Source organism: Sander vitreus, chromosome 10 (genome assembly GCF_031162955.1).
Source record: "Sander vitreus isolate 19-12246 chromosome 10, sanVit1, whole genome shotgun sequence".
Taxonomy (NCBI): Eukaryota; Metazoa; Chordata; class Actinopteri; order Perciformes; family Percidae; genus Sander; species Sander vitreus.
The window spans coordinates 3660232-3732320 of NC_135864.1; the positions used below are offsets into that span (position 1 = coordinate 3660232).

The following is a 72089-nucleotide window of genomic DNA, read 5'->3' on the forward strand; positions in this document are numbered from 1 at the left end:
GGCCGCATGCCTCTGGAGCAACTAGGGGTTAAGTGTCTTACTCAGGGACACATTGGTTGATGTACTGCAGTGAGAATTGAACCCAGACCTCCCACACACCAAAGGGAGGTCTGGGAGGTCACCACAGGAATGTGTCATATCCACTGCGCCATCACCACCCCAAGTAAAGGTTACATTTAGCCGTTAGTTCAACGGCAATTGCCCTTACAGGGATAAACAAAGTTGTAGTGAATTGACAAATTTAAATGTGCATTTAAAGGTGTGAAGGGCATGTGTCACATGTTCAAACATAGTTACTGATATGGCGTTAAAATGATGGTTATATAGAACCTAAAAAACTGATTCGAACCTAAATGTCTAGAGGGCTTTTGATATTAAATTCACAAAAAAATTGATGCTAACAGTCTATTGTGTAATAATAACACAATATAAGTGTGTATTTCTTTGTCTCAGGGCCACAAAGAAGAACAATGGCCTGTACCGTGAAAAAGCTGCAGGGCAGACTGATCCCAAACAGCATATCGATTCCCCCAAACTACCTCAAGAGGAACACACGGAGCTCTTTGGTAAATTTAGCATCAGACGTACTCATCCGTTCCATAATGAGAATATTGACACCAAAATCACCCATGTGTCCCCTCTTAGTTTTGTTATGCTAATAGTTTACCATGTCTAGTTGCACAAACAAGCAGTAAAGGTATTTTTAAACTGTACCAAATACCAGTTTTTGAGCTTCGAAGCTTCGGTGCTTTTAACAGCGATTATTCAAAGCTGCGGTGGTGGGGGCGGCAGCGGCTGGGGAAAGCATAATTTCCGACTGCACTTGAAGGCAGCTTTATATCACGGAAAAAAAGAGAAAGACGCTTTGTGGTTGCAGGACACAGACTACTGTTGTTACACAAACTCCTGGGCACTTCAGTGCTTGTGTTTCATTTTTTTACCTTTGTGGCGTTTAAAACTTTATTTTTTAAAGATTTTTTTTTTTGGCTTTTCCGCCCTAAATTTGACGGGACAGCTAGGTGAGAAAGGGGGAAAACATGCAGGAAATTATCAGAGGTCAGATTCGAACCCTGGATCTCTGCGTCAGGCATAACCCTCTCAGTATATGTGCGCCTGCTCTACCCGGCCACGTTTAAGAAAAGTTTTGTGGCAGTGATAGAGGCAGCAACGTTTCCCGTTTATTTTAATGTGAGGGGACTCGCACGCCGCCATTCGGACTGACGAGTCTGATAGCTGGTTAATGTTAGCGTTACATGATTGTCCACCGCAGGTTGATGTCGCGTTGCTTTTCTCCAAAAGTTGAACCTGACTTAACTTTTTGCCACAGGCAATGCGTTTTTGCCGGACTGTCCGACACAGTGTTTATGAATGAATGCTCAGCCAGCCAGCGCCTCACTATATTGGCATTATGCACAGCCGTACTATCTTTATCAAATCGCCTGAAAATAACACCAGGCTGCTACAGTACAACCATACAGACCTCTACAAACAGACTGCTTGCTTGTAACTCAACGTTTCTCCGTTCTTGGCTGAGATGGACGACATAGAGCTGCATATATTAGCCAGCAGCTAGCAGACATTTAGCAGCTAAATCCCGAAAAAACACCACAGTAAATTTTAGCCTGCAGGCACGTTTAAAAAAAACAATGAATATTTGAATCCCAAAATTGAAAGTCGAATAGCTACCCATCGAACGAATATTTGAATAGTCGGATCCAGCCCTATTGTAAAGTAAAGTTTTATTTATATATATATATATATATATATATTATAGAGCTTAACACACACACATGTTCAGTACTGCAGCGGAGGTTCTGCTCAGGAAGACATGGATGACTTTGGTGTCCTAATTCTTGGTAATTAAAACGTAGAGTACTAGTTTAAAACTTCATTGATCCAATAATCAAAGACCAATCTTCGTATGGCAAGACTGTCAGCAGTGGCTACACCAGAGAGCGAAAATATTCACTCCACAGCGATGTGTTCAAAAGTTCTGATGTGTGTGCAGAGCGTCACAGCTACTAAAAACTCTCTCTTGTCTCAAAGAAACTGGGGCTCATGATTCATTTTCCCACCAAAGCGTTTCCTTTGTGCTAGAAACTCCTGATGAACTGCAGCGAGAGTTCGTAGGTCAGGAACATGGTGGCGCTCATCGGGAAGCCACGGATGGCGTTGACCGACACCCCGCGGAAGAAAACCTGCACACAAGAACGGACAGTTTTAATTGTGTTATTAGTCATCGACTGACCCAGAATTAGCCCAACAGATCCATTACATCAGCAGTCCCTGGGAAAGCCAATCCACAAAGGAGTTATGGCAATGAATAGACATTATAGGCTACACCGCACAAAATTAAATTTAAAACATTGCATCATACAAGACATGATTGGTTAATGGACACATGATGGGTTACTGTATGTTTCAGCCATGATTTGAGTTGTGATTTAAAGCTAGAGAGAGTAAACAACTGATAGTGCTGGCCATTGTGTTCCAAAATTTGAGTTTTTCAGAATAAGTAAAAAAGAATGAGCCACGGCCCTATGGTTGGGGTACGGGGTATCTTAACCAATATGAATACAGTATCAAATCCCTTCCCAAATTAATTTAGGTTAATCTCAAATTAAAAATAACTAAATCTTAAAGATTGATCAACTTCATACTTGCATAACATGCCCTTGGTTCTGCAGTATTTGGAGCAACTAGCTAGTGAAAAAATAATGTGTTAAGAGTGTGTCAGATACATTTCATCTTCATATTTTATGTTTTAAAACTCATTTTCAAGTTTGAGCTAGAGGTTTTGAACATTAGTTAGGCTACCACTAAACACTATACAGGGTTCAAATTGATGGTGCAGTGTAAACCTTTGATGTAAATCTACAGCTAAAATCTCACAGTATCTTACTGTTTTAATGTTATACAGGATCATACATGCAATGCATTCTGGGAGAAAATAATAATATTACAGCACTATCTCCAAATGCTACAGATTACAGGTATTTACTGTTAATGCCAATGCATCTTGGGAAAATAAAGGAAAAGGCGGGAATTACACTGCAGCCAGGATATTACTGTAAATTCAAATAACACAGAAAGAAACAGTTTGTTTATTTACAGTAAAATACCTTAACATGTAAAAACCGTATGCTTACTGTAAATAAACAGTAATTTACTGGCGAAGATGCTGCCAGTATATTACTGTGAATTTATGGTGAAAATTTGACAGTGTGCTTACATTTATTCATTGTCATGTCATGTTCATCATCTTGATTTTTTTGTTTTGTTTCCTTACTTAACGCATCTTTTTATTCACTATTAGGATTGTACACTAAATAGCCTCACTGTTTCACAAAAAAACACAGTGTTACATGTTTTTTGTCCTGTAATAACCTGAGTCATTGATCTGTGAACATCAAGTCCAGTCCACTGTATTCAAACACCAATGACCTTCTGTTATTGATCCCATAACTGTTTGCCAGAATTACTGAAGCGTTTCCATGTTGGAAGTCTGGGTGGTTTGTCTACTTTTTGCAACCTTTGGCATTATGAACATCACGAACCCTGACACCTGAACGCTGTGTGTTGCAGAATATGTTGGTCTTAGACAAAAAAAGCTTTTCAAAACAGCACATTCAAAACTGTGTTTATTCTGTCTTTATTTCATTATAATGTCACCTATATTTTTTTCAGTTTTTTGAAGAATGACTCCATCCATGTTTTCTATTATATATATATATATATATACTATGGATGTAACGATGCATCGTGAATCGGTTAAAAATCGGTATAAATGATTAAAGATTACAACCGGTTGAAATAAAAAATGAATCGCGATGCAATTTTTTAACGGCCTAGGGCTCAAACTTCTTTAGATTTCACTAGTTTGTTTAGGATTTAGTTGTTTTTTATTATTTATTAAAGGGGAACTATTATATAGCATTTTCAGGTTCATACTTGTATTTTGTGTTTGTACTAGAAATTTTTCTCATACTATCCATGGCTGCTGCACCTGTATCCACTCTCTGTATGAGACGCTCTGTGGGAGCGCCTGTCTCTTTAAGGCCCCCCTCCTGAAAAAGCCCAGTCTGCTCTGATTGGCCAGAGTGTTTCCTGGAATCTCCGGTGCGCTCCAGTTTTGTTTCATTAGCTAGTATCAGATGGAGCTACTGCAACGGAGTATATAGCAGGACTTTGTACCGTAAAAAATCTCAAATAAAGGCTTCTAAACCAAATACATGTCCCAACAGTAAAGTGATCCGAAATTGGGGAGAAATGAACAGCATTTGCCGCCAAGATTACAAATATCTGGCGTTAGCATGCAGCTACTTAATAATTAGCAGTATGCTAACGTTAGATTGTAATGGAACGAAACAGCACTTTCTACTGTCAAAAAGATAAGATAAAGGCTTCAGAACCAAATACTACATGAACAGAAAATGGTTCAGGAGTAATGTGACCCGGAATTGGGGAGAAATTAACAACATTGGTAGCCAAGATTACATCTTTTATTGGCGTTAGCATGTAGCTACATGCGACAATGTTAACACAGCGTAAAAACAAAACAAAGTTTAAAAAAAATTAACCGGAGCGTTCAGAACAGTTGGAAATCTGAACATTTTAGTTCACAGGGATTTCTCTAAAATATGTTTACCTCATCATTTGAAGTTTTGGCCACGTTTAACATGAAAATCCAACATTATAACATTGTGGATATGACAGAAAATACCAAAAAGCATAATATGTCCACTTTAAGTCATTTTGATGTGGGATTTGTTTTAAAAACCTTTTAATAACCTTTTTGATATTTAAGATAAAATTTCAGAGTCACTTTTGTTAAGAGGACAAGGACAATAAAGGAATATTTCTCAATCATTTGTCTGCAGCTCATTCTGTTTTAAAAAAAAAGAAATCCTTCAACTTGTGAATCTCATAGAATCCTGACTTGAGCGTATCGTTTTATCCCTAATAAAAAATGAAATAAACAAATCTGATTATCAATTATTTTCTTCAGTCTCTCTCAGTCACAAGTGAGTTGTTTATAATGCACGTGTAGATGTGATGCTGTAACATGATCTTTGCACTGAGAGAGGCTCGTCTGGATGCCAAGCTTTCATTCACTGATAGAATCACGCGGTCCGGTGCACTTTCAGGGGATTCAAGTTCTGAGAGAACACAGCTAGACTCTCATTCTCGGGTTACACTGTTTCCTAAAGCTTCACCTTACAAACCATAAAACCATGAAACCATCTGTTGGATTTACAGCAGTTAATACAGTCAGCTTGGCTGGGGTAATTGAGGGGTTGGAACAAGAACAAACAGTACTTCTTTTTTTTTTTTAAATACAATTCACTTTTGTTGTATTTCTATGAGACGTTTTATTTTTACAAAAACTTGCTTCGTTATTGAGGCTTTTTACACCTGAACTGTAACTTTTCCGCACTTGAGAATAAAACCTCAATCTTTAATGAAATAAAATGCTCTGTTAGCAGTAGCTTGGATTGACCCCTGCAGCTGTCAAATACGAGGGGAAAGTCTTATAACTAACTTTTAAAATGCAAGCCATCTCTCTTGACAGCATTGCTGTGTTTGTAATGAACATTTACAGGATTGTATTATGTTTCTGCTGTAAAACAAACTGGTCTCTCACCTGTGCGCCCTCCGTCTTGTAGCTGTGGACGATGCAGTGTAAGATCCCCTTGTACTTCCTCTGGAGCTGAGCGTCGGCCTGCATTCGACTCTTCACCACATCGGCAGGAGTCGCCGTGACCCAGGAAATAGACCCTGAAGTAGAGAAGAAAAACAAGCTTTAGCTCCTGCTGTCAGCATGTGAAAGGGAGGCACAAACCCTGGCATAGGCCAGGATATTGTTAAAAAAAATTCCGATACTGGAACAGCTACCCAATCACAGTATCATCTAAACAATGGGTCTAAAACGTTTTTTAAGCCAAGGACCCTTTAAAGTGCTCATATTATGCTTTTTGGCTTTTTCCCTTTCCTTTGTTGTGTTATATATCTCTTTTGAGCATGTAATAGGTTTACTAAGTGAAAAAGGCCAAAGTCCCCCCCAAAGGGACTTACCATCTCCAACAGAAAACACTGTTCACAAACTGCTCCAAACAGCTCTGTTGTAGTCCAGCCTTTACTTCAGAGACAAACGTGGTCACTTTGTAACACACGTTACAATGCTCACCTAGCTGCTACCGTGGCACGCCCTCATACTCTGCTTCTGACTGGCTAGTAGTCCTTACCTAGGTACTGTCAGGGCACGCCCTCATACTCTGCTTCTGACTGGCTAGTAGTCCTTACCTAGCTACTGTCAGGGCACGCCCTCATACTCTGCTTCTGACTGGCTAGTAGTCCTTACCTAGGTACTGTCAGGGCACGCCCTCATACTCTGCTTCTGACTGGCTAGTAGTCCTTACCTAGCTACTGTCAGGGCACGCCCTCATACTCTGCTTCTGACTGGCTAGTAGTCCTTACCTAGCTACTGCGCATGTGCGACTCCCAACAAAGATGGAATAGAAGTGAGATGTCTCACTCTGTAGCTAAAACAGAGAGCTCAACACACAGGGTGAAAAGAGGAGCTTCAGCAGTGTGCAGTACAACAAAAATATGGTGTTTTTTGAAAATGTAACTATGTAAACCTATTCTGATAAAACCGCTAAATACAATTATGAACCTGAAAATGAGCAGAATATGAGCACTTTAACTAAAAGAGAGACAGAGCAGGGACCCCCTACTGCGTATTATGTATAAAATGAAGTTGCATATTAAACTGGGCCTACAAGAACATGTAGTGAATCCTTAGGATATACTGTATCTGTGGATGTCTACCTTAGTGACTACTAGGCCTGTAACTATTGTTACATAATTGTCGAATCGCAATTTTTTTTACATAATCATTGTTTCGTTGTTTAACCGCAATTAATTGCTAACATTAGCTTAGGTCCTATGGGTATGACTGATGGTAATTGTTCATTTTATGTTCATTTAAGAAAGAAATACAATGTTTTATGATGATAAAGAGGCGTTATTTTACTTCATAGGCGGTGTACCTGTGTTGTTACATTATCTGGGTCACATGACAGTGAAGTAACCAAAAGATGAACCCAGGGTTTAATTTGTTTGTAAAAGTAATAAATAAATATTTAAAACATTTGACTGAAAGAGACAATTCTATTGTCAATCGCAATTATTTCGGAGACAGTAAATTGCACAGCAAAATGTGGAATTGTTACAGGCCTAGTGACTACTTTACCTATAGGCCAGATGGCCTATCAGCAATGTTTTTCATAAATTGATGATGATTTATATTTGCTAATAATATATTGGATTTATGTTAAGATCATTTTTATTTTTGAAAAAAATAATTTGGTAGCTTCCCCCCGTTCCTTGCGATAAAATATATTCAAGTGTACTCAGTTCTTCTTTCAGTATTCTGCTAAAATACAACAAATTCTTTGCTGAATTTAAAACAAATGAAAGGAAATCATCTCCAACATTCTTTTATTGAGTTGAATATAAACCACAAAAAAAGAAAATGACAGTTACATTATAAAGTGCAGTTTTCTACTGGTATTTTCTTTCAACTATTTGAACACGGCGACATGTCGCAGCCTTTCGCAATGTGTTTATTGCGCCAGTTAATATTGCGATGACAATTAGAAAACAATATATTGTGCAGCCCTAGTACAGAATTTAATAAGGGTCATCAGTTAATCTGACGAGGCAAACTTTCCCATTTTGTTTCTCTACTCAGATGGCCTCTCCATCTTCATATAATAAGGTCAATAATCGTCAATAATCTGAACAAACAGAAAACACTCACACTGCTCACTGAGCAAATCACGGTCAATCTGGGTGAGTACTTACAGGTTTCTCTAGATTGGCTCACTTGAAGCTGATGTACTTGAACTCGATTCTTCATGGTTGGATGCACTTACTGGAAGTCGCTTTGGATAAAAGTGTCAGCTAAATGACATGTAATCTAATATTTTTGAAGTACAAAAATAATTATTGGAGTACTTAATTTGTTACTGAACCAGTTTAATTCCTGGATCTTACTTAACCCTTGACCCGTTTTCTTTTAGTTTTTTATAATCAGAAATGTTTCTTTCAACCAAGTTGCCCAAATAAAATATGGATGCATTGGTGAACATTGTGTGGAACCCATACAACATTCTTCACAGATAAAATTAAAGATTACTTTTATTGAATTTTGGGTCATTGAAATGTTTAAATGGGTTTCAAAACACTATCCTGACTAAACTCTGACATCAACCGGTCTGTGATTCACTTAACATCCTCTGATCTTAACTTTTAGTCAACAATTAGGTATCCTGTCGTATAAATTAGGTATATTGACCATGAATAAAAAAAGCGTTGAAATAAGTGACAAAAACATTTTTAAAAAAGCATCAAAAGCATCGGAAAAATTTAGAGCAACAATTACTTTTACTTCTCCACCTTTCTGAACCAAATATACTGTATACTTTTAACTCCAACACTCCTTCCATTATTAATAAACAGTTTAGTCTTTTTTTTTTGCGGCAAAAATGCCAAACAACTGCTGCTTTCAGCTTCTTAAATGTGAGGATGTTATGATTTTCTTTGTCATACATGATGGTAACTGAATATCTTTGGGTTTTGGACTGTTTGTCGAATGAAAACAGACATTTAAAGACATCACCTCGGGTTAAAAAGGCATTTTTCTAAATGTTCAGACTTAAAATTAGCCTGACGTTGTCAGACTCATATTCTTGTCAGAATATCAGTCTGATACTGCTCCATTGGGCTGTGATTATGGGGCGTGTTTCAACCGAACCAGAAAAGAAAATGCCTCTCAGTTGGATAGCCCTACAACCAATCGGAGCAACGCAGTATGTGACGTATGTTGAACTTTTGCCGAATCCCGTAGGAAGGATGGCAAAAACATCTTTCCGATCGACAAATGCCTTGATCGTGGTTCTCTGTTCCTCTTTTAAAATGAATGCGCTGTCGATATCTTCTAGAACAGATGGGATGGCGCAATCTACACATCTCAATTCTCCAGGGGCAGCCATCTTTGTTGTAAACAAATTCAACCCAAGCGCTCTTTGGTGACGTTGTTGATTACCTTACTGTTGATCATCTGTCCATCATTGTATAAAGCCCGCCCTTACAATTTGATTGGTCCGAACAGCTCTGGTTCAAGCATAGTTGCTCCACAACGGATCAAGTCCAGACCGAACTTCCCGACCTCAAATGTTGTGGGTTGAGCTAAGTTCGGCTGGCATACAGGCTAACTTAAAGTACTTGTTTGTTGCAACCCTGCTCCCAAAGCTGCCATTAAATAGACTGACCCAGAGAATACTCTGGTGTCACAGTTTGGGATTAACGCCAAATGCTATTTAGTTTACAGCACACTGCTCAGTTTCATTTGCTAAATGCTCTGATGGAATCAGCAGCTGCGCTGCTCTCACATGTCGATACAGTACCTCTGAACAGCCGTGCATTAAATGTTTACTTCACTGTTCTAGAGCAGAGATCTTCAACAGGGGGTCCGGGACCCCTAGGGGGTCCTGAGAGTTACTGCAGAGGGGCCACGAAATTATTGTTAATTTATTGAAAGTTTTCCAAGATAATTAAAATGTGTTAACATGAATCCAACATTCCAACAGCATTATTAGCAAATATGAATCAGCCTATTTGTGAAAAAACCCATTGATGAAAAGCATACAGGTAGGCCAGGTAGGTCAGATCTCCACACACAAAATTCAAATGTTGAGCATATCAAACGCCTTTTCTGCAAAACGTTATGGTGCACATGTCTGTATTTATGTAAATGAAATCATAATAGGTTTTTGGGGTGGTTGCACTGGCCAGTTTTGATTATTGGGGGTAAATTACACCTATGCAATCTGCATATAATAAAACCTGGCAAGTGGATGTATGCTTAGTCCAATCAGCTATTATGTGGCTGAATTAGCTACAAACTTACTCTGTATTTACCTCTTTCATAATTGACAGGTCGGTGTGTAGCCACACCCCTAAAGCATCCCCTGCTTTATCGTCTACTTTAAAACAAATGGGACCATAATTTACAAAATCAACATCATGCTGTTTTGAAGAACACTTAAAACTTGAGGTCATAAACTCATTATGAAAATGTTTACTGAGGTAAAAAACAAAACAAGTGAGAGGTCATTCTTCTATAGACTTATTTTCGCAAATCAAGATTTAAGCTTGAGTCATCAATGCCTGCTAAACTTATTCTTAGTATTTTCTTCATGCGTTTGACTCCCAAGTCTGTGGCTACTAGCCAAACACATCCATCAGGCAAACTGAACCATGCTAATTATTTAATAAGCTCGTTCGAGATGAGCTGCACCTCGCCTGTAAAATAGACGGGAGCAGGTGGCAGCAGCAGCGGGCGGAGACAAAAAGCTTCCGTCAAGTCAGACAGTTTACAGCCGTTTTCCTGATTTATTAAAATGTTATCAGACCCATATATATCTCCCATTGGTGTGATTATGACAGAAATGCTCTACATCCGTTGCGGCTGTTAATAAACAATAGACCGTAGATGATCCGTATTCTGAGCGGATTTGGTCTCTCTGACTTCTAAATGTCACTATCAGCCACACAACACACATAAGCCTTTAAATCAGACAAATATCAATCAAAATCTCTCTAATTAAAAAACTATGAAAAGTTTATATAACACGTCATCATGGCGAGTCGATTCTGAACCAATCAGCTGTTAGATCAGCTGAGAGGCAGGCATTTTCTCATCATGCCCTGGGTCTTCTAGTCGGTGAAAAGCAACTGCGCTGCCTGTCTCTCAAACCTGCGGCCGCCTTGATCTCGTGAGGTTATCATTGCCCACGTGTGCATGACATCAGATCAAGTCGGACACAAATCTAACCAGCATGCATTGGGCGGGGATCGCTGGTGATCGATTCTGCGTAGGCCTGGCTCACCTCCAACGAGCCTATTAATACACATTGCTCTGGAAACAATGGATCGACCGATACTGGCTTTTAAACGCCAATACTGATTATTAGTACTTAATGGAACCGATAACCGATATTTGGAACTGTGATTCGGTTTTTGTCATGACAAGTCATGGTTAGGGTTAGGGTTACGGTTCATGTGTCATGACAGTGTCATGTGTTCATGACAGTGTCATGTCACTCTTATGTAGATACCTTCAAGTATAGTGTTACCCAATTATTTAATAAATTAGAAACTGTCAACATACTACCCAGTAAGAAATAGTCAGATAGTGTTGTAGGTGGGACATTAAGTCAGACTCAGTGGTGAGTGAAACTGAAGCAGAGGGACAGACACAGAGCTGTAGCAGAGCCAACGTAATTAATTTACATTATCGGTTATCAGGCAAATAAAACGCTGATACAGATAATCTGCAAACTGCCAAAAAACTGCCTGATAATAGGCCAGGGCCTATCCCTGCTGGAAGCATTAAAAAGCTGCACGTGTCTGCGCTGTGTGTGACATTTACCTGCTAGTCCTCCAGCCAGCCAGATGGAACCAGGGTGAAGGCTTGACGAGGCGTCTGGCTTCAGCAGGTCACACATGATGGTGTAAGGGATGAAGTACAGCATGTATCCAGGGACGTCCCTCAGGATCATGGCCCCGGCCCCCCTGTACAGGCCCTGCAGGCCCTCGGTCTGCAGGATGCTGCTGATGCAGTGTATCGGGCCTCGGTAGAGTCTTTGGCTGGGGATGCTGATGGAGCGCATAGGGATGTTGGTGCCATTCGATACGTTGCCGGCAAGTTGCAAATTCTCTGCAGAACAGGAATTAAATATGGTTAGCAGGCCATACTGTTGTCGAGCGGGACACGTCGTAGAAAATGGTCTGTTTCTTGATAGATTTCTGCCTGTGTGATTGTTGAAATCAGTGGGAAATGGTGAATCTTTAAAGAACTGTTTTGATCTGGAGTACATACATACATTTTTGCTATTTTGTTTTAACATTTTCTCTCATCAATCTTTTTAAAACATATCATTTTTAACAGCTCTTAATGAGTCTGTGTTCAATTTAGCAGACAGATTTTGTACTTGGGTTGTTACACACTGCGAAAGAAACATTTAATGAAACCAATTGATGAGTTTGAAAAGAGACCGTCTAAAACACGCGTGTCAAACTCAAGGCCCGCGGGCTGAACCCGGCCCCTCGCAGGTTTTTATCCGGCCCACATACCAACTTAGATTCACAATAAATTTAAGCTAGTTGTGCGCCAAACCCGAAACGAGAGGAAACTGTTTTTCAAACTGTAATAACGTGACACTCAAAGCAGAATTTAGCAGATTTGCCGACTTTGACACTCAGAATTTCCCCCAGAAACAGAGAGTTTTTATATTTAGGCTATAAAACAGGTTGCTGTGAGTCGGCTGTGTGGTAGCCTGCTTTTAAAAACGTAATCTTTGTTTTGCTTGATTTGCTAAGGAACTTTTTTGCTGACTTCTGTAGGGCTTTAATGTCAACAAAAATGCGAAAAGAGCGTCGGAGAAAGCAAGAAAAATGACAAAAAATGTGACAAACGGCAAAAAAAGCGACATTCAGTAATACAGTCAAAGATATTTGAATAAAAGCACGTTAATAAACTCTACATGTCTGGCCCTTGATGTGATTTTCATTTTCCAGGGTGGCCCTTAGTGAAAGTGAGTTTGACACCCCTGGTCTAAAACATTACGTCCACGTCCTAAGTACCTTCTCCTCTACCCATTGACATACTGTACAATGGGAGTGGAGCCATCAACTCTGGCAGTGTTATAAAAATTAATTCAGCAGAAAATTTGATAATCGAATAAACAGTTTAGCCTTTTTTTAGGCAAAAATGCCAAACATTTGCTGCTTTCAGCTTCTAAAATGTGAGGATGTTATGGTTTTCTTTGTCATACATGACATTAACTGAATTTCTTCGGGTTTTGGACTAGCCTGGGAAAACCCTGACGACCTTCCGGCAAATTTGAGATTTGCTCTGCAAGTCTTTCTGGCCAAGAGCCCATTCAAGCACATTTCCAATTTTTCCATATCGAGGCACCAATCACAACCGTTGAGGCGGGCTTTACACCAATCACAACCGTTGAGGCGGGCTTTACACCAATCACAACCGTTGAGGCGGGCTTTACACGATGACGATAGCACAGCGACAGCAAGCAGCTTGTTGTTTACATTCAACATGACGGCCACCGAAGCGCAGCGACCCGTTGATGCCGCTGTCGCTGCTACGTCACCCGGATCTTTGGTCTGATTGGTTGAAGGACTATGCAATTGCGCCCAGAGGCATTTGAGCGGCGTCCGTTGGTGACGAACCTTTGGAAATGAGCTGTGAATGAACCTTCCCCAGACCCACTCTCAGTTACAACTGAGAAGGGTCTGGTGTCAACCAGGCTAGTTATGGACTGTTTGTCGAATGAAAACAGACTTTTAAAGACATCACCTCAGGTTGTCTTAAAAAACAAGACATTTTTCTAAATGTTCAGACTTGTTTGTTGCAACCCTGCTCCCAAAGCTGCTATTAAATAGACTGACCCAGAGAATACTCTGGTGTCACAGTTTGGGATAACGCCAAATGCTATTTAGTTTACAGCACACTGCTCAGTTTCATTTGCTAAATGCTCTGATGGAATCAGCAGCTGCACTGCTCTCACATGTCGATACAGTACCTCTGAACAGCCGTGCATTAAATGTTTACTTCACTGTTCTAGAGCAGAGATCTTCAACAGGGGGTCCGGGACCCCTAGGGGGTCCTGAGAGTTACTGCAGAGGGGCCACGACATTATCGTTAATTTATTGAAAGTTTTCCAAAATAATTAAAATGTGTTAACATGAATCCAACATATTATTAGCAAATATAAATCAGCCTATTTGTGAAAAAACCCATTGATGAAAAGCATACTGGCTAAGGTAGTCACTAAGGTAGCCATCCACAGATACAGTTCATCCTAAGGATCCACTGTTGTACACATGCAAAGCTTTGTCTTGGACATAATTAAACATGTCCTGTGGTCTGCAGTTCAAATTACTAATTTTCTTTCATTGTAGCAATAAAAAAAACGTATCTTATTGCGCTGAACAAGATCATGCACCAAGTATCATATCAGGTTTATCACATCAGAAACAATTCAGACACAATCACAGCAGTGTGTGCTAAAATGACAGATTTTGTGTGGGTGTTTCTCTTTACACACTGAGAAAGAAAAACTTGATGAAACTACTAAACGGGTTTACAAAGAGAATGTCAAAAACATTACGTTGGCGTCAACCTCTGAAAGGGTGACTTCGTTTTTTTCCTTTCTATTTCAATTTTCCTATGTTTGTGTGTCTAAGTGACTGAACCACAGTCTTTGAAGTTGGTCCAGTATTAAGCAAGACCGCTCCTGTCGGCAGTCCAAGAAACAAGATACAATGTAAGTTTATACGGCAATTGTCCACCTTTAAGTTCACCAAAGTGCTTGGTTTGCCAATGACAGCGTCTGACATCATTATGGAAAGGATTTATAAGTAGGTCGACCATTTTTTTTTTTTAAAGAGTATGATCCTTTTTCAAACATAAAAACATTTTACCAGTAGTAGGGCTGCACGATATGAGGAAAAAGCCAACTTGAGATTATTCTGACTGATGTTGCGACTGCGATATGATTCACGGTATTGGAGGGAATGATAATCATCATTCTCATTTTCACTACAACACAAATAAAAATGTACTATAGTCATGTAGTGTGATTTTTGCAAAAATCTGTACCAAACAAAGATGTTTTCCTTTAGTCTGTAGGATAGGATTTGTAGGCCCAGGACGTCTCTGCAGCCCGACAATACTTCATTCAGAATGGTAAGAGCCTTTAACAAATATTGTGCCTCCCCTGCGATTTGGATTTTTCATTAGTCCATATTGCAATTTCGATAAAATTGCGATTAATTGTGCAGCCCTAACCCGTAGTACCTTGCTGTACTCATTGACCTACTGTACATTGGGAATGGAGCCATCGACTCTGGCAGCGTTCATGCAAGACTTTATCTTGGACATAATTGGCATGTCCTGACATCAGAAAACATTTTCTCTGGTCTGCAGTTAAAATGACAACTTTTTTTTATTGTAGCGATAACAAAATCTTATTGTGCTGTGGAAGGTCATGCACCAAATGTCACATCAGGATAATCAAATCAACAATTCAGGCACAATCACAGAAGAGTGTGCTAAAATTTCTTTCAAACTGTCGCCTGATGCTTCCTGGCAGTTTGCACAATCATAAAACGAGTCTGTGTCACTAAATGACTAGACCAAAGAGTGTTAGAGGGAGTGAATGAAACCAATGTGAGTCATCACAAGAGGACATGTGTGAAAGGTGTGAGATTGTCAGTAACCATGAACTTATAAAAAGCTATAAATGTTTTACGTGCCAATCTTATCTTGTAATTAACCTGCTCTGACCTCCGTTTTACCGTTTCACTGCTGATCATAAAGTTGCAGCCCAGACAACACAACTCAAACTATAATCCTCTATTATTAAATACTGTAGAACCTATGAAACAATTCCTGCAGCATAATTATTGTTCCAATTTGAAGTAAAATTATTCCGGTTTCCTTTATGTCATCCACTGCTGCACCTGTATTGACTGTGCGTGTTTAAAGTGGAAGAAAGAGACACTTCTTTGTCAATTACACTTCAACAAACCTTTCAATTCCTTTCAGTGCTTGCACTTCAATTACTTCTCAACTTGGCTCCTCAACTCCATTCAGCATTTACAGTTTCAGCACCTTTCAGCACTTCAAATTTAACAACCACTTCAATATCTTTTAGTACTTCCATTTCAACTGCCACTAACGTGACAGAAACAGTGTTCGGACACTGTTCGTGACTATTAGCCTGACCAGACACATCCAGTTTGACACCATTTTTGGTCTTTTCGCTGTGCTTTTCCTGGGCAATTGCCCCCAAAGTGCAAATATAAGTAATTTATACACATTTAAGAATCAAAGTGTGAATTTCCATAAACTGTATGTACATGGACATTTACATCACATGTCCTATTAGTATATGGACGTGACTTCGATGAGATAAAGCAGTAAGAACGCTTGGGAAGTTTAACTTTACATTCAAAGTGAAAATTAAGGAGCTTTTACTGCATAATTAACTGCTTTTTTTTTTGCCGGCTCTTGTAAAGACAGAGTAAATAGTTAAAATGTTATTCTGTTAGAAAGGTAAGAATTCTGATAGAACATGAGCAAATGTTAAGGCCATTACAGACCAACCACATGGCCGACCAAGGCAGTTGGACTGATAAGTCTCCCTGAGTTGGTCAAAAAAGTGCCTTGGAACACACCAAAGCAACGAGACGTAATACGTCTCCATAACAGCAGGTGGCACTAATCTGTATTGTCGCCCAAAAATGAAAACCGGCAGCTGATTGGACGAACGCATCACGTGGGTCTGGCTGCTGCTTCCGGATTTTGTATTTTTCAACCGGCCATTAATGGCGACCATTCAGAATACGATCTCATGTTGTACTAAAATAGTTCACCAAAACGTGTTTCTGAAAACATTTTAAGCGAGAAATAGGCCGTGCAATTACTGAATCTGTCTTCATTTCAGATCAACAACATCGTCAGATTTTGAGATCCTTAGTCACGCTCATCCCGCTTGCCATTTCCAGGTGAGTCCCGACTGCCCTGTCTCCGACTGAGCATGTCAGGTCGGCATTTCAGCACCAAGTTATTGTTCACATTGTTAATTAAATAACCAATCAATTCATGTATCAATACATTCCATTCAGATTCATTTATTGGTTAAATGTAACTTGACAAAATGTTTGTAGCATGAGCTACCATCACTGCTACCTGCTGGCCAGGGGTCCAAACTGCCAAACAGGAAGAGAGCGCTTCCAATGGGCTTTATAGTAGAGGGGACTTGGACTGTACCATTTTTAGGGGTTTCATTGTTTCAGGGACTTTTTTATGTCCAATCCCATTTTGCAGCAATAAAATTGAAGTGAGATGAACAAACAGAGAAAGATTTAAAGTTGGAAAAAAGGTAATAAATTGCAATATATCGCAGAATATTGCAATATGTTTAAAATTGCAATAATATCGTATCTTGACATAAGTATCGTGATGATATCGTATTGTGAGGCCCCTGCTGATTCCCACCCCTATAACGTATTAGTAATTATAAATGTGTCAATTGCAATTTTTCAGCAAAAGTAACTGTACAATTACTTCTGTAATTGAAGCCATATCTAGTTTGTCATAAATAAATAACACCCAAAAAGCTTAAAGACAAAACTTGCTAAAGAAGTCCACTGGGGACCAACTACAATCATTAGATCGGAGAAAACTCATTTAGTTAGTTTTGATGCTGCAAACAGCTTGACGGCTTACTGTACATACACACAACGAAGCCCTGGCTGCCCTGGCCGCCCTGTCAAGGTCGCCTGTCAAAACGTACGGGGAAGCTGATGTGACACATCTGTATATAGTCCAAGCAAAGTAACTCATTTTGGAGCCAAAAATTGAACTAATTGAAAAAGATTTTTTTTTAGCATAGATCATTTCTATAAGGTGTCCAGAACAACATACTAAAAGTCCTAAGAAATCCTAGTTGAGCTGAGTAATTCTCATCAATCCAAGATGTGTGCCAGTAAGGCCAGACAACAATACATCCCAATGGGGCTATTTTTTTTTCCTTTACTCCTATCAAAATAAAACTTTATACAATGAAAGTATCCATGAAAAGTAAAAAAAAATTGTATTACAAGTTTCTTTGAAAATGAATTTGAATATGCAAATGAGCTATACACTAATCAAATATAGGCTGCCCAAAATATACCCGCATAGGCTTAATTTTTTCCTTTACTCCTACCACAATAACACTTTACACAATGAAAGTCTACATGAAAAGTAAAACATTTTGTATTAGAAGTTTCTTTGAAAATTAATTTTAATATGCAAATGAGCAATATACTAATCAAATATGCCCAAAATACACCCTAATGAGCTTATTTTTTCCTTTACTCCTATCACAATCAAACCTCACACATTGAAAGTATACATGAAAAGTAACTTTTGTTACAACATGTTTTGTTCCAAGTTTCTTGGAAAAATCTATTTTAAATATGCAAATGAGCTCAACACCAGGCCTAATTGACTTATGGCCAAGAAGCCATAAAGTCACAAGTAGAAAAAACAGGGGCCAAATAACTAACACATTCATGTCCATTCAGTAAATTAACCTATGCATAAACATGATACATTTGTGTGAAATGTATGTCAGATATGTCACACAGAAATATGGTACGGCTACTGGCATAGTCGTTGATGGCTACAAAGAAGAACCAACAATAAAAGACGCCACTCAACTGCGTCGAACAGGTGTTACTCCCGGTGTGACTGTACACTTCTCTGGTGACATGATCATCCAATCCAAAAAGGACCAGTTCCTTAACAATAAGGAAAACAAACAACGGGTCTTGGTTTATCTCAGTGATAAACTTGAGAGGACTGGGTGTATCACAGACCATGCAAAGCACGATGCAGATATGCTCATTGTCCAAACTGCCATTGCCTCTGCTAGAACAAAAGACACAGTTTTAGTAGGTGATGACACAGACTTGTTAGTACTCTTTTTGCATCATGCTGATCTGAATGCACAGGAGCTGTTTCTGGCACCAGAACCAAAGAAAGCAACAAAAACAAGCATAAAGCAGACGAAGGAGTTACTTGGTCCCAAGGTGCCAGAACCAAGAGCCACAGAGAAGGGGTCGAGGATCCAGGCGGGATTAAAAAAAAAATAAAAATAAAAAAAAACTTTAAAAATAACAAATAAAAATAAATAAAAAACACCAAAAAAAACCTCCCCTGTTGTTGCTACCTTGTCATGGTGGGGAGGCTTGTGTGCCTCCGTGACCCTGAAGACTATACCAGCGGGGGTTATACCCCTGGCAGGTACTACCAAGCCAGGCAGTTTTCAGGTTAGAGGCCAGTCTAAAAGCAGCACTGCCATCACCCATTGGCAGTAGGATGATTGGATTGGAAGATTGGGCCGATGTGTTGTATGAATGGTGTTTCTGCCTATGCAAATTAGGACATATTCAATAAGTGTGGAGCTCATGTGCATATTCAAATTCATTTCAAAAGAAACTTGTAATACAAAAAAAGTTACTTTTCATGTATACTTTTACTATGTAAAGTTTTATTGTGGTAGGAGTAAAGGAAAAAGTTAAGCCTATTTGGGTGTATTTTGGGCATATTTGATTAGTGTATAGCTCATTTGCATATTAAAATTAATTTTCAAAGAAACTTGTAATACAAAAAATGTTACGTTTCATGGGTACTTTCATTGTGTAAAGTTTCATTTTGATAGGAGTAAAGGAAAAAAATAGCCCCATTTGGGTGTACTGTTGCCTGGCCTTATTGGCACACATCTCGGATTGATGAGAATTTAACATATTTCCTCAACTAGGATTTCTTAGGACTTTTAGTATGTTGTTCTGGACACCTCATAGAAATGATCTAAGCTTCAAAAAATTCTTTTACAATTAATCTGTCGTAAAACACTAGCCTGGCTCCGCCCTCCTACGTACTTCCACTCAATTTTCATTTTCCTTCACTACACCGTCTGGGTTTGCGGTATATTCTTGGGTTTTCTCCGGTCAAATATTTGGCGGTCCAATCAGTGAACAGAGGGAGTGGCTGAGAACGATGATGTTAGGACGTGCGCTAGAAAGATGCGAGCGAAGCCATTCGGTCCGTTGTGGCAACGCTGCTGAATATCCAGGAGTTAAAGCCTGAGCAAGAACAATATTTGCTTGAGTTGTGTTGGTGGCCATGATGTTGTGGCCCTCCTCCCCACGGGGTTCGGGAAAAGTTTGATTTTCCAGCTCGCTCCGTTAGTGGTGAAGGAGTTGGCTAAGGCTAACGCTAGCGATGCTAATGCTAAATATAAGCCGATAGTTTTTGTCGGTCTCCCCTCTTGTTGCACATGTGCATGACATACGTCACGACCAAACGTTAGCGATTGGTTATGGCAGATCCAGAGTGGCTCTGGGCAGATCCAATAGTTTTAAACTTCAACAGAGTACCCGCCTTCAAGGAAGTTAACACTTGTCAATGGAGAGCCGCCAGACTCTCTGGACAAATGAAATGGACCAGAGTCTGGTAGGACCAGGCTAGTAAAACGCTACTTTGCCTGGACTAATAGGCCTATATGTAAATATATGTATATGTAAATATTAGTTATACTCAACCTATTTTCATTCATATATTTGATTACAATATCACACAGCTCTGTTACACTTATGCTAGTAGATCGCTGATCAGCTGTTTCTCCGTGAAGAGAGAGAGTGAGAGAAAATGGTGCGCAACAGATCAGCTGTTTTTCCGAAGGGAGTCAACAAGCTGGCTCTTTAGATCAAATTGTGGTCACCACTACGGATTTTCTTGTCTTTGTTTTTGGTAGTTGTTGTGTTTGGTGTAGAACTGATTTCAAACTTTGGACACTGCTCATTGTAGTGCAATTATTCCGTCCTAGTTAAAAATAATAAAAATCATCATCACGCACTTCACCGGAGACACCAACTATCCCAGCTATTTCATCCCATGCCTCGTTTTTTTTTTAACTGGTCCCTATACGCAAACAAAGTCATATCATAAATGATAGGGAACCCAGCAACAGCGATGATGAGCTTTCCTCCATTTTCTCAGAACTAATGTTTTGGTAGGAACAAAAGTTTACATTGCATGTTTCTCTGGAATCAGCCAGCGTGAAGGACGTCTATATTCCGATTGGTTGCTGGTTGTTTGCCGCTGAACCGTGCCATAGCTCATTACCATAAAGTTGACCAAACTTCAACTTTCTGCTTGACGCTCTGGTCGCTCAACACGGCAAAAACGCGACGCCGACGGATTTGCCGCTTCATGCAGCTGAGAGAAGCCAGCTTCCATTGAAAATGAATGACTTCCTGTTACTTTGAAGCTCAAGTCGTCAGCGGTGTGTACGTACAGTTAGCCTTTTAATGGTAGAGAAAACCCTGCCAGGGAATTACTAGCTTGGACCAACGATGAGGTGGAACTGTTACTGAAAGGAATGTAAGCTACCTAACTGATAACAGTGACTGGCGTGCAGCGTAGTTCCCACAGGTCTCCGTTTGTGTCCATCCAGACTACAAAGCAACCCCAGAGTTTTGAAACCAAAACGGGGGCAGCAGTGTTTCCAAATCTGTCCGTTTTAGGGGCTCGCAAACGCCGGAGTAGTGTGAACGTAGCAAAAGATATTTGTTTTTAAACCAAAACGTAGAAGGGTAGATGTAGCCTGTGTCTTCTCTCTATGTTTTATTTTTGCCTTTGGTGGGAACGACTTGATCTGCACAGGCATTTCCATGTTGAAAAGACTATTGTTTAGATTCAAGTATGTGCCAGAAAACCAGAGGAAAAGTAAACCCTCCCCCCCTAAAAAAAACAAACAGTCTTCTATTACTTTCAGCTTTGAAAGGAAGGGAGGAATACATTCTTCCTTCTGGTTCCTGAAGGAGGAAAACAAAAATCCCAAGCCAAAAAAAACAAAAACAGCCCTGATTTACCTGCTAGAACCATCTGCGTCTGCATTTGCAGTCTGATCTTGACCAGATCCACCGGGGCTCCCAGGCCCACTGACACCAGACCAGTAAGCATGCTGGCCACAGTCAGGTCCGCCATGCTGCAGGGATGCCGCCCGTCACCATAGCGATACTTGCTTATGAGTCTCTGTGTGTTACTGAAGGTGCCAAACACCACTGAGTTGTAGACGGTGATGCTGGCCAGTGGGAAAGACATGCCCTTAAAGAAACCCATGACCTGAGAAACACAAAGGAAGTGATTACTGACAGACCAAAAAAAAGACCTTCAACCTACAGTACCGATTTTAAATTCAAACATACACTCAGATTATATTGGCCTGTGCATAGAATGAAAAATAGGGTGAGGTTACAGCCAAATATTTCTTTTATGGAAAGTATTCCCACTGAGAAAAGCAGGCCTGTAATTTCTGGCAGGGAGTAAAGGCTGACACATGTTGGGAGCGGTCAAAAGGTGCTTAAAATAAACAATGCAAACAGAAGGATGCATACCACACTGTCAACATTCTATCACACCCATGTTGTTCTCACTGACTCAGGCATTTTGCACAGTTTGACAGTACTCCTCCTGTTTTACTGTAAATGTGTTGCTGTAATAATTCAGATTGTACAAATGATTAGACTTTTGGTGATCTTTCATTGATCATCTTTTCAAAGCTACAAAAAATGACTTCACGAGCTGGCTGAACTCGAGATAAAAATGAAGCTTTCAGCAATCCTGCTGAGAAACTGGGTAAGGGAAACCAGACAAATCTGTAAGCTCATGTTTCTTTGCTCTGGCAGATACATCTGGCCCCCCCCTCACATTCAGACAGACTTCCAACCAAAGAGAACCTGGACGGGCCAATCACAACCGTTTATATCATGTGGCGCAGATTTAAGACAATGACGCTTACCAAAATTAACCACGGATGTATTATAAGAATAGATAGAGCCCCGTTCATTCCTATGAGAGGTACTCAGTGGCATATAAAGCCATCATGGGGCCAAAAATGACCCAAATGATCGGCACTACTTCCACGTTGTGCGGCCCATAGAGCAGGCCCTCTGGAGACCTCCGGCTACTTCCGGTTTGGCGCTTTGCTAACTTGAATGGGGATTAAACGATTTAATCGTGTGGCTCTTCTCGACTTTCCAAATTTATGGAATTGCTTCAAAGCTATTATAACTTACCAGCCTCACGGAACTCAGATCAAACTGTCAAACTATGCAGTGCTGATCAAATTAAATGGAATAAGCACCAGCTACTTAATAGTGAGGACAGAATCAGGTTTGAATAAATAGATACAAAGTGCTGCGTGCTGAGGTAGCAAGCTAGATTCAAATAGTGGCTGTCCTTACTGATTCAGATATTTTAAGGCAACGTGGACAAACTATTTTTTATAGATGTTCTTTGCACAGGGGACTCTGTAGCTTTGCCCTAAGTGCAGTAACACTAGGGCAGAGATCTTCAACAGGGGGTCCTCAGAGTCAGAGTGCAGAGTCACTGCGGGGTGGCGACACCAAATTATTGTTAATTTCTGAAGTTTTTTTCAAAAATTAAAATGTTTTAATCCAACATATTATTAGCAAAAATAAATCCCCACTGATGACAGGGTTACTTGCCTAAGGTAGTCACTAAGGTAGCCATCCACAGATCCAGTTAATCCTAAGGATTCACTGTGCCACATGTACAGTATGTGTAACATTAAAACATGAATTATAAAGTCATGCCGACAATTATTATTTAAATAGCTTAGTATTCTATGCACTAAAAAGGTATGTATATAAAGGCTTTAGGCTGCCCTACACTTTATTGTAGGCCCAGTTTAATATGCAACTTCATTTTATACAACATATGTAGTAGGGGGTCCCTGCTCCATCTCTCCTTTAGTTAAGGGGTCCTAGGTTTAAAAAAAACAAACATTGAAGACCCTAGTCTACTAGTGGTTTTCTGTGACTGACCTCTTCACCCGCCATCTGTATGACAGTTAGAGGTGATGAGCACACGTGCAAATCTTCACACTGCTCTCACCGCGCTCAGTCAGCGAGTCAGCGTTGTTACTGAGCCACACTACTGACGATTACTGGTCAAGGGTTTGTTTCCAGGGAAAACTAGATGCTTTTTTTTAGCTTACAGTATTTGTCATTGGACACATCATGTTAGCATCATCAGCACTTTTTGGACCAAACACTTCACTAGTTAGCCTGAAAACAAAAAAAATCCATGTGTTATGGTCAACTCTCTCTGCGCCCTGCTTTGGATGTCTTTTTCCTGTGTGTCTGTCTTGGTTTGTGTTTTGCCTGTGTTTTTCTGGAGGCGTGGTCTGGAGGAAAGTAGGTCTAGGGGCGTGGCCGCTTCCACCACGCACTGCCGATCTTCACAGCTGCAGCTAATCATCCAGATTCAACCCAGCAGTATTTAAACCCGGTCTGATCTTCCCCTCACCGCCAGTTTGTTAACAACAACCTATGTGGTAACTTGGGTCCAAGTCTGAGATGATTTCTTTTTTTGCCTTTATTCTCTGTGCTTAAACTTAGCCCGTGTCTCTCTCTAGTTCCCGCTCAGACCTGCTGCTTTCTCCGCTGTGCCTGCATGCTCCCAGCCTCACCATCCAGCCTCAGTCTCCATTTTGGGAAAACCACCAGTGTACTCATCTCTGCCTGTCTCCCTCGTGTCCCGAAACCACCTGGACTCTTCCCCGTCGGCTCGCCTCTATCTCGGACCAGCCAAGAGTTTTCCCGCCCTGACACAATCAACTGTGTAACTCTGAGTACACGTTGTTTAATTAAATCTTTTAAAACTGCTCTCTGTGTGATATCTCTGCGTTCTGGGTCAGAACTAGCTCCTAACACCATGTTGAATTTAAGCTTCTTATGTTGGTGATAGACGGGCCAAATCAACCAATCAGATCAACGATATATCAAACTCTTGCCGAAACCAGTCGGGAGAAGAGCAAAAACATCTTTTCCTCCGAGAAAAGCCTCCAGTGCCGTTTTTGCTTTTTGTGGAGGAAGGTCCTGCAATGTGAGACTGGTGCAGCAGTAGCTCAGTCCGTGGGGACTTGGCTTGGGAAACGTACGGACCGGCAGATTGAGTGGTGCCAGTTCGCCGCCTGGGCAGGGCCGATGTGCCCTTTGAAGCAAGGTACCAAACCCCGAAACTGCTCGAAATACCAGGTATCGTACTGTGGCTGATCCCGCGCTAGCTCCTGAATTGCATGTGTGTGCTGTATGTATGAAGAGGGATTTGTGAAACATTTTAATGGCCAATCAACTTGTGGATTGTGTATTTACCGTTTCCTTCCTGTAAATAGTGAGAATGCAGTGTAGAGTGTTCTTGTAGCCTTTCCCCGCCTGGAGCCGCGTCTGGGGAAGAGAAACCAATTAGTTTCATAACAACATAGAACAGAAAGCCCAAGTCTATCACCCTTCATTTTTAGCTTGCCTATGTTCTAGTGCTGCAACAAACGACTATTTTTAATGTCGATTAATCTTCCGATTACTTTCTCGTTTAATCGATTAGTTTTCTTGTAGATAACTTGTTATCACTCTCTCTCTCAAAAGACTGAAACCTGATCCTGAGGTTTTCTGTCCAAACTTCCAAGATAAATATCTACTCTTGTCCTGGATAGTAACGTGTGAAAAGATGCTTTCAATAATACAATACTGCACCAAATGGAAATGGAGCCAAAACAACTATATATCATGTTCAATATGGATTTGTCTCTTTTTTAATTTAAAAAACAAATATACAAAACTTCACTGGAAACTTTGTAGCTGCACATTACTTCATGGGTGCAAGTTTGTTTAAGTAAACCAAGTTCTTCTCAGTGTGAATCAAGTGGTAAGATAATGTGTTCAACATGGCAAATTAGCTCTTACATAATGGCTAACTGCTCTGACATAACAACAGGTAAACCAGAATGTGCCACAAAGAACATGTAAACATCTTGAACATCTGCCATTTAAAAAAAAAAATCTTATATAACAACTATAATCAGAACAAGGCAGTGATAATGTTTGGGAATGGTGTGGTAGAATCAGAAGTCTGTGGGAGTCTTGAATACCTTCACTGTGTCCAGAGGATGGCCCACCACCACACTGGAAGCTCCTGCAGACAAAAGCCAAAGAAAACACACACACAGGAGAAAATGAGTGCACAAAAAAAGACAGAGAGGATGGAGGGAAAGTCGGTATGAGGCAGAGACAATAATACGGCACATTGACCAGTGATGGAGCACTCGAGTCCTGGACTTGGACTCAAGTCCGACTCGAGGCGCAATTCTCTGGACTCGTGACTCGACTTGGACTCGCGCACTGATGACTCAGACTCGAGGATGTATGGAATCGAACTCAAGCATTAATTAAATAGGACTCTGAAGTTTTTTGTTTTTTTTAAATATTATTTTTGGGATATTTTAGGCCTTTATTATATAGGACAGCTGAAGATGTGAAAGGGGAGAGAGAGCGGGAATGACATGCAGCAAAGGTCTAAGCGCTGCGACAAGGACTAAGCCTTTGTACATGGTAAGGCATTGATACCTGGTTCGGACAGATATTTAGAAATTATGGTCAGGTTCGGGTCGGCCTCGGTCACATCAGCGCGATAAGGCATTTGTTGTAAAATGGTGCTGTGGCTCCTTTAAGAGAGCTCAGTGTGTGTGTGGTAAGTGGGCAGAAGAGAGACAGTGAAAGAGGAAGCAGATGTGTTGTATGCAGCATTTGCTCATCAGAAACGGGATTTTAACCCCGACGTTATTGATTTTATAACGTCGGCCCTGGAGGTAACGAGTCTCCCCTGGTTTTCTGATCACGGTCATAAACGAAGCAAGCAGTGACGGTTAACACATTGAACATTTTAAATGAAACAGCTTGTTAACGTGAGCTTGTTGCCCCATGTGTTTCCGAATGCCTTCCTACAGTTGCTTAATAAAAGCGGGCTTTCCACACAAAAACGTAGCCTACATGTGTCATTAGTAGATGATTTAACTGTTTCTTAATGCCTGTCGGGCTCGGTCACAGCTCTGTGGGACGCGGGCCAGGCTCGGACAGAAAAATTCGGCCCAATCCGGACTCTAATACATGGGGCACATGCTCTACCAGGTGAGCAATCCAGGAGTCCCAGGACTCTGAAGTTTGATGATGTTTCTGACTACTGTTAGGTGTAATAGGCAGTGATGGAGTACTCAAGTCCTGGACTCGGACTCGACAGTTGGTGAGTCGACTACAACTCTGACATTGACAATAATAATACTTCTACATTTCTGAATGGCCTATGTGCTCATTCAGTTAGTATTTAAACTTCACAAAACATTATTCATATTTTGTGTTAATAGTATTGGTGTAAATGGTGAAGCCGCTATAAATTATAGTAATTGACATGAATTTGAGATACAGTCAGGTCCATAAATATTGGGACATCGACACAATTCTAATCTTTTTGGCTCTATACACCACCACAATGGAGTTGAAATGAAACGGACAATATGTGCTTTAACTGCAGACTTTCAGCTTTAATTTGAGGGTATTTACATCCAAATCAGGTGAACGGTGTAGGAATTACAACAGTTTGTATATGTGCCTCCCACTTTTTAAGGGACCAAAAGTAATGGGACAGATTAACAATCATAAATCAAACTTTCACTTTTTAATACTTGGTTGCAAATCCTTTGCAATCAATTACAGCCTGAAGTCTGGAACGCATAGACATCACCAGATGCTGGGTTTCATCCCTGGTGATGCTCTGCCAGGCCTCTACTGCAACTGTCTTCAGTTCCTGCTTGTTCTTGGGGCATTTTCCCTTCAGTTTTGTCTTCAGCAAGTGAAATGCATGCTCAATCGGATTCAGGTCAGGTGATTGACTTGGCCATTGCATAACATTCCACTTCTTTCCCTTAAAAAACTCTTTGGTTGCTTTCGCAGTATGCTTCAGGTCATTGTCCATCTGCACTGTGAAGCGCCGTCCAATGAGTTCTGAAGCATTTGGCTGAATATGAGCAGATAATATTGCCCGAAACACTTCAGAATTCATCCTGCTGCTTTTGTCAGCAGTCACATCATCAATAAATACAAGAGAACCAGTTCCATTGGCAGCCATACATGCCCACGCCTATGACACTACCACCACCATACTTCACTGATGAGGTGGTAGGCTGGATCATGAGCAGTTCCTTTCCTACTCCATACTCTTCTCTTCCCATCACTCTGGTACAAGTTGATCTTTGTCTCATCTGTCCATAGGATGTTGTTCCAGAAATGTGAAGGCTTTTTTTAGATGTTGTTTGGCAAACTCTAATCTGGCCTTCCTGTTTTTTGAGGCTCACCAATGGTTTACATCTTGTAGTGAACCCTCTGTATTCACTCTGGTGAAGTCTTCTCTTGATTGTTGACTTTGACACACATACACCTACCACCTGGAGAGTGTTCTTGATCTGGACAACTGTTGTGAAGGGTGTTTTCTTCACCAGGGAAAGTACTCTTCGGTCATCCACCACAGTTGTTTTCCGTGGTCTTCCGGGTCTTTTGGTGTTGCTGAGCTCACCAGTGCGTCCTTTCTTTTTAAGAATGTTCCAAACAGTTGATTTGGCCACACCTAATGTTTTTGCTATCTCTCTGATGGGTTTGTTTAGATTTTTCAGCCTAATGATGGCTTGCTTCACTGATAGTGACAGCTCTTTGGATCTCATATTGAGAGTTGACAGCAACAGATTCCAAATGCAAATAGCACACTTGAAATGAACTCTGGACCTTTTATCTGCTCCTTGTAAATGGGATAATGAGGGAATAACACACACCTGGCCATGGAACAGCTGAGCAACCAATTGTCCCATTACTTTTGGTCCCTTAGAAAGTGGGAGGCACATATACAAACTGTTGTAATTCCTACAACGTTCACCTGATTTGGATGTAAATACCCTCAAATTAAAGCTGAAAGTCTGCAGTTAAAGCACATCTTGTTTGTTTCATTTCAACTCCATTGTGGTGGTGTATAGAGCCAAAAAGATTAGAATTGTGTTGATGTCCCAATATTTATGGACCTGACTGTATGTATGTATGTATATATATATATATATATATATATATATATATATATATATATGTATGTGTGTATATATATATATATATATATATATATATATATATATATATATATATATATATGTATGTGTGTATATATATATATATATATATGAAACAAATGGGAGTATGTAGAAATGAAATGGATATGTATTATAGCAAGGAAAATGGAATGGATGTATGTATTTGCACACATGAATCCAAGTATTGTTTGAGGTTAAGTTGCAGTAAGTTAAAACCTTTTTTTGAGTCACTGTCTATTCCTGACATGCATATGAAATTGTTATATGCAGGCTTTTTCCTGGGGGGGGGGGGGGGACTAGCATGGCAGTAAGTATGATAGTTCCGCGTACAGTAAATGAGTCTGTGTTACCGTGTTACCTTATGTGACAGAAATCTATGCATTGACCTGTAATTTCTGACAATTTCATAAACAAAATGTATATTATGCTTGAGTAAATAAAGCCCCAATTAACAAAACTGGTAAAAAACAATATTCAAGAGAGTCCGGTACAGCCCGACTCTGGAGATAAAACTGAGATTAGCTCTTGTATTGAAGTTTATGTCCTGCTTGTTTAACGGTTGTTTGGTAAATTACTCTTAAACACAGTTAGAGAGGATTTGAATTGCTACTTTTATTCCCAATTCTTGTCATTTTGGTGCTGGTGATTTTCCTTTGGTGCTAGCTAAAACCTCTTTGGGGGGCAAAGAAGGAATGCAGGAAAAGCCCTGGTATGTAGTATTGCAATTGAATTGGGATGTTGATTGTCTGTATGAGTGTCAAATGCAGGGGCGCAACTACCCAGTGTCAGAGGGGTATGCAGCAACAATTTTGGCGGACATCATCATTTATGGGCTTTAAATAATAAAGCTTTATTTTAAAGTATATTGGCGACATTAACGGTTGCCCGGTTGCCCTTGACAACCAAATTGTGACAATTGGCAACCTAATCATCACCCCTGGTTGATGTGATTTGAGTGGTGAGTGGCTTTCCATCTGTCTGCACTATTTTTCCCCCCAAAAAGGACAAAGTGAATAGGTTGGTCGACAGAACTTCAAACCATACTGGACATTTAGTTTTGTGTGATCTAACTAATAGAACTCCTACCTGATGTCATCACTGGTCTCATCTCTATGTGATGCCATCGCCGACCTCATGTCTGTCTCATTGACTCCTTGCCTGTGTTCTTCTCCACTAAGACATATTGTCAAACAAACATTATGTAATAGATTTTTCATTAGTTTTTCCATATTAATAATATTAAGAAATGAATCTGTTGGTATCAAGTGGCTCCCCCTACACTTCCACCTAATGTTAGCTACCTGTTGCCTCCCCCTGTCTTTCCTGATCCACCATCCTCACACCTGAATGAAATGAACTCACTGTTAAATATAGCAGCCTAAATTAAATTCTTAAATCAGCCTAGTGATGGCATCAGATAAGACAACTATTATGCAGTAAGTTTGTGCTGCTGTTGAAATTACATTCACATTTTGTATTTTAAATATCTACATTTTTTAAATATTTATTTATTTTTCTTCTTGTCATTTATTGTGCATGCTACCTTATTTTTAGTTTTTGCATCACTGGTCAAATGCACAAGTGGCAGGTGTGTTGATTGAGGGGCCATCCACACGGAAACGCTTTTTGGTGTAAACGCACGTTTTGCATCGTTTTGGCCGATCGTCCAGAGGAATCCTGTAAACGCACTGCCTGAACACGCACTTTTTTTAAACCTGGTCCCAGGGTGAAAACATTTGAAAACGGCGCACTTGTGTCTTCGTTTGGACGGCGAAGCAGCATACTTGCGTATCGATGATGTCATTGCCACGCCCCTCAACCTCAAGCCCTCGACCTCTTATCCCGCGACGACGTCTCATAACAACAACAATGGCGGACTACCTGCTTGTGTTCCTGCTGGAGAAGATATTGAGCCTATTAGGGTTTTACATAGGCGATGCCTATGTAAGTCAATGACAGGCATCATCTGTGGTCTACGCACGGATTCCCTGATCACAGCACGTTTCTTTCTGCCAGTTGGGCTGCGGCAGAGAAGCTGTATAGCTTTGCTATTATTGGTATTTTTAGCCCAATAACCTCTCTTTTAATCAACATTTATTCACCAGATAGTATCATGGTTTATTTGTATTTCTTTTAATGTTATTATTTTGGTCTATTTCTGCCAGGGAAGCTGGATTGCTTTGTTGTTTATTTATATTTTTAAAACTATAACGCTATAGCAACATATATATTTAGATGTCATCATAGTATACATTTCTTTATTTTAATAATATTATTTTGGTCTTATTACCAGTGAAATATTACAGTATGCTGTAATACAGAACATTACGATATGATCCGAGCTACTGACACGCATTCAAAGCAGATATCCCACAATGCAATGCGGGCATTCATTCACAGAATCAGACAGCGATCAGCGGGTTTTTAATGCCAGTATCACTTCAATGTACATATATACAGTCAGTGGTTTAGTCACCAGCAACAACACGTTGCTCAGCTTTGTTCCAGTAAGTTATGCACCGTAATAACGTTTAAAATAATCCGCGCAATACTCCGGAAGTGACGTGGTACGTGCCGCTCGGCGGATAAGAAGATAAAAAATACATAATATTCGTAATATTGATGTTTTTGTCTAACGTTGTATTTGAGGATGTAAACAATGAAGATATTAATAATAATAAAATACAGCTTCATGTATTTGTCTCATGTACTGTTTGCTCGGTCGGCCGGCGGCAATCTGAAATGGAATGAAGCCAGCAGCCACGGCCGACAGCAGAAACACAGGAGTCCAACATGTCCCCCCACCCTCCCCGGAAGAACTACAAGTGGACAAGCTTTGTAACAGGTTCTGGGGCCCCTTTATAGTGGGAGTTGTAGTTTTTAAATATATTGGTATATTTCTCATAATTAGAAGTTGGTAGTGTAGAATTTTGGATACACCCTGCGGGTTTTTTTGGGATGGGGAACACACTGGTGTCATCAGATTTTAAAAATACAATCGTTGAATAGGTGAAAATAGCTTATTACCATATTTGACAGTGCTTACAGTGGGTTTCCAGAGCTTTCTATAACAGCTGGTCCTATGTGTGTAGTACCTTCTATAACAGCTGGTCCTATGTGTGTAGTACCTTCTATAACAGCTGGTCCTATGTGTGTAGTACCTTCTATAACAGCTGGTCCTATGTGTGTGTAGTACCTTCTATAACAGCTGGTCCTATGTGTGTGTAGTACCTTCTATAACAGCTGGTCCTATGTGTGTAGTACCTTCTATAACAGCTGGTCCTATGTGTGTAGTACCTTCTATAACAGCTGGTCATATGTGTGTAGTACCTTCTATAACAGCTGGTCCTATGTGTGTAGTACCTTCTATAACAGCTGGTCCTATGTGTGTAGTACCTTCTATAACAGCTGGTCCTATGTGTGTAGTACCTTCTATAACAGCTGGTCCTATGTGTGTAGTACCTTCTATAACAGCTGGTCCTATGTGTGTAGTACCTTCTATAACAGCTGGTCCTATGTGTGTAGTACCTTCTATAACAGCTGGTCCTATGTGTGTGTAGTACCTTCTATAACAGCTGGTCCTATGTGTGTAGTACCTTCTGTTGCTAAATGACAAGCCTTCAAAGATGGACTGGGTTCAAGGTTCAGAGGTCAATATTTCAAAGCAGGAGTAATGTATCCTCCTCAGACTGACATATGTTACTGTCCAGGTTGAGAAGTTTCCAACGATGTCTTTGCTATAGTCCTACGACAACGTTTTAATTTTTACTATATCATGGAGACCACTTTGCAGGTGATACTTTACTGTCCCCAGAGGGATATCTGCCTTGAGTTCAAATGCTTCACACATAACACTTGACATATTGTTTTATCATACAGCTGACATATAATTACAATAAAAAACATAAACAAAGTGATATGCAGCCAGACTGAAGCACATTATCAGCCACAATCTATTGCTCATCTTTCACAAACAGTGACAAGACCTACACACAACCATAAGCATTATATCATGAAGCTATTCCACAACCAGCCTTAAGCAACATTATTTAAAGTTTTAATTGAGTTAGGTCCATATAAGGCCTATAGTTTAGAAATATGTAGTTTACATTAATCACTTTGTTAACAAGTATTTAATTAATCGGCAACTATTTTGATAATCGATAAATCGGTTTGAGTCAAGATTTTCTGATGTCAGCTTGTTAAATGTGAATATGTTCTAGTTTCTTCTCTCCTCTGTGACAGTAGACTGAATAGCTTTGAGTTGTGGACAGAGCAAGACATTTGAGGACGTCATCTTGGGCTTTGGGAAACACTGATCTACATTTTTTACCATTCCATTTTTTGACATTTCATAGACCAAACCACCATTACTCGAGAAATATTAGTCAGATTAATCGGATTAAACGACAATGACATTAGTGACAATGATCATTAGTTGCAGCACTAATGACTTTATCTATTTATCTGTACTATTGCCACTTTGTGCTGCTGTTACAACTGATATATTCCCCTCTGGGGCTCAATAAAGGTTTATCTTACTTTCCAGCTGCTACCATATCTGACCTCCCTACAGTGCCATTCATTTTTGTAGCAACATGTAAACAATAATAAAGCAACATAAAATGCAATAATAAAAACTTTGGTTTGTTACCTTTTACTTACTTTTTTAAAGTGTAACTTTACTCGCCAAAATGCAACCTAGGGTCTTTTTTGAATGTACCCGAGTCAAACTTTCGTTTAAAAGCATATTTAGGACGGAAATGCCACTTTTAAGATTTACTGTATTCTCGTTTTCTGTCAAATGGCCTTTTGAATGGGAGTGCTAGGGACACTACTATGATAGCATCAAAATAGCTATTTGTTAAACACTAAAAAGGACCGACACTTTGTATCACCAGGGGCTCTACACATGAACTCGAGCATTAATATGAATATTCTAAATGTCTGACAACTTTATGGAAAGGATTTCTAAGGAGGTCGACCTTTCTGTTAAAGAGTACGATCCTTTTTTAAAAACTCGCTAAACCCACCAGACTCCATGTAAATAAACAGTCATTTTAGTGTCGTAAAATACACTTCATTCAAAGTCGACAGAAACGTCTTTCCACTTTCTGGAGTAAAGGTTAAATTCCAGTGGCTTGAGGTTGACCCTTAAGGTCAAGCTAGGGTCCCGGGGACTGGCAGGGTCCTTTACAGGGTCGCCGGGGGTCAGCAGAAGAATAAAAAGATGCTTTAACTCGACTACTACGACAACTTGAATTCACTTAAAGGCAATGCATGCAGTTTGGTTGTTGCTTTCAGCTTTTTGTTGCCACCCGAACTACACACACAAACTCAATCAGTCAAAAGACGTTGCAGCACACCGTCTAACATGAGATTTTAAGAGACTTTATTTACCTCCAGGGGAATTACTGTGCAGCAGTTGCAGTAGGAAAGAGTGCAAATATAAAATATATACACAACGCCATACAAAATGCCAAAAATATTGTGAAAACAAAATTATTTATTTTTAGCTTTTCTCTCAGCTAAGCTTCACGGATTTTTTTTGTAGATTTTTCTTCTTATTTTTTTTAAAGGATCAATAACATTTGCAACATTACTTGCACACAACATGAATATTTGGAGTCCTTTCAAATTTCTCATGTATTTATATATATATATATATATTAATTTGTTTTGTGGTTTTGGTTGACATGGATACTAAATCTTAAATGGACTTTTAAGTTTAGTGTTCCCAGCTAAAACTTCTATCTGATCCTCTCTTTCATTTGACTTGAATCCAGATGTTTTTTTTTGATTCACTGCTTCTTCCTTCTCATGTTTTATTAATTCCTTGTGTTTACATTTGGTTATGTAAGAAATCACATTCAAAAGAGCTGCAGCTGTCTTGCATTTTTTTAAATGCAACAAAAAAAAAAAAGGATGCAGCAACAGCGCCCCTAGCTGCCTGGACTGTCACAGCATTCCAACATAGAAAGTTATTCTTTTCCTCAGCAGAATAAAAACGTCTACATAATCAGACAATTCTGAAAGCATTTGTGGAAGTGATAACGCATCAAACTTCTGCCATCATTTTAGTTCAGAGGTAAAACCCTGGAGGCGAGAGTGTTTATTTATCTGTGTAGGAAAAAGGAAGGGGGGGGGGGGGGGGGGTGTTTCTCTGCATTCTCTCCATTATTTACACTGGATGTTGATGCATTTAATTCAAACGAACATGCAATTATGTGAACCCACCATCCCCCACACTGACCCAATGCACACTGAGTAACAGAGGCTCTCTATCTCTCTCTGAATGAAAGGCTGTACATAACTTGTGTGTGTGTGTGTGTGTGTGTGTGTGTGTGTGTGTGTGTCTCACCGCCGATCCACCCTGCGATAAAATCATCCATCCGAAAGCTCTTCGAGGTCTGCATCTTCAGCTCGGAGGGCGGCCAAACTTCAGCTGACTCTCTCTCATCGGCCTGTCAGCGAAAATAAAATCAAAAAAGTTTATATTTGAAGTTGAAGGAAAACAACCAAGCTTCGGGTTTCTTATTGATAAAGTAGCGGGCAGATATGTGTGTGAGAAACAGAAGAAAAAAAAGAGATCTTATAGAGCGAGTGCTTTGATATGAGAGGAGAGCTGCACGGCAGGTTGGCAGCAAGCAGCCAATCAGAACAACGTGTGAACCTGCGGACAGCTTTCTAGGCCAATCAGATGCGAGCTCTCCAAAAGCCACAAAGCCTATAGGGACACAGTCATGGAAATGAGCCAGGTGGAGAGCTGAGCAGAAAAATATAGGCTGTACTGTTAAACGTTAACCCCTCCCTGACTGAGCCCGGCTCCACTATAACATTTACATAATATTTTCATGAAAGTTTACATATTATCTTCATGAAGGAGCCTTAGCTTTATCTATCGGAGTCAGTATAAACGTTTTAGTGCGCGCTGTGGAGTAAAACTAATGTTTTAGTGACTTTTTATTATGTAAATGTAGCCTATTATTTCATATACATTTCACAAGTTAAAATGCTAGTGCATCTGCACATATGCCTGGAATATGAAAGACAACCCACTCCCCAAAGGAGGTAAAAGGGGCTCAAAAAATGCACGGAAAACAAGAACTGTGTTTACTTGTGCTACCTTGGGGGGGGGGTTAAAGAACGCTAAAGATGAAAAATAAAGATGTGATTTATTGCGATTTTAAATGTCTTTTATGTAGAATTAAACTTAGGAGCTTTATGGCTTAACCCTTGTGTGGTGTTTGGGTCTGTGGGACCCGTTTTCAATGTTTGCTAAAAGAAAAAGTATGCTATTTATTATTTATTCTAACTCAAACTCATTGGCCTTGGCTCATTTTCTGTGAAGAACATAAAAAAATAACTTATTTTCAATGACTGCACACGGTACACCCCCCCTACACATAACTATTACATATGAGGTGTTCGGGTCTACTGGACCCGAGTGTATTTAAATGTAGGTGCTATGAAACTATGTTGTCTTTCTGCACCTGCTACTCCCACACAAAGTTACACAATTGTTACATTTCAAGCACTTTCACCTGTTCTGATTAAGTTCTAAGAAATAAGCACCAATAACGATCAAAAATCTTGTTTCTATTTTTTTTATACCTTTTTTATAATTAAATTTCCTTGTTTTCTCACAAAAAAACGAATCATGTGATCATAAATGTGATCTCACAGGGGTAAATGGCAAATATGAACCATAAATGATGCATATATCATTGGTAATTGAGCTAAAGTAAACATCTATTAAGTATTTTTACATAAATTGTTATGGCTGTATTGATTTAAAAGCCTAAAAATGTGGTGGGTCCACCAGACCGGGGAACATCGGCTGTGTAACAAACATATGAACACCACACAAGGGTTAAACAAGTTGTAATTCTCTAATAAATGTGTTGTTGACTGTCCAGATGTGCAGTAGGCTACATGATTCCTTAACCCTTATGTTGTCCTCGGCTCCAATTTGACCCGTTTTCAAGACAGTTCTTCATAAAATAGTTTTGCTCTTTTTGTTTGCTCTGTTGTCTTTTGTCTGTGTCAGTTGAGTTGGTCCTGGGATATCCTGGCTAATATTTGACATATACCAGTCAGTCACAGAGCATCAGGAGGAGACATCACTTTGCTTCACAAGCCCATAAAGTTTGAAAAAGTCTGTATAGGACGTGACTTTTTGCAATAATACCAGCTAATGTATTAAAACAGCAAGACATTAAAAAAAATATATATAGTCCACCTCTTGTTTGAGGTGGACTAGAAAAAGGAATTTTCCACTAAGGCGTCTGTGGGTTTTTCTTTTTTTTCAGTTAAGCAAAGCTTTAATATTAATCCCTGTGGGGACATTTGTCCTCTGCTTTTGACCCCACTTAATATATTAAACGCTGCCAACTTCACTCCTGGAGTCGGGATTACTGAGGTTAGAAAAGCAGACTGGCAGTTCAACGGTTGCCAGTTCAAATCCCTTCTAAGATTGCACATACGTTTGGCCTACTGACAGCTGGCATGGCAACCCAGAGACAGATTTTGTTTCGACATTCGTGGGGTCACATACCATAAAGTGCAAGGTCTGGGTGTCCTTCCTCTTTAAATCTTTGAGTACAAGCACTTGGTTAATCTTTGTGCACCAATTTATGCTGGAAATGTCTATATTGATGTAAAGGAAAACACAGATGACAATTTAAAGTATAAAAACATAATGGACTATAATGCAGTAGGGCTCTCAGGCATTCTGTATTTCTTTTCAAGTAAGTATGTATTCTGATGTAGATCAACGTTTCTCATTTAATCTTATCTCTGAATCAATGAAAATGAATGGCAACAACGTTAGCAGGGCACACAGATGCAGGGCGTGCAAAGATAATCTAGTGTGTGATTGGTTATCAGGTGGATAGTGTTTCACTGTGAAAACAAACCTACACTGAATTGTTTTGGTGCTTGAAATGAGTTTTAAAAAGTCTTGGGTTCACAGAAGTATCGTGATATATGAATAAAATAGTAAATAAATGTCTGGAAATGAAATTTTGTAATATGGCTTTTTGATTAGGAGTGTTGTCAAACATCGCTTGGACTCAGGGGGTTAAAGAGGATGATATTTCATGAACAATATCCACCTGCCCTACAGTCTTCTGTGCATTAAGACCCGCTGATGCACGCAGAGCAAATGTTTGGGACTCTGGTGTCTGGGTGAGAGGTTTGGGGAAGCGGCTGTATCCTTCGCTGCTCTTCAAAAGCTTTATAACCAACTGAAGCTGCTACAGCGACCACGAAGCTGCGCTGGCAACAGATTCTCACTCCCATCGTGTAAAATACGGTCGCTTGGTCAGGTGCCTTTGCCGTTGTTATTGACGCTAAAAGTCTCCTTTAGCGTCATATCTAAACACGCTTTATCTAAACGTTCTTGTTCGGGACTTTTGCCGTCACTTTTGACGCAGTTAGGTTAAGGAAAACTTCGTTTTAATACTTCGTCGTTGGTGGGCTTACGTTTCCGTGACACGCGGGAAGCTTGGGTTTAGAAAAAGAAGAATGGGACAGTTGGGTTTAGGAAAAGAAGAAAGTGACGGTTGGGTTTAGGAAACGTGACACACGGGACACAAACCCCGGTCTCCAGGGTGAAAGTCCTGTGTTGTTTGACCCATCCACCCCCCCAACCAACCTCCCTACGTGGACTTTTGGTTTTTCATACTACTCACTACCGTTGTCGCTCTTAATGCTTCGTCATCTTCAAGCGCTGTATACACACACGATGAAGGGCGCTTTTTGCGTCGTATCTGGCGCTGGCAGCCACTGCCCTAACGTCCATATTTTACGAGTTCGGAGTGAGAACGGTTTGGCGCTGCACATCTCTATTTTCACCAGTGGTGGAAGAAATATTCAGATCCTTTAAATAAGTAATAGGTAACCTAAGTAATAATACCATACTGTAAAAAAAAAAGTAAAAGTCCTGCATTGAAAATGTTACTTAAGTAAAAGTATGTAAAAGTATGTATCATCAGGAAAATGTACTTAAGCATAGGCGTAATTAACAGAGGGGATGGGGGGGGGGTTACAAATAATAATCGAAACTGGCCAGTGCAAACCCCCCCCCCAAAAAAAAAAAAAAAAAGAAAGAAAAAAAAAGTAAACAAGTAAAGTACAAGTACCTCCAATTTCAGTACAGTACTTGAGTAAATGTACTTGGTTACATTCCACCACTGATTTTTAAAGAGACAGACGGACAGGTGGGTCTGCTTGTTCAGAGCTCTGTGTGTTTCTGCCTGGACACCATGAGAGAAGAGAGGTGGGCAGTGGGAGACTTTGGAGGCGGGCTGTATGGGTCGCCCACCCAATCAGAAGTTAGAAACAGTACCGTTATTTTCTGTGCCATTTTTTTAAGTGGCTAACACATGTTCTTTACTTTTGATTGGGTGGGCTGAGACCACCCCTAACACTAGCTACCGTCGGCCTTGGATTTCCTGATAGCTCAATCGCGTTTAAGACTTACCAATGGCTATAGTCTGGCATTGCCAGACCTATCTCTACAGCACTGTGTACTTAACATATAATAGCTAAACCAGAGCACCTGGAGGAAAAACACACACACACACACACACACACACACACACACACACACACACACACACACACACACACACACACATACACACACACACACACACACACACACACACACACACACACACACACAAGAGAACGAAACACACAGAATCAATAAAGCCAGTGTGCCATGATGGCCGTTTTCACTGCAAGGTGGCGGTCAGCTGATACTGAAAGTACTTGTAGATTTACTGAGCTGAGTTCCTCTGTGTCTTTTATAGGGACAGCGACAATTAGGTGGGCCAACCAAGTAATACAAACCTTTCTAAACACAGTCATAAAGCGTCCTACATTATAAAAAGTACTTAAAAGGAATATTAACCCTTGTGTGAAAATGAATACTTTTTTCTTTGGCTTTATTCTTCTTCTTTGGCTTTTATTTTTTCTTTGGGTTTTTGTCACTTTCTTTCTTCAGTACCACCAGTAGGCTCTATACGCCACACTAACACCATCTTGTTACCACTAGTTTCACACTTCTTTTTGCAATTCATGGTCAACAAACCTCATTTGTATGGAACTATACTTCATTTTTACTTTAAAAAAAAAGAAATGATGATGATGTGACTAATAGTCAGAGGATTTTGAGTGGATCACAGACTGCATGTCAAAGTTTAGTCAGGAAGCTGTTTTTTTAAATGCTATAAAATTGATTAAAACACCTAAAGCACGTTGTATGGAACCATTCATGTTATTTTTGGGCAATTTGGTTGAAAGAAACCCATATTTCTGAAATGAAAACTACTTAAAGAACGGGTCAAATGTGACCCGAGGACAGCAGGATTGTTAAAAGTCTTAATCTACAGAGTCCAACTAAAGCTGTCACATAAATGTTGTTGCAGTAAAAAATACAATATGTTTTGACTCCATATTCCACTTCACATTTTGAAGAGTGGACTCTTGTACATGATGCTCTTTCTTTGTTTAAAGTGTTTTTTTCTGTATATCGTTCTTGTTTGGTGGGAGAGCCCAGAGTTGTCAGGTTATCTATATTTCTCATAAAATCAAAAAAATAAATGAAATTAAAAAAAAATGTCCTGGCTGATTTATTTGGCTTACGGTCAGCAACTTTTTCAAAGTGTTTAAGTCTTCCATAATGTCAAATCTGTTGTTTTTTATGAATCACTGTGTGGTTTATACTTTCACAGTTGATATGAGGATATGATGTAGAAAGTGATTGAACTGTTTGAGGACTGCAATATGACACAATTAGAAAATATTTCTCTTAAGTGAAGAAGATAAATGTCTTTTAAACTTTCAAAATATTGTAATTAGCTCATACGTTCGGCTACATTTTAGGAAAATGCATATAAAATGTTGTTTTCTCAGTGTAAACATCATATACTATAGCTTCCGTGACGAAAAATAAAGTTAAGACAGAATATATATATGTGTGTATATGTGTGTGTGTATATATAGTCATATAAAGTAGAATAAGATGATTGTGAAACCTTAAAGGTATAAAAGCTGTTGGGAAAAATAAATGGAAAACTGGAGGTCAAGAGGGTAAGTTGGCTGTAAACAGATGCGCCCCCCTTCCCCAGACAAACCTGACTCCACCCTGTGATGATAACACACAGATAACAGACAGACATTTTTTTTTTTTTTTAACACTCTGTGGAAAATTACCAGAGAAATGCAAGTTGACCTGGAGCAGGAAACAACAAACAGCTGACTCACACTTTCATCCACATCACTTCTTTTAGTTTCTTCCTCTTCAGAACAAATACAATCTCTCTCTCTCTCTCTCTCTCTCTCTCTCTCTCTCTCTCTCTCTCTCTCTCTCTCTATATATATATATATATATATATATATACACACATATATATACATATATACACACATATATACACATATATATATATATATACACATATATATATATACATATATATACACACATATATATATAGTGGGGCAAAAAAGTATTTAGTCAGCCACCAATTGTGCAAGTTCTCCCACTTAAAAAGATGAGAGAGGCCTGTAATTTTTATCATAGGTACACTTCAACTATGAGAGACAAAATGAGAAAAAAAATCCAGAAAATCACATTGTAGTATTTTTAATGAATGTATTTGCAAATTATGGTGGAAAATAAGTATTTGGTCAATAACAAAAGTTCATCTCAATACTTTGTTATATACCCTTTGCTGGCAATGACAGAGGTCAAATGTTTTCTGTAAGTCTTCACAAGGTTTTCACACACTGTTGCTGGTATTTTGGCCCATTCCTCCATGCAGCTCTCCTCTAGAGGTGTGATGTTTAGAGGCTGTCGCTGGGCAACACGGACTTTCAACTCCCTCCAAAGATTTTCTATGGGGTTGAGATCTGGAGACTGGCTAGGCCACTCCAGGACCTTGAAATGCTTCTTACGAAGCCACTCCTTCGTTGCCTGGGCGGTGTGTTTGGGATCGTTGTCATGCTGAAAGACCCAGCCACGTTTCATCTTCAATGCCCTTGCTGATGGAAGGAGGTTTTCACTCAAAATCTCACGCTACATGGCCCCATTCATTCTTTCCTTTACACGGATCAGTTGTCCTGGTCCCTTTGCAGAAAAACAGCCCCAAAGCATAATGTTTCCACCCCCATGCTTCACAGTAGGTATGGTGTTCTTTGGATGCAACTCAGCATTCTTTCCCCTTCAAACACGATGAGTTGAGTGTTCACCAAAAAGTTCTATTTTGGTTTCATCTGACCATATGACATTCTCCTTCTGGATCATCCAAATGCTCTCTAGCAAACTCCAGATGGGCCTGGACTTGTACTGGCTTAAGCAGGGGGACACATCTGGCACTGCAGGATTTGAGTCCCTGGTGGCGTAGTGTGTTACTGATGGTAGCCTTTGTTACTTTGGTCCCAGCTTTCTGCAGGTCATTCACTAGGTCCCCCCGTGTGGTTCTGGGATTTTTGCTCACCGTTCTTGTGATCATTTTGACCCCACGGGGTGAGATCTTGCATGGAGCCCCGGATTGAGAGAGATTATTAGTGGTCTTTTATGTCTTCCATTTTCTTATAATTGCTCCCACAGTTGATTTCTTCACACCAAGCTGCTTACCTATTGCAGATTCAGTCTTCCCAGCCTGGTGCAGGTCTACAATTTTGTTTCTGGTGTCCTTTGACAGCTCTTTGGTCTTGGCCATAGTGGAGTACGGAGTGTGACTGTTTGAGGTTGTGGACAGGTGTCTTTTATACTGATAACAAGTTCAAACAGGTGCCATTAATACAGGTAACGAGTGGAGGACAGAGGAGCCTCTTAAAGAAGAAGTTAAAGGTCTGTGAGAGCCAGAAATCTTGCTTGTTTGTAGGTGACCAAATACTTATTTTCCCGAGGAATTTGCAAATAAATTCATTAAAAATCCTACAATGTGATTTCCTGGATTGTTTTTTCTCATTTTGTCTCTTATAGTTGAGGTGTACCTATGATGAAAATTACAGGCCTCTCTCATCTTTTTAAGTGGGAGAACTTGCACAATTGGTGGCTGACTAAATACTTTTTTGCCCCACTGTATATATATATATACACTCAGTTTCTATTAATCCATCTGCCAACAGGCTAATCCAAAGAAATAAACACAGACAAGCAGTTGTAATGTAACGAAGTTGGAAGCTGGAAAAAAGCAGGTTTGGCCAATCATTGCTCCTAGATTGCTAAGTCAATGCACGCTCCATTTCAGTTGGTGACCTTTGTTGTTTGTTGCCAAGCAGCAAAAAAACAAAAGCCAAAACTAAAGAAAAAGAGGAAGAAGCATAATAACTGATAGCATCATGGAAGCACCTGCTGCAGGCTCTGCCGCTATGGTACATGGTAACAGATGATGACCACCCAGCGACAGTGGTGATGAAGATAACGTTACACCCCTTTGGCCATAAAGTTCATAATCTAAGTTTTTTTTACTTTTACTTCTAATACTTAAGTACAGTAAATAGCTGATAATTTAAGACTTGTACTCAAGTAATATTCTAAGAGGAAACTTTAAAGGGGTGATAGAATGATTATATAGGGTATTTCACACTGTTCCTTAAGGTCTCCTAATAGGGTATGTAACAGTGGTTGGGCTGAAAATGGCCCGGGTTCTATGCTGCCTAATGCAACCCTGTGAAATAGCCTTGGATTGAAATGAGAGGTTTTCTCCCTTATATGGTATGCTCATGAATATTTAGATGAGCTGCGCGCTGATTGGTTGGTTTACAACAAGCGACACACACACACACACACACACACACACACACACCCCTCTTTACAACGATGTTGCCAAGTTAGCGACTTTGTGCTAGATTTAGCGACTTTTCAAACCCCCTCAGCGACTTCTTTTCAAAAAGCGACTAGCGACAAATCTGGCGACTTTCTGTAGAAAAGACGCCAGTATTGTCCGGCGACCACGCAAAGGTATTTCTCTCTTGTGTCGCCAAAACAGTCACTTCTTTCTTCTGTTGTGACTGAGGAGCAGCCCCTCCCCTCTCTGCTTTCTCCTATATACAGCAGCACTGATCAGAAGGGCAGACAGCGAGTCAGCGAGCTTGTTACACCCGCAATCTCTTGTGGAGCATTATAACTTCGAAAAACCGCAGGTTCCAGTGAATCTTATAATGGATATGTGTGTTGAGTTATTTAAACAAACGATCGGGGAAATAAACACCTCTTGTCCGCGAGTCTCCTGACAGAGCTCCAGCCAGCTCACAGCGGGGTCTGTGAAGGTGGACAGGCCGGGCGGCAAGCCAGCGACCCCGGCAGGCACCCGCCGGCTGTCACGTCAGACTGTGGAGCATCTGAACTCCAACACAGTCGAACCAAATTTGCAATTAGCTATACATTTTTGTAAAAAGGCCCATATTTGAGCTCTACATAGTCGATTTATCGCATAAAAAAGTCTCAGAAGTGAATTTAGTAATGAAATAGCAGACAAACAATGTATAAAGTGTCTAAGATCGGCGCGACCAACATTCAGAACACCAGCTGGTCTCAGACCAGTGGTTTGTATGTACATTTTGGGGCGTAACAAAGGTACAGACTAGAGTCAAATAAGGTACAGCCACCTGAGTTGACGTCAACTACTGGCTTTGTTGAATTGAGATTCGCCCGTTTTCAGCGGCAGTTTCAAATTGTGAGATTTGCAAAGGAAAGAGATGTCAATGGGACTTTGAGGTTCTCTGTATGCCCATTTCACCCACCGAACTGTTGTAATTCAACTATGACAAGGTAAACTTGGGTTTGCATTCTATCACCCCTTTAACTTCTACCAAAGTCATTTTCTGGTTAGATACTTGTACTTTTACTGAAGTATTGCTTTCAAGTACTTTATACAAGACTGCAGACAAGACAGACACTTTTTGATCTATAGAATGAATGCTTTCTGTTTTCTTTGCTGTCTGAGGTTGGCTCTACAGCTTTTCAACTTAACTAGTCGTTTCGGTGCCTGAACTTGACTTTGGTCACCACATAACGCTCACTTTTTCTTGCCTAAACTTGACTGTAAGCCCCGCTGAAACGATCGGCAGCTCGCGGTGCTCTGTACCTGGCTCACAGTCACCTATTCTCGGGTAACTGACCCGCCAACTACCACTGACCTGACAGAGCACCATGCGGAGCATCATGAGGAGCACCGTAGCCGACGTCACAGAGCTCTGTAGCAGCTAAACACATCTAATAACTGCCGCTGATACGACCGATCTGTCACAGAGGTATGTAGCGGGCAGCAGGAAGCTCTGTAGCGGTTTAGACAGTTAGCAACCGCCGCTAGGCGTCATGGAGCTCTGTAGCCAATGTCACGTGACCAGCCGGCAGTCTCCTAGTTTTCATATGATATCATACGTTTTAGTGTGCATAACTTTTATATCATACGAACTCGTTCATGAGAATGCGTTGGTGTATTTCAGCCTGTGTGTGCATGCAAATATATATATATATATATATATAACAACATAGTAAAACATTTAATTTCCCCTTTACAGGATTAATAAAGTATAGACCTACATTATTAAATTCATGACATGTAGAAATGGTTCAGTGGACCTGAATGAGAATCGTTGTCGTTACATATTCCTGTACGGAGCTGGAGAGATAGTCTCTTCACTCAGAAAGTTTTTACTTGTCTGGACAGGTTAAAGTGAAAGTCAACAATAACAATGGCTTTGAATTTGTATTTGGGCTAAAAACAGAAATATACACACAAGGTCACATGCTACAGCTCTGCAAAAACAAGTCCTCTCTGTTTCATTGAACCCTGTGTGTGTGAGTCTGACATGTGTCCGTGGTGTGTACTGATTCTGGCTTCTGATTGGTCCGTGGGGACAGGTGTGGTTGACATGGATGGTGCATGAGTTTCCCCTCTTGTCGAGGAAGCTTCAATGTTTGTCAGACAGACAGAACTGAAGGCCATGTAGCAATTTACTGACTGTAACCGGAGAGTGTCTTTGGTCTTTATGAACCTTTTAGAATAATATCTGAACACAAGACAGCTGATGTGACAAACAGACCTTTTCTCTGTTTATACTAATAAATCATAAATTATGAGAGATATAAACTGCAACAAGTAACTTTTGACTGGTGTGTGTGTATATATATGTATACTACTAGTTTGGGGTCACTTAGAAATGTCCATTCCACTCCATTACATACAGAATACCAGCTGAGATCAGTTGCATTGTTTTTTTAAGCAGGGCAGCAGTTTTCAGATTATATTATGTGTTTACATAATTGCAAAAGGGTTCTCAACTGTTCAATATCTACATTGCCCATTATCAGCAACCATTCATCCAATGTTCCAAAGGCACATTCTGTTTACTAATCTGAAAATATCATTTTAAAAGGCTAACTGAGAAAACATTGGAGAATCATTTTGAAATTATGTAAACACATAATATAATCTGAAAACTGCTGCCCTGCTTAAAAAAACAATGCAACTCAAGCGACTTTAACGTGCAAGCAAAGCATTCCGGGAAGGCGGCGCTGCATTTGAAAAAATGCTGCGCGTCCAAAAGCTGGCCGATGCCCATCTTTATGCAAATGAATCCGAATGACCTTTGTCGATCTGAAATGAAGACAGATTCAGCAACTGCATGGCATATTTTTCGCTTAAAATGTTTTCAGAAACACGTTTCAGTGAACTATTTTCGTAAAATACGAGATCGTATTCTCAACAAGCCGCCATGACACTCTATTGAAATTCCGTCACGGTAAAGATCCATTTGTCCGACACGACTGAAGCGTGGTGTCGCGATGTCATACATCTATGGTTGATGCTCCACGCCGCTGACCGGCAGCTGATTGGACGAATGCGTATCGTGGGTTTGGCTTCTCGAGAATTTCAACAGAGTGTCATGGCGGCTCGTTGAGAATACGATCTCGTATTTTACGAAAATAGTTCACTGAAACGTGTTTCTGAAAACATTTTAAGCGAGAAATAGGCCATGCAGTTGCTGAATCTGTCGTCATTTCAGATCGACAAAGGTCAGTTTGAAAGATTTTTGTCTACTTCTACTGGATAGTTGAAACGGATTAATTTGCATAAAGATGGGCATCGGCCAGCTTTTGGACGCGCAGCATTTTTTTAAATGCAGCGCCGCCTTCCCGGAATGCTTTGCGTGCACGTTGAAGTCGCTTGACGTCACCAATAGGAATAGAGTGGAGCGCGGCGCGACAGAAGCGTCGCACGGTCAAATGGATCTCTACCGTAAGGCGCCCTTTCCCCGTAGGGTTTTTCCTAAACCCAACCTCCGCCATCCCGTTATTGTCGCGCGTCCCCCGCGGCCGCCTTGCGGCCGCCTCCCCACATATAGGCCATCCTTTTCGGCCCCTCTAACGTGACATTTACACGTAAAAAATGAGAAAAAAAAGATTAAAAATAACGTGACATTTACACGAACTGCCGTGAGACTGGGTTGTAAGTGTACAGCTTGTATAACAGTGTAAATGTGCTGTCCCCTCAAAATAACTTCTTCCAAAAATAAAGTTCCCTTGGTCCCCACATCATCACATACCCTTCACCATACCCCCCCATCATCACATACCCTTCACCATACCCCCCATCATCACATACCCTTCACCATACCCCCACATCATCACATACACTTCACCATACCCCCACATCATCACATACCCTTCACCATACCCCCCCATCATCACATACCCTTCACCATACCCCCACATCATCACATCCCCTTCACCATACCCCCACATCATCACATACCCTTCACCATACCTAGAGATTGGCATGGGGTACTTTTCATAAAATCATCTCTCAATGCAAATCAAACCAGCTATTAGGATAACCGACATAAAACCATGCCAACCATCCACGTTACTTCTTTTTTTTTTTTTATTTTAGAAACTTTTTGGAAAATATTACTATATTGTACTTTCAGTAACTTACCTGCACTACACAGACGGAGTATTCTCATTGATGAATGACCAAAATGAAAATGGGCCATTTCAGTGTTTGAAGAAAGAAAACAAAACAAAAAAAAAGATAATTGCTTTGGTGTTTTTGTGTTCATTGCAATTTTATGTCTCTTTCAAAGTGTTTTCTTTTTCTTTACGTTGTTCTTTTTTTTCTCCTCCTGTTATTAAAGCATCTACATACAAATCTCCAAACACTTGGAGCCATGTGACGTTATGACCCAGACAGCAGCTCTTACTGGTCTAGTGCAAATACAGACATCATGTGTTCCTTCCCAAACAGATCCATGCATACATACTACAGGTCAGTACACTTTACACAGGACTTAAAAAACAGTACATCTGCGTTGTTGTTGTTTGACGAAACATCGAATCAGAACAGATCTTTCAAGTCTTATCGGTCACAGAGCTCAATAACAAATGTCAGACTTCTCTTAGTTGCATAGTGGCACAATCTTACCTGCACTGTTGTCATATTTGTTTCATATCTGCACTATTCCATTTGCACAAACTTAGTACAAAGATTCTGTACTACACTCAGTATATATATTTGATCCATATTTTGTCGTAGACTGTGTTGTATTTTGTATGTTTATATATTTGCGTATTTAATGTGTAACTCTATGCTGTCTTGAACGTTTTATGCCATGTCTTGGCCAGGTCGTCGCTGCAGTGAGAATTTGTTCTCAATCGGCTTACCTGGTTAAATAAAGGTTAATTACATTTTTTTTTTTAAGTTGAAACTGGTGAGGTTTCACTATAAGCCCCCTTTTTTTTATTAAATAATTTGCACATTCAAACACAAGCGTGTAAAAAATAAAAAAATATATAGGTTCACGATAAATTCTACTAGATTTTGTCACTTTTTCCGACATTGGCACTTTTGTCGACATTTTTGCCACTATTTCCAACATGTAGAGGGCTTTTAACAATGTTTGATGCTTTTTTTTAGATGTTTTGGGAATAAAAAAAAAAAAGAGTGGCGCTATTTTTGAAGTTTATGCTGATTTTTCCGAAATTTTTGGCGCTTTTTTTTCTCGATGTTATCAAAGCATGTCAATAAACTATGTGATTCCCTTTTTCCAGTGTGGCCCTTAGAGAAGTTGAGTTTGACACTCCTGGAATAGAACAAGACTGGCTGGCTGACACTAGGGGGCAGAATAACTTCATCTTTGAGTGTCAGGACAGACCATTAATTCCACCTCCGTCCTGCCTTTTCAATGTCACAGTTTCAATTACGGACGACCTTTTCTCCTCGCGTGGCAGCATTCCTGTCACGGAACATGTGATTCCGATGGAGCTCCTAAAGCAGCCCAGTAAATTAACCTGACCTAGTCCAGATGCACGCCATCAAACAATACACAGAGGTTGGAGTGGTGGAAAAACGGCCATGGATTCAAAAGGTCGTCACTGCCCCAGTGTGTGTGGCTTCATGCATGCTGCCTGTAAACTGGTTTCATGTAGAATGGGTTGATACTATTGATAAAAAATGGATAAAAACGGTGCAGATGTTTAAAAGATGCTTTGCTGCACATTTATACATACACATATGCGCACATATATGTTTTCGCAGTTCATTTGAAATAAATGCACTGCATATTGAATGCCCGTTAGCTGTCAAGGCATGTGTGCTTTAGTGACATTATTGTAAATGTTTGTCTTTATGTTAACCCTACTGTTATCCTGGGAGTCCATTTAGCCCCATTCAATGTCTAAGGCAAGGGCATAACATTGAGTTCGACATTGGGGGGGGAGGTTGAGATTTCCGAAATTGAAATTTTGAGCGTCAAACACTTCATTTCCTGCATTCTGGTGAATTTTTCAGCAACAATTTGGGCCTTTTCTGCATCAAGTTATGGTGCAAATGTCTTTATTTATGTAAAAGAAATTATAATAATATTATATTTTTTTGGGTGGTTTGCACCAGCCAGTTTGGATTATTGGGGGGGGTTGTAAGTGCTTGACATCGTTTGTTTTAGTTCCTATTGAAAGACTCATGGGTAAACATGACTAGGTAAACAAAAAATGAACATGATGATATTAATGTCCTTTACACATGTTGTATGCATGTTGTATGCAGGCTGTCAGCTGTTTAACCATTCAGCCTCTTTTTTGTTTATGTTAAACAGCTATTTTGTACATTTGTTCTGTATTTTTTCATTAATTCCTTATAAGTGTTACTTACTTACTTACTTGGCAGTGAATCCCGTTTTTCGATTTTGATTCTGAGCTGCCAACGCTTCTATGAAGCCATTCAAGCAGCAACAAAAGTTTTCTTTTAAACTTTAGGTCAATCAGTGATTTTATAGTACTTTGCATATACTTAGTTATACTCCACCACTGCTATACAGTATATTGAGACTGTCCTGAGAGTTTTTGTATTTTATAGCATTTGGAGAAAAAAAATGATAAAAGAAGAAGAGTGACAAAAGCGCAGGAAAAATGTGACAAAACATCGGTAGGAAGTGACAAAAAAATTCTAAAAAACTTTCGTACGTCGACGGGAAGACAACACAAGGGTTAAGTGCACTACATATGATGTGCTATATACTGTAAGGACAATTTCAGTGCTTTTACATGGAGAGCAGCGTATGATAACTAAATGAATGATGTGACTGTGAAGCGGACTGATGCACTTTCTTCGTACAGAAATTGTACATTTTATGGCAACAGCCCAGAGCCAAATTTAATTTCACTCCCTAATGGATGCTAAATAAATTCAGCACGGACTCTCAGGTCCGACTGATCATCCGGCAGAAAGAGCACAAAAAAAAAAAAGAGAGGCTCTTTCATGAATTCTATTAACATCTCCAAGAAGGAGGTGCAGGCTCAATGCTGTGAGGCCTCTACATGACAGGGATAGAAATATGTTTTAATGAGCCTGAGTCCAGAGGCGACAGAGTGCTTTTTTTTTATTTAAGGCCAAGGCTGTGAGACTTTGAAAATGCATAGAAATGAGGTAATATGGTTCTAAAACAGAAAGAGGTGGGAAAAAATATTCAGGTAAGAAGAAAAACCCTTCAGCTGTTGTGAAAACATCATCAGAAAACAAAAGGAAATTATCGAGCCTACAGGTTGATTATTGCTGCCCCCGCTGGCTGCAGTGTTCATCAAACCCCACAATATAACAACAAACTGACAAGTTTTATTTTGGTTGGAGCCCTTACAAGATTTGGGGCAAACATTTAAAGGTCCAGTGTGTAACGTTTGTAGTTGTTCATTATCAAAATCTGTGTTGCCTGTTCACAAACTTGTCCTTTTTCATGAATATTTACCACCACCATCAATTCCAAGTATTCCTTTTGACATTTGCATGAACTGGGGTAGACGCTCCATAAGGGACATACAGGACATACTGCTCCGCCTTTCACGTTTTCACTGTCACATGATAAACTCACAGGTGCTGCTAATGCTGCTAATGGGTATCGTAGCTTCCTGGGCTCGGCAAATTTGAAGAAGGAAACATGGAGGACCACACGTATTCAAAATCCAAATTTCAGGAACAGGAGTCTTCTTCTTCGCCCAGAAAAAGAAAAAGGAGATTGAAAAGAGCAAGAGACCGGCTTTTTGAAGCGTGAAGGCTACCGTAGCTGTAAAACGTACTTTGAACTGCGTGGCGCGAGAGAGTTGATTGATATATGATCTCAACGCTAGATGGGAGAAATTTCTACACATTGGACCTTTAACGTTTAGTGTCATGGTAGCTGTCGAGTAGTCTCCATTCCGGGATGGGAGAAAAACGTGCTCTGGTTTATTGGCATTTCTTTAAACCAATCACAATCGTCTTGGGCGGTGCTAAGCGCCGGACAGGTCCAAGGTGCTGCTGCAATATAGCCTCGGGAAGGAACTTGTTTTGGTGGAACATGTACGTTCAAAAGTAGTGTGGTATCTGACGATTTACACTTTGACAACTAAATATACAACAGTAGTTTTAGTCGTGCAACAGAAAACTCAGATTGGACAGATAGTCTAGCTAGCTGTCTGGATTCACCCGGAAGTAGAACTATAGACTACACTTCTCTTAACCCTCATGTTGTCCTCAGGTCAAATTTGACCTGTTTTCAAAGTTCCTACATCAGACATTTGTGTTTCTTTCAACGTAATTTCCCAAAAATAATACGGATGGTTGCATACAATGCTCTTCGCAAAAAAACAAAATGAAGGATCAGTTCACTACTTTTTTTTAGCATTTGAAGAAAACAAATTGAAATGATTTTAAAACAGTGTGTTCTAATCCTTCAACATTGGCTCCTCTGATCTAAACATAAATGAAGTTTATTGACAAATTGGTTACAAAAAATAAAGTTGGGTTAGTGGTGGGGAAAAAAAAGCACAGAACAAGCACAAGCACAAACTTAGAAAAAAGCGCCAAAAATCTATCTAACTATTATGTCTGTTAGTGACTTATCACTTAATAAGATCCGAGCAGACTGGGTTGAATAGTTATATCTGATGAAATATGGAATACTGCTTTGGGTAGGGTAACATTGTGTGCTCACCTTGGTTTAATTCAATTTAAGGTTCTTCAACGTGCACAGGCCAGGCTGTCCATGATCAACACATTCTCACTCCCATCGCTTGGTCAGGTGCCTTTGGTGTTGTTAATGACGGTAATAGTCTCCTTTAGCGTCATATCTAAACACGCTTTATCTAAACGCGCTTGGTCGGGACTATTGGCGTCACTTTTGACGCAGTTAGGTTAAGGAAAAGGTCGTGGGTGGGCTTACGTTTCCGTGACACGTGGGAAGAACGGGAAGGTTGGGTTTAGGAAAAGAAGAACAGACGGTTGGGTTAGGAAAAGAAGAACAGACGGTTGGGTTTAGGAAAAGAAGAACAGGCAGTTGGGTTTAGGAAAAGAAGAACAGACGGTTGGGTTAGGAAAAGAAGAACAGACGGTTGGGTTAGGAAAAGAAGAACAGACGGTTGGGTTTAGGAAAAGAACAACAGATAGTTGGGTTTAGGAAAAAGAACAACAGACGGTTGGGTTAGGGAAAAAAGAAGAACAGACGGTTGGGTTTAGGAAAGAACAACAGACAGTTGGGTCAGGGAAAAGAAGAACAGACAGTTGGGTCAGGAAAAGAAGAACAGACGGTTGGGTTAGGAAAAGAAGAACAGACGGTTGGGTTTAGGAAAAGAAGAACAGGCAGTTGGGTTTAGGAAAAGAAGAACAGACGGTTGGGTTAGGAAAAGAAGAACAGACGGTTGGGTTTAGGAAAGAACAACAGACAGTTGGGTCAGGAAAAAGAAGAACAGACGGTTGGGTTAGGAAAAGAAGAACAGACGGTTGGGTTTAGGAAAAGAAGAACAGGCAGTTGGGTTTAGGAAAAGAAGAACAGGCAGTTGGGTTAGGAAAAGAAGAACAGACGGTTGGGTTAGGAAAAGAAGAACAGACGGTTGGGTTAGGAAAAGAAGAACGGGACAGATGGGGCATTTTTGTCTTTAAAGGACAGGAAAGCTGAGATATGAAAGGGGAGAGAGAGAGAGGGGTAAGACATGCAGGAAAACCATCACAGGTCAGATTTGAACCCTGGACCTTCTGCATCAAGGAGCAAACCTCTGCTCTACCAACTGAGCTAACCAGCCACAATTAGCCTATATACTTGTACATCCAACTACCTTTATTCGTACCTATAAAGATGTAATTTAAAAATATATATATATATTTTTTTACATTTTTTATTTTATGTGTATTTATTTAATTTATCGTCTACATGGTACAATACCCTGTATATATGTTGGAAATAGGTACTTCTTTTACTATTATTTGCATAGGCAGTATGTGGGTGGTGGGGGAGCAAAAAACAAAATGTTTGTTGCCAAATGTCTGTAAGCAATTGCTGTTCTTTTTTGCAATTAAAAAGATGTATAAAAAAGGAAGACAACACAAATGCATGTGCTGTTGCAAATTAGAAGCATACAAAAGGAATTTCAAGGAGACACGGCTGGATGTGCTCTGTGAGGTGCTGAATTATGCTTTATTTTGTATTTATTTTTAAAAGACATTAGGCTTTCAGTGTCTTGTGCTCAAGGTGTCCGTGGTGTACTCTGATTTTCAAGTCAGGGGAATGTTGCCATATTTTCCCAGTCTTTCCAAATTTAGCACAGCAACTCTTTTTCTGAAGTCTGTCATTATCATCCATTCAAAAGAAATTAGCAGAAATGGAGGCAATTACGATGCGAGGCCTTCTCTTTCAGCTCATCACATAAAGGACAATAGAGAATGAAATGAGACTCATTTTCAATTTCCATTAAATCACAGAGCAGACAAGGACCCTCCTCATCATTTATCCATCCAGCAACTGATTCTGTTCATTCGACTGGGTGATCATTTTGAGACCAAATTCTACACTGATGAACATTTGTACAATGCCCTGACTGTTTGAGTCTCTCTCTGGTCTAATGAGATCACACTTCTGTGATATTTGCTCATATATTAGTATTATCATCAAATATGCTGTGTTCTCTGTTCAATCTTTGGAGGTTTATTCTTCCTTTTAAAGTAACTCGGGAAGAACATGTGATGTAGCGAACATGGAACTCACATGACTATAGTCTCGGTATCCATCAGATGGGGGAAGGATGGGATACGGGATACCGTGCGCCGTACACTTGGCAGCATGGTGGCCCAGTGGTTAGCACTGTGGCCTCAAAGCAAGAAGGTTCTGGTTTGAATCCAGGGCGTTCCGGGCCTTTCTGAGTTTGTATGTTCTCCCCATGTTTGCGTGGGTTTCCTACGGGCTCTGGTTCCCCCCCACCATCAAAAAACATGTACTAGGTTCTCCAGTCAGTGCCTTTGATCAAGGCACTGGCTGAGATCTGGAGTCGGTCCCCGGGCGCTGTAAATGGCTACCTACTGCTCCCTTGAGGGATGGGTTAAATGCAGAAAATAAATGTCGCTACATGTATGTGACAATAAAGTACCTTTACCGTGTGGCACAAGGTGCATAGTGGAGTTACGGTGCGCTGTAGCTTGTGCCTCAGCCATGTCGGGTAAATTGACGAACTGGTTCAACAGCTTGAATCGTACGGCCCTGCACACAGCGTATACACAGCGGTGGACGGTTGTCTCACTGACACCAAATGTCTCGAATATTTCATTTCATATTTTCATCTATGGGAATATAGATGACGCTGCGTTGAATTCACACTGACGCCTGTGCACTCTTGTCATAATCAGAAGAAGAACGAGTGCAGCGGAAGTAGTTTAGTTCACAGAAAGAATTATTGAACCTGCTCCATTCCATGGATGTATTAAGAGAACGCTCCATCCTCATTGAAGGCTAGAGTTTGGACACATTTCGGCTTTTATAACCTTGAGGGGAAGACGGAACTTGATATCATGCTATATGCAGGCTTTGCAAAGCGAAAGTTAAGTATTTTGGAAACACAACAAACTTGAGAACTCACATGGTACGGCATCACCCGGTGATTAACATTAAATACGTGGACAAACAACAACCTAAAGTACCGTGCCAGTCAACCAACGCACTCTCTTAACTGAACTCTAAACTCCCACCGTTGCGTCAGAGAGTGTTCTCAACTGCCGGAGACATCGTAACTGCACAGCGGAGCACGCTCACTCCAAAACACGTAGACCAGCTTCTGTTTCTGCAAAATAATGTACAGATTCCAGCCAGTGGTGGACTATGAACTGGTTACACACACACACACACACACACACACACACACACACACACACACACACACACCTAAATGTGTATCCATTATGTGATTCTGACACATCACAAAAGTTCTGTTGAATGGACTGTAGTTGCCACAGTTCTAAAAAGAAAGGGTCTAATTTTAGGAAGTTTAATGTGCCCAGTCAGGTTCACATTTAACATATTACAGTTTTATACTTAAATTAAATGTATTTGAAAGCTGGCCAAAGCTTGGCACTTTTGCAGTTTTTAGTTTCAAAAGTTTTTATTTGATATAAAGTAATATCAAACTACATTTAATTTGTTTCTTTTCTTTTAAATTGTATGTCTACTGCAATCACATGGGAAAAGTAACTACATCGGTTTTTTTTAATCGAGAATCGATATTGAATCAAATTGAATCGTGACATTTTCTGAATCGTACACCCCTACTGTTATCTACTCTGCATTTTTATTTAATGTCACTTTATTGTCACATACTTTTGGGTCCGGGGCTGTTTTCCATACTTTTGGACGAGGCTCCTTATTTCCAATAAAGGGAAATCTTAAAGCTATACTGCGTAGTTTCTGTCTCCCCCATATAAAGAAATACCTCTATTTAGGCTTTTCCCAGGGATAGGGCTCGGATGCTGGAAATAGATCATATACGTCTACCTGCAGTCTGAAGTCTGTCTGAAGATGAAATGATGAAATTGGTTGGTAAACTTAAGTAAATTTGTGGCTTTTAAAGAACAGTAGTCGTCTGACTCCTGAGCACACAGCGTAACGTATTGTGATATTGTTTGGCACATATAACCCTTAAATGTTTACTGTTTATATACGATCTGGGTCTCTGGCTGTATATTACACTTTATTACTCTGCCTGTCTACGCTCCAAAGGCCAGATTTGATTATCTGCCAACCGGCCACACGCCGATAAACACCGACACGTGCCTCGCTCAGTAATATACACAAATATGTTTAAATATGTAGTGATCCTCAGCCATGTGTGTGATAGCTTTCTAATGATATATGTGGAGCATTCTGCTGATGGAGCCCACTGCAATCCCACAACTGTCTGCTTCCAAATATTTATTATCAGCCATCAGCCCCTTACATACACACAACGTCTGCACACGTCTGCACATTTCAACATAACTAATGCACACTGTGGTGTGTTGTTCAGCTGCTGCATCCAACCATGACTCAATATACATATGTGCTGTAGGCTATATTTCACCCCCTGTATGATTGCCAATTTTTATTAATTAGATTCATTTTCAAGGATTTCATCATCTGCACACCGCTGCGTGCTGCAAAGCCAACGTTGTAGTCGAGTCACCAACTGTGGAGTCAGAGTCGAGTCTCGAGTCCCCAGTGTTCGAGTCCGAGTCCAAGTCTGAGTCAGCAAAGAAGAGTCTGAGTAGAGTCCAAGTTGAGTCACCATTACCTGAGTTTGAGTCAGTCAAGTCTTGAGTCCCCAGTGTTCGAGTCCGAGTCACCAAAGAAGAGTCTGAGTCGAGTCACCATTACCTGAGTTTGAGTCAGAGTCGAGTCTCGAGTCCCCAGTGTTCGAGACCAAGTCGAGTCATCAAGGTTGAGTCTGTGTTGAATTCCAAGACTGCCTACATTTCTCCACTCTGGCACCTTTAAAGAGCTGATATACTAATAAAAGAGGGTCTACATTAAACAAAAATCACACCACTGTCACAATTGCAAAGGGAATTTATTTACTGACTTTTTTCTAAACAACATTTAGCGGTGCTCTTTCCAGCATTGGATGTAAAATCTGTGTAGGCGAACTTCTCTGCATTTTCCAAATGTGAACATGTAGTAGGGAGCCTGTGAATTATGTGCTACAGTTGCATGTATCAATATCAATTCCTTTGTTACGAGAGTAGTGAAAGTAAGAGCGAGAATGCAGCGTTAAATGAGTGTGTTGTCAAGCAAGGAGAGCGAGCGGTAGCGGTGTCCGACTAAGAAGCGCATGTGTGGCTGTGAGGAAAAAGAGATCCCAAAGACGATGTAACATGTTAACAATAAACAAGAAGCTTCTCAAGACATGGTGGCTTCATCTTTTGTTAATACTGTCGGTGAAGTAAAGAGTGTTACCCCCAAAAGAACATCAGCCCTGGATGGACCGTCTCCCCAGTTGCTTCCCGGCCAGTCTTGGGGCCCTAAACAGGAAAAGTGTAACATCTAATATCAAATTTTTATAACCTATTTAGTCAGAAACTTCATCCAATGTCTGAGTCGTTTTTCATGAATGCTCAAGTCGATTTTATATATCCTCAAGTCCAAGTACAAGTCATCAGTCCGCGAGGTCAAGTCATGAGTCCAGAGAATAGAGTCTCGAGTCGGACTCGAGTCCAGAGAATAGAGATACGAGTTGGACTTGAGTCCAAGTCCAGGACTCGAGTACCCCATCACTGTGCAAAGCACTAGGATATTTTGGTTTTGTGTGTCCCCTAAATAACAATTAGGGGACACAAATGTCACATGAATGCAAATACCGCCCCCTGTGGGTCATTTGTGGGTCTATTTCAGACTGTAGCTGGAACATGGGAGACAGTTGCACCTAGAAAAAAAATAATATATAATGGGGCACTTCATAGCAAATATTTGTTGTTAAGTGACCTATGACCTATTGTGGTCATAATTATTATTGTAAGAGCAAACCAGGAAAGTGAGGTGACAAAGTATAAGACGCCAATATCTGCGCAAGGATGCAGGATGGGATTAGCCAGGTCCTACCAGACTCTGGTCCATTAGCCTGGTCCTACCAGACTCTGGTCCATTAGCCTGGTCCTACCAGACTCTGGTCCATTTCATTTGTACAGAGAGTCTGGACACGCTCCATTGACCAGTGTTAACTTCCTTGAAGGCGGGTACTCTGTTGAAGTTTAAAACTATTGGATCTGCCCAACTCCTTCACCACTAACGGAGCGAGCTGGAAAATCTAACTTTTCCCGAACCCCGTAGGGAGGAGGGCCACAACATCATGGCCACCAACACAACTCAGCAAAGATTGTTCTTGCTCGGGCTTTAACTTTTGGATATTCGGCAGCATTGCCACAACGGACCGAAAGGCTTCACTCGCATCTTTCTCCGCCGCCATTAATGAACTACAACTCAAACTAGTGCACAACCTCAACGTCATCGTTCTCAGCCACTCCCTCTGCTCGCAGAAGATTGGCCCGGAGAAAACCCAAGAACATACCGCAAACCCAGACGGAGTACTGAAGGAAAATGAAAAGAGTGGAAGTACGTAGGAGGGCGAAGCCAGGCATTGTTGGGATAGTGTATATGACAAACAAACTTTCACTCGGGAGATTGGGGGTAATGTCCAGTTTGAAAATAAAAGTAAACGGCAAGTTTTTAACGAACGTCAGGTGCGTAACGGAAGTGAAGTAGCGTCTGATTTGAACCCAGACTAAGATCTTTTTCTGACGTTAACTAAGTAGTTTTCAATAAAATGTTCTACGAAAAAGAGGGCGGATTGCTCTTTCACTACATACATACTAAGTGTGTATTTCTGATGTGTCAGACAGACTGGTATTTTTATAACCTAAAATGTCAACATACATTCTAATAAACGTGTTTTGTCTCAACTATAAGTCAAAGTCAACAGCTTCAAAGCTGGCACATATGCTCTGGAATTTGTAGTCCTGAAAAAATATTCCTTTAATCTCAGCATAAAATGGCTTTAAGGGCAACTCTTGAAGCCCAACATCACATTATTCTTCAGTCTGTTGTAGTAAATGATCAATCTCAGTCAATGAATTGAACTGTTTTCTAAGTGATCATTAACCCAACAGACAGGAAATGTTTTTATGCGTGTAATCAAAGACCTCCTGTCCTTCTAAACCAAACCCCAAGTAGTTTCTAGTTTTGTTTGTATTATTTTATAGTGTTTTCTAGTGACAATGACTTAAATAAAAGTGTTTCTCACAAAAAAGCAACATGTTCAGTGACTAAAATTAAAGCTATGATGGATAATTTTACATGCAAGATTAAAAAAACAAACAACATAGATTAAGAATGAATAATATGATTAAAAAAGTGAACTTATATACAAGTACATAAACATGAATCTGTGTGAGGCCTGACATCTGCTGATGAGAAGCAGATACTGAGGTGTATAGCTTTTTTTTTTATATTTAAAAGTTTAAAAAAAAGTTTCAGTTTATGTATTAGACCAGAGGTATTCAACAGGTAGTCCGGGGCCCCTAGTGGGTCCTCAGAGTTACTGCAGGAGTTTTTCATTACAGAAAAATATGTTGCACATCTATAACGTGAGACAAGTGCGTCTCAGGGGGGATAAGTAAGTCAAAAGTTGCAAAGAAACTCCTGCACACTGTCTAACTTGCAAAACATAAATGTAATAGTAAAGGCAACCTTACTAGACCATCATCAGGCAAAATTAATGAAGGGAGTTTCTTTGCAACTTTTGAAAGTATTAAAAAATAAAAAATTAAATGTCCTACCATGAAACAACAACTTAGCAAAGATAAATTAGCCTGTTTGTGACAAAAAACAAAAACACATTGATGATAGGCTTACTATCTTATAGGTAAAGTAGTCACTAAGATCACAGCCATCCACAGATCCAGTTAATCCTAAGGATTCACTGTGCCACATGCCATGCTATGTATGTTAAATGTTAAAACATGATTTATAAAATCATGCCAACAATTGTTTTAATAACTTAGTATTCTAGGCACTAAAAAGGTATGTATGAAGGCTTTAGGCCACCCTACACATTATTGTAGGCTCAGTTTAATATGCAATTTCATTTGATACAGTATACTGTATGTGGTAGGGGGTCCCTGCTGTGCCCTGCTACACCCTGTAACACCCTGCAGTGCCCTGCTACGCCATGAACTACTACAACTACTATTTCTAGTCATAGTTCCATTATCTTTATTGTGACTATAATTGCCACTGTTCATCACACCCCCAACCGGCACCGTCAGACACCGCCTACCAAGAGCCTGGGTCTGTCCGAGGTTTCTTCCTAAAAGGGAGTTCTTCCTCACCACTGTTGCACTAAATGCTTGCTCTTCAGGGAATTACTGGAATTGTTGGGTCTTTGTAAATTATAGAGTGTGGTCTAGACCTACTCTATCTGTAAAGTGTCTTGAGAATTGAATTGATCTGTCTCTCTTTCAGTTAAAGGGTCCTTGGTTTAAAAAACGTTGAAGACCCCTGTATTAGACGGTCAAACGCATAAAGGGAACGGTAGATCCAGAGCAACATATTCTCTCTCTCTTCTTTTTAACAATGTTACTATCATTGCTTACAAAAGGATGACTTCCTTCTTTTCCCCAACATTATTACAATTTATTTGTCAAATACCAAAGTTGCCAACCAGGGGCACAGCCAGAGGGTGTAAACATTCGGGCTCAGCCCAAATCTTTATTTTTATTTTTTTATTTTTAATATTTAAAGTAAAAAAAATCCATTCATGTCTTCTAAATTTGAGATGAGAAAGATGAGAAGCTGTAATAGCTGTCTGGATTTACCCTGCAGAGATCTGAGGAGCAGTTAACCATAGTCCTCAGAAATCCACCACAGTTTAGAATGCCAACACAAAGAAAGAGGAAGGTGACGGACATCTGGCCCAAAAGAGTGACATCCGGCAGAATTTCCGGCGGCACTGGAGCAATCCCGGAAGTAAAACGTTGTGGATATAGACTAGGATCAGGTAGAGAAGGCTTGTGATTGATCAGCTGTGAAAATACGTGTGGACACCTTCAAATGCAATGTCTATGTAGTTCTTCACAGGAAGGAGAAACATAAACTAAACTAAATGGGTCCAGAAATGGAAAAAAAAGAAACACACATGCCCCTTCATACTGCAGGTGCTGAAGTTACTGTTGGACACGAAGGTTTTCAGTTAAAGGACCGAGGTAAATGATGGAGGAGAGTTCAGATAAGAGGAAGCGAGTCTGAAAGGTTAGAACTGTCACTGACTCCAGGCCAAACGCCTGAAAGAGAAATGAGTCACAGCAGAGCTGTGTGTCTGTGTGTATGTGTGTGTGTGTGTGTGTGTGTGTGTGTGTGTGTGTGTGTGTGTGTGTGTGTGATCTTACATGTGCACTACCTTTGCGAAGGCCAATTTCACTGTTAACGTTCCTTTTGAAACAATTTTGTAACATAAGGATATTTTGCAAAAATAAAAAATGTAAAGATACAAAGAAATCTGCACAGGAGGACATTTTGATGAGTAAAGACATTTTACAAAAAATAAGTAAAAAGTTGAGGACATTTTGAGAATTGAGGAGACAGTTTTGGAAAGTGAGGATGTTTTTGGAACATGGGGAGATTTTTGGAAAAGTGAGGGCGTACAGTTTTGAAAAGTGAGTTTTTGGAACTTTAAGGGAAATTTAGGACGAAAGGAGATTTTGAAAGTGAGGAACTTTTTGGAAGTTTTGGAAGGTGGCTGTAGGGTTCAGGTTGAAATTAAGTAAAAGTCAGTCTAGGGCTAGGTAATACAGTTTGTCAACGAGTGTCCTCACAAGTACAGAGGTAGTACTGTTTGTGTGTGTGTGTGTGTGTGTGTGTGTGTGTGTGTGTGTCTGCATGTGTGTGCGTGTGTGTGTGTGTGTGTGTGTGTGTGTGTGTGTGTGTGAGGTGCTTATGTAAAGGAAGGTTGCTGCTGCAGCCTCCAGCAGGTCGTTTGAGGGTGAGCATCCTTAATGTGGAGTGACAGTAGTAAAAGAGAATAGGCTGCCTGTCCTGTGGCGTGTGTGTGTGTGTGTGTGTGTGTGTGTGTGTGTGTGTGTGTGCGCGTGTGTGTGCGCGTGTGTGTGCGTGCGTGTGTGTTGGCAGTTGGTGGGTAATGTGTTGACTCTGCGATGTTGGCTGCGAGGTTTGAAAGAAGGCTTTTTGATGAGGAGAAAAGAAGAAAAGTGGAACAAAGTTTAGTTTTTGCCTCTGCAGTTGTTTGTTTGAGCTGTTTGCGATAGAAGGTGAAGTGCAGGAAATATAACAGCGTTTACAGGCACAACGGAACCCAAACAAGACTGGAAATTGGACATTTAAAAGTCTGCTCTTCAAATAGAACAGTATAAGTTTGTTGTTAGTGGAGTGAATGAGACTGCAGGCGGATGTCTTTTCAACCATTCTGTACTTGGTTTTAGAGGAACTTTATTCTGTCGTTTTATTTAACAAATGATGAATATTCTTGTAATATTTGATCATTTGTGCTGTAGTTGCTACTCTTCACTGTTTGGGTTAATACGTCCCTCATTCCATTCTTCCTTCCACCTAACTAACTAAGCACACACGTCAAGGTGTGAGTTAGTTTGAACTCATGAGGGACGTATGCCGTATGCCTGTCTAATTAACCTACAGGACTTAATTCAGTGGTTCCCAAACTGGGGTGTTCTTAATTCAAACCGAGGCTCTACGGAACAGTTGTGATTTGTGAAATAGAATTGAGCGGGTTTGTAGTTTTATGGTATGTAAATAATTGATTGTAACAATGACTTCACTCAAAGTGTTTTTCACATGTTGAAAGACAAAAAAGAAAAAGTTTAAATGAATAATTTCAATATGCAATACTCAAAAACAGATAACAACATAGAATATGAATTAAATGAAAAAGTGGAAATGATACATAAAGTAAAGTAAATAAACTTGAATGTGTGTGAGGCCTGACATCTGCTGGTGAGAAGCACATACTAAAGTGTCCAACTTAATGTTTTTGTAAAGTGCTCATATTATGGTTTTGGCTTTTTCCCTTTCCTTTATTGTGTTATATATCTTTTTTGTGCATGTTACAGGTTTACAAAGTGAAAAAGCCCAAAGTCCCCCCCAAAGGGACTCACCATCTCCAACAGAAAACACTGTTCACAAACTGCTCCAAACAGCTCTATTGTAGTCCAGCCTTTACTTCAGAGACAAACGTGGTCACTTTGGAACACACGTTATAATGCTCACCTAGCTGCTAGCGTGGCACGCCCTCATACTCTGCTTCTGACTGGCTAGTAGTCCTTACCTAGCTACTGTCAGGGCACGCCCTCATACTCTGCTTCTGACTGGCTAGTAGTCCTTACCTAGCTACTGTCAGGGCACGCCCTCATACTCTGCTTCTGACTGGCTAGTAGTCCTTACCTAGGTACTGTCAGGGCACGCCCTCATACTCTGCTTCTGACTGGCTAGTAGTCCTTACCTAGGTACTGTCAGGACACGCCCTCGTACTCTGCTTCTGACTGGCTAGTAGTCCTTACCTAGCTACTGTCAGGGCACGCCCTCATACTCTGCTTCTGACTGGCTAGTAGTCCTTACCTAGGTACTGTCAGGGCACGCCCTCATACTCTGCTTCTGACTGGCTAGTAGTCCTTACCTAGGTACTGTCAGGGCACGCCCTCATACTCTCCTTCTGACTGGCTAGTAGTCCTTACCTAGCTACTGTCAGGGCACACCCTCATACTCTGCTTCTGACTGGCTAGTAGTCCTTACCTAGGTACTGTCAGGGCACACCCTGATACTCTGCTTCTGACTGGCTAGTAGTCCTTACCTAGCTACTGTCAGGGCACGCCCTGATACTCTGCTTCTGACTGGCTAGTAGTCCTTACCTAGCTACTGAGCATGTGCGACTCCCAACAAAGATGGAACAAAAGTGAGATGTCTCACTCTGTAGCTAAAACAGAGAGCTCAACACACAGGGTACAGTACAACAAATATATGGTGTTTTCTGAAAATTAAACCACATAAACCCATTCTGGTACAACCTCTAAATACAATTATGAATCTGAAAATGAGCATAATATGAGCAGTTTAAAGCCATAGTGCGTATTTTCTGTCTCCCCCATGAGGAATACTAAGTAATGACAACAATTCTGTCGATGCATCCACATGACACAAGCCTTTCGTGAACGCACTTCACCCCCTCCCCTACCCCACGCAGTTGCTAGTAGCCAAGGAGGACACGGAGGATTAAAAAACATGATGGACTCTACAGAAGAGGTAATTCTTTCCCCCAACATTACTACACTTTATTTAGTCGAATACGAACAAAGTTGCCAAGTGTTGTTGTTTACGGCAGCTTTGTATACTACTTTTATTTTTTTTTAAACCATTTGACAACACAATGCCTAAAAATCTGTACATCATTAGGGAAAAACATGACAGTTGCCAAGGAAAGGAATCATCCTGTAGAGCCGACATCCTGTTTTGTATGTAATTATTATTAACGGTCTTCATCATTCTGAAAACAGAAGATAACAAATGTTTCACTCCTGCCATCCAAATCAGGGATGTCAAACTCAATTTCGCTAAGGGCCACACTGGGAAATGAGAATCACATTAGGGGCCAAACATGTAAAGTTTATTGACATGCTTTTATTTTATCGTACTGTATTACTGTATGTCTCATACAGCTTTCTCACTTACAGTTCGGTCCACATAACGCCCCAAAATAGTCAGCGAAAAGTTCCTTAGCCATCGTATCCTCTAAGTGTCGCGTAATTACAGTTTGAAAAACAGTTTCCTGTCTTTTTTATTTGCCGCACAACTAGGCGGTCCAAAATTTATCGTGAACCGTAAAGTGTTACGTGGGTCGGATCAAAATTTGCGAGGGGCCGGATTTGGCCCGCGGGCCTTGAGTTTGACACATGTGATCTAAAAAGGGGAAAAGATTGATGTTACTATTTAATCATGTACAGTAGGTAGAGTAGGAGTTTGCCGTAAACCACATCAGAGAGACTGAAGGGAAATGAAACATAGTTGAAGTTATTCAAACCTCAAAGATTCGGGGCTTTTGAGAGAACATTCGGGGCTGGATCCCCAGAAGCGACCGCCCCACTGTTGCCCCCACATTTTTTCTTTACTAACTTCTAGTCAAAGATTAGGTTCACGTTTCAGTCACGATACAACTTAGTGCACATTCAAATTCCTTGAGGACCCTCCCTAAATAATGTAACAGAGGAGTGTTGGTGTGGAGGGGTGTTTCAGAGGCGAAAGATCTGGCAAGGTTACTATTACAGAAACTACTCAAAACTGATGAATAATGAATGGGAAACAGGGATTCTTAATGGCTTTAGGCTACTCACAGATGAACTCTCCTGCTTTAAATCTGATTACTACTCTTTGTTTTCTACAAATATAACCAATAAGAAAACGTGAACATCTCCCCCTTTCAGCAAGATTTACTGCATCTGACAGCAGCTTGGCTTGGTTTCTCTCCAGTGACTTTGCTTCACCCCCCCCTTCACTCTTTGCTTCATTTCTCTTCCCTCTCTATGCCCCTTCCTTTAGTACTTTCCCCTCTCGTCCCTCTCTCTTTCTCCGGCCATCACTCTCTCTCTCATCTTTTCACCTTGCCCCGAGTATCACCAGGATACAAAATAAATCAAATAAGTTAGCTTGGCTCCTGTGGGTTGTGTTGTTTGTGTGTTTGGTTGTGTGTGTGTGTGTGTGTGTGTGTGTGTGTGTGTGTGTGTTTGTAGCTGTCTTCAGATGTGCATCCTCACTGACACCAGGCCCACAGGCACACCGAGTCTAACCTTGGACCTGACATCTGAATAGCGATCAAGTGACAGACCTGAGCGCTCCAAGACAAACTGTGGTCATGTCTGGCTTGTCGAAACTTCTGATAGCATGACTCGGTGGGGGGGAAAGAGCAAAGCAAAAAAGACGTTTGCAGTCAGAGTGCACTGTCTACAAAGAAAAAAATTAATTTTAGAATCATTAAAGAACAGCCAGCAAATGTTATAATAATCTACCCAGTTGATAATAAGATATTACAAGAAGGCAAGGGCGTAGGTTCCTTCCCCATACAACTCTGAGCGACAAAACAGGAAATAATTATTCTCCAGTATTTTTCAAAGCTTTCTCCATATTCAAAACATCACACGTATGTTTTATTTTTTTTATTTTTTTTTTATAAGGAATCATATGCACGTTGTTAACCTTGTTAAAGCCAGGAACTCCAAAGTTTAAATCTACATAAAAGACATGACAGTCAAAATCACAAGAAATCACATCTCGCTCCTGTTGTGATCTTTAACCCCCCAAATGTAACACAAGTAGACACAATTCTTGTTTCCCCCACATGTTTTGAGCCCCCCTGAGTTTAAATTCATAACCCCTGCAGACCAGAAATGGGGAAATCCCACGCATCACCCCCCAGCAAATCACACCCTGGGTACAAGCAGCTGTGCATATGGGAGGTTAGTATATATTGAGTAATTTTAGCTTATTGCACATATATTGGTGTATATGTCGGCAGATAAGAAATTTTGAAACAGAAATGCCAAACTATGTTAGAAACCTTTAGAAACGGTGTTGTCATTACACCGCTTGTCCAACAGAGAGCACAGACAGGTTTATGTTCACAGGGTAAAATGTTCTGCTCTGTATATTCGTGTTCAGACCAGGCCCCCAGGAAGTGCGCCAGGCTTTGGAGCGATAAAACGGTTGTGTTGCAACTCCCGGCCTGTCATGTGATGCCCTCTGGCCCAAAAATACTTTTTTCCATAGACTTGCATGGCAAAAGACACGTCTGTAAATCAGTGGACTTGGATTGCACAACCCCCTGCGAAATGACTCCTTCACCTATCAGAATTTGTGAAATGACATGTAGCAAAGGGCCGCAGGTCGGAGTCAAACCTGCAGCCGCCGCGTTGAGGAGTAAACCTACGTGCACATGTTCCACCAAAACAAGTTCCTTCCTGAGGCTATTTTGCAGTGGCACCGTGTGGCGTGTACTAAGTACATTTACTCAAGTACTGTACTTAAATACAAATTTGTGGTTCTTGTACTTTACTTGAGTCTTTCCTTTAATGCCTCTTTCTACTTCCACTCCGCTACATTTCAGAGAGAAATATTGTACTTTTTACTCCACTGCATTCATCTGACAGCTTTAGTTACTACTGTAGTTACTTTACAAATTAAGATTTTTGAACACAAAACGCATGTAGTTTATGTAGTTATGATGTTTTATTATTACTAGTAGTAGTTAAACCACCCAACAATATAACGGCCTACAAGTCCAGCTGAAATGACTAGACCATTTACACCATACCGTTTCCAGTTGCTAAAAAAAGGATTTTTCTGCATTGAGTACTTTTACTTTTAAAACTTTAAGTACATTTTCCTGACTATACTTACATACTTTTCAATGCAGGACTTTTACTCATACAGAGTATTTTTTACAGTGTGGTATTAGTACTTTTACTTCTTCTTCTAAAGGATCTGAATACTTCTTCCACCACCGATAGTGGGTCACATATGATTTCTCTCATTGGGAAACCTAATAAACCAGCGAGTTGTGATGCAACTGCTGCCGAAACAAGGAGATTCATTGACCTCTTGGCCGATCCAAACAGTGCTGACCCCGCCAGCTCCAACCTGCCTGTCTGCTGCAGTTTGTCGGAAAATAACTGACGTTCCTTTTACTCTGCTGCCAGGCAGCTGCTCCTCGGATAGAAAGGTAGAGTCTGGAAGAGAGATGAAGAAAGGAGGACAAGTACAGCTTCACGGTGATGAGATCACACAATTAACGTCTTCCAGAATGCCAGCTCTGGCAGACTGCTGTCTTTTTACTTATGTAAGTCATATTACGTGGTGATTTTTTCTGCTTTCTGATTGCCTCTCCTCTTCCCTCCCATGTCTGATGTTCACTTGGATTGCGCTGAGAGATCTTAACGTTGTCCACGACATGACAAAACGCCATGTTCACGACTCGGTGACGATCACGCACTGTGACATTTTTACAGCTTAAAACGTGCAGTTTTTGTCAAGAGACGAGACGCAAAGAGTGTTGAGCCATGAAGCTTAAATTAAGCCCGAGGCAGTTTTCACACTGCAGTTCAAAGTTTCCCAGTTCTGACCTTAATGGCCCTGACACGCCATCAACGTGAAAGCCATCGGGCACCAGCGTGCGCCTGCAGTTTTTGCGGTGTGTCTGGCACCTTCGGCTCTAGTTGACTCTTATCAACAGCAGTTTGGCTGATTGAACATGTTGAATCAGCTAAAAGCACTCAGATTGACAAAATCAGAGCACAGCACAGCATAACTTTGGAGACGTTGCAACTTCCTAACCCTCATGTTGTCCTTGGGTCAAATTGGACTCTTTTTCAAAGTTTCTCTATCAGAAATATGGCTTTCTTTTCAACCAAATCTCCCAAAAATAACATGGATAGTTCCATACGCTAATTGATGATCACTAATTTCATGGTCTACCTGGGTGAAAATCTGTGATCATCCATAAACATGTTTCTCTTAGCTTAACTATCGATCAAGATAATTCATAATTTCTGCTTATTTTACTCAAAAATTAGGCATCATTTCATGTAAATGAGTTTGTAATGTTTATTCACCATTAATTCCAAAAAAATAAAAAAAATTAGTGTAGGTGTAAAACTAGAAGTAGTAAGTTATGAAGTTGGCTAAGAAGATGTAACACAGAATAGGATGATCATTTATTGGCAACTTTATGCTTTATAAACAGGGGAAGAGGCAGGGAAGACAATACAAGGGTCAAAACATCCTGAAATAGTTTTTTCAGGCCGACCTTCAACCACAAGATTGAATCTATGTTAAATCTGTCCGAAAAGGAGTGGGATAAAGCCAAAGTATTTCCCCACCCCTCATTCAACTGTAAATAGTTCCTGTACAGTATATATTATATATTTTGTATAGCAAGATAACAAATGTACACAAAAAAACAGATATAATTTTAAACAAACAAACATTTCTGATATAGAATCTTTGAAAACGGGTCAAATTTGACCCAAGGACAACATAAGGGTTAAATAATACAACAAGACGTCACACAAATGGGCCATTTGTTAAAGTGGCCATATTATGCTCATTTTCAGGTTAATAATTGTATTTAGAGGTTGTACCAGAATAGGTTTACATGGTTTAATTTTCAAAAAACACCATATTTTTTGTTTTACTGCACATTGCTGCAGATCCTCTTTTCACCCTGTGTGTTCAGGTCCAGCCTGGTCTCACAGAATTCCGTAAAATGATCACGAATTGTTAACAGTGCGTTACGTGATGGTGGCACGGAATGAGAAATGTGAAAAATCTGTGTGGCCACCACGGAAAACAATGCCAATGTAAAGTCAATGAGAAGATGACGTAGCATTAAGAGCGACTACGGTAGCGAGTACTATGTAAGGCCGAAATTCCGCGTAAGGGGTTGGTTGGGGTGGTGGATGGGTCAAACACAAGACTTTAACCCAGGAGACCGGGGTTTGTGTCCCGCATGTCAAGTTTCCTAAAGTCGCTTTCTTCTTTTCCGTCCCGTTCTTCCCGCGTGTCACAGAACCGCAAGCCCACCCACAACCTTTTCCTTAAATAGTTTATTTAACGGAATTCTTCCGTGGGCCCATCACGGAATGTTTTGCGATTCTGTGAAACTTCCACAGATTTTGAGTTAAGGAGTCGTGTTCATTTCACGGAATTCTGTGAGATCAGGTTGTCAGGTCCCTGTTTTAGGTACAGAGTGGGGCATCTCACTTCTAACCCATCTTTGTTGGGAGGCACACATGTGCAGTAGCTAGGTAAGGATCACATCAGCTAGCTGTTTGTTTCTCTAACTTCAGTTAGTACAAGGCAGGATTAGCCAGGAGACTTCTTCTAAACGAGGGTGCAATTCCAACTTTGTGTGGAATACCTGCAGAACAGGGACATGTAAGTAGTTCTATTGTAGATTAGGGTGAACTAGTGTGTGTTGTAGCAGTGTTTTGCCATTGAGAACGAGCTAGCATGCTAGCGCTAACATGCTACGGTTCACCACCTCGTCTCGCCTACCGATGTAGAAAGCCCTGCAGATTTTTAACAGCTCACCCGGAGACTGAAGGCAGAAGACATTCAGAAACTCGTATCTCACTCAAAACAGCATGGATGGGTTTTTTTCCCTCAAGTTTGTATGTGTGTGGAAGCACCAGAGACACAACATAACACCCCAAATCCCAGAAAAAGGGATTTTTTCATAATATGGGCACTTTAAGTGACACTCCAACGTAGTTTTATATTGCAGTCAATGTGGTTCATACAGCAATATTATACGTGGAATACACACAAATTACAGTGCTTTACTTTTCGTAGCTATTCACCTTATTCTGCTCTAAACAATGCGCGCCGCCATGACGACTCCGGTTGCCTACTTCCGGTTAGTAGCGGTAGTCCTACTACCTGTACTAGCAGCGAGAGAATGAGTTCAGGCTCCACATGTGCTGTTGTTGGTTGTTTTAACAATTCAAAGAAGATAAAAAACTTTTTAGAAACTGAGTGCTTCGATCATAAGATAAGAAGGAGAGAATGCCCATGTCCGGTTCCGTATCGGCTACATTCAATACCAGAGAGTAGACGTTTAGAGTGGTTAGCTCCGCTAAAACTGAAGCATCCACCGAAAAAGGTGTATGTCTGTTCGCACCATTTTGTTGACAAACGCCCCACAGATGACCATCCCAACCCGGAATTATACCTTGGATATGATGTGTCGAAGCGACAGGTAAGCCACTTTCAATGTTGAATTGTGTAGCTGGTTAGCGATAACACCATTTTACATCTAACCTAGTTAGCTAGCTAACTCCGGTTGTTTACATTTTTTACGAGCTCCACCGGCCTGCTACAAAAATTTTGTGTTATCTGTGGGCAGTCTAACCTACATTTTTTATGAACAATATGCCCATTATGTCGCTGGATAGAGTAAATGTGTTAAAAACATGGCCATTAATGGTTTATGCCTTTGTCCACTGAATGTCACTGTAGGTTTAGTGCTTTGAACTCCACTGAGGGCTTCGTTATGTGGGCCAGGTAGTTGTTAGCCTGAGCGAGGAAGAGCTTCCATCACCATTATCATAAGCTTTAACTGTAATGTTGTCAGTGTGAGAAACATGGACAGAAACTGTAGAGTTTAACATGTAGCCTATGTGCTCTGTTTTTACAGCAACAGCAGAAGTGACAGACCAGGAGGATGAGGGCATACCTGAGGTGCCACAACCTTCACACAGTACTGTTTCCACCCAGTGGGAAGATCCATTGCTTTGGGACCACAACTATGGTGAAAAGCAGGGTGTTGAGGAGATGACCAAAGATACCACAACACAAACTGAAGATTTCAGCTACTCCATGCTTCAGAGTGATGCCGATTCGTTCCTCTACACTGGACTCTCACTGGAAACCTTCAACTCTCTTGTTTCCACCTTAGATGGATTTGCTGAAAGGGCTTTTGTTTTGTCAGTGCGTGATCAGATGCCAACTGCATTCAAGAAAAGCTTTCCTAACACCACCTGTGTCATTGATTGCAGCGAAAGTTTGTTACAGAAGGCGAAAAATCTTGACTCTAGAGGGGAGTCCTACAGACATTACTACTTGCACAACACAGTCAAATATCTTGTTGCTGTTGCCCCATGTGGCTTAATCATGTTTATCTCAACTGGATATGGAGGACTTGCCAGTGACAAATATATCACTATGAACTCTGGTATTTTGGACTATTTAAAGCCTGGAGACAAAGTCATGGCAGATCGTGGGTTCTTGATTCGTGATTTACCATTTGAAAGAAGGGTTAAATTGGTTTTGCCTGCTTTCACTAGAGGGGTTGTTCAGCTAACTGAGGAACAAGTCACAGCAACTCGCAGGATTGCAAATGTACGGATTCATGTTGAGAGGGCAATCAGGCGACTTAAATTATACAAGATCTTGTCTCAAGTGATACCAATAAACATGACCCCCAAAATCCTCAGAATCTGTGCGGCCCTCGCCAACTTAAGGGGTGATCTCATCCGTGAG

The 72089-nt window shown here is 40.4% G+C and overlaps 1 protein-coding gene across 1 annotated transcript; it reads right to left on the reverse strand.

The window, feature by feature from the left end:
- Window positions 1-1126: 1126 nt before the first annotated feature.
- Window positions 1127-35254, reverse strand: slc25a48 (solute carrier family 25 member 48). The gene is made up of 7 exons (XM_078260015.1): window positions 35059-35254; window positions 25665-25708; window positions 24892-24963; window positions 21583-21835; window positions 11501-11788; window positions 5645-5778; window positions 1127-2198 (listed from the first exon to the last, which is right to left on the reverse strand). Exons 1-7 carry the CDS (start codon window positions 35111-35113, stop codon window positions 2094-2096), a joined length of 951 nt encoding a protein of 316 aa, XP_078116141.1. The 5' UTR covers window positions 35114-35254; the 3' UTR covers window positions 1127-2093.
- Window positions 35255-72089: the final 36835 nt, after the last annotated feature.

Coding starts and splice junctions, on each gene's coding strand:
- slc25a48 (XM_078260015.1), bottom strand. CDS start 35,113: ATGCAGACCTCGAAGAGCTTTCGGATGGATGATTTTATCGCAGGGTGG. Junction 21,836..24,891: donor CTATTTACAGGAAGGAAACG/GTAAATACACAA, acceptor TGTGTTTCTCAG/GTCATGGGTTTCTTTAAGGG. Junction 5,779..11,500: donor GCTGGCTGGAGGACTAGCAG/GTAAATGTCACA, acceptor TCTCTACTTCAG/GGTCTATTTCCTGGGTCACG.